This window comes from Osmerus eperlanus, chromosome 6, assembly GCF_963692335.1.
Source record: "Osmerus eperlanus chromosome 6, fOsmEpe2.1, whole genome shotgun sequence".
Classification (NCBI taxonomy): Eukaryota; Metazoa; Chordata; class Actinopteri; order Osmeriformes; family Osmeridae; genus Osmerus; species Osmerus eperlanus.
In genome coordinates, this window is record NC_085023.1 from 1,405,481 (window position 1) to 1,477,569 (window position 72,089).

The following is a 72,089-nucleotide window of genomic DNA, read 5'->3' on the forward strand; positions in this document are numbered from 1 at the left end:
GATTTTTAGGGACTAATTTACCAATGCTTTCACACTATATGTCAGAACAGATAACATCATGTTCAAAACCTAACTTATTGGCTAAAGTCAAAGTGAATAGCTGTTCATATTGTGAATTGAAACACAAATATATCCCCTGTATTTGATTCTATTGCTACTTAGAAAAAACTGGTTGAAGTTATGCAAATACTGTAAATCACAGCTGATTCCCAACTAGGAAACACTCAGATGTTGAGGTTCTTTCAATCACATGACCATATGGTACAAATAAAGAGGACATCTTTGGGCTGATCTTGTGTGGAAAAATAACAACATAGAGCAACACAAAGAAAGTAAGAATACAGTCACTATGCCTGCACAAGGGAGAGGAAGACAAGTACCAGGACAAGGGAGAGGAAGACAAGTACCAGGACAAGGGAGAGGAAGACAAGTACCAGGACAAGGGAGAGGAAAACAAGTACCAGGACAAGGGAGAGGAAAACAAGTACCAGGACAAGGGAGAGGAAGACAAGTACCAGGACAAGGGAGAGGAAGACAAGTACCAGGACAAGGGAGAGGAAAACAAGTACCAGGACAAGGGAGAGGAAAACAAGTACCAGGACAAGGGAGAGGAAGACAAGTACCAGGACAAGGGAGAGGAAGACAAGTACCAGGACAAGGGAGAGGAAGACAAGTACCAGGACAAGGGAGAGGAAAACAAGTACCAGGACAAGGGAGAGGAAGACAAGTACCAGGACAAGGGAGAGGGAGAGGAAGACAAGTACCAGGACAAGGGAGAGGAAGACAAGTACCCGGACAAGGGAGAGGAAGACAAGTACCAGGACAAGGGAGAGGAAGACAAGTACCAGGACAAGGGAGAGGAAGACAAGTACCCGGACAAGGGAGAGGAAGACAAGTACCAGGACAAGGGAGAGGGAGAGGAAGACAAGTACCAGGACAAGGGAGAGGAAGACAAGTACCAGGACAAGGGAGAGGAAGACAAGTACCAGGACAAGGGAGAGGAAGACAAGTACCAGGACAAGGGAGAGGGAGAGGAAGACAAGTACCAGGACAAGGGAGAGGAAGACAAGTACCAGGACAAGGGAGAGGAGTGGGGCAAGGGAGAGGGAGAGGAGTTAGAATGTGTGGTGGCGCTCAGAGAAGGGCCAGAGCTAGGGTAATACTGTAAATGGCAGCTATATTGCATATTTCCTGCAGTAACGTCCTGTTGCAAATGAAGCCTCTTTTTTTCAATACAGTAACCGTACATTCTATAAAGCTACTCTGAGATGGGTCATTCATTTTTGTTCTGAATTTATACAGCAAAAGAAACAATGCATGCATTTAGAAAACCCAACAAAACAAAAATGTAGAGAGGCTTCAAAAGAAACTGCATTGCAAACACAATCTATAATCCATATACTGGAAGACCTGACACATACCTGCATACATTAATGCAGTTTCTGTAATTCATCTGATGTTAGTATTTTTTATGACATTGTGCAATGATTGACTAAATGTTCCTGTGAAAAGAGAACGTGTGTTAGTGTTTGGTAGACATGGTGTCATGTTTAGTGTATTTTTGTGTTATGACAATTAGTGTTTGAGTTTAGTTTACAATGTGTGATTTTGAGCATGAAATTAACAGTTTTGCCAATTGTGTGTGGTAGGTGTGTTGGTGCGTTAAGAGTTTTAAAAACTTGTTTAAGGTATTGAAAAAACTGTCATAGCGATTGTAAAAAACTGTAATCACCGCCGGCCAGCTCTGATTGAAAACAAAAGACCAATTGTGGCATGCAATCTACCTGTATTTAATTGAAATTAATGTGGTCACGTGACAGAACCAGGTGAACCAGATGGCTCCCTGGTTTATCCCCCTCCCACCTGTCACACCAGTGACACCTTGCATGAGTTGATATTTGTGGATGAGGCAGGATTCAACCTCACAAAGCGCAGACGAAGAGGGCGAAACATTATTGGCCAACGTGCTCTGGTGGATGGGCCTGGCCAGCGTGGGGGTAATGTTACACTCTGTGCAGCCATCAGCAACCATGGAGTCCTTCACCGCCATGCTACTCTTGGCCCATATAACACACAACGTCTTCTGTCTTTTCTGGATGGCCTACGGGATGCTCTTTTTCAACATGCCCAGAGAGAAGTGCAGCCTTGTTATGTTGTTGTTTGGGACAACGTACATTTCCACCATGCTGTTCTTGTCCGAAACTGGTTCATGAATGATCCAAGATTCACAAATGTGTTCCTCCCACCATACTCACCTTTCCTCAATCCGATAGAGGAGTTCTTCTCAGCATGGCGTTGGAAGGCTCAGACATTCAAGGGCATTCTTTCCTCGCTGTTTAGCTAGAGAAAACATTGCCTGTGACGTGGATGAGAATCTCTGGCCTGACCCTGGTCAGGATGCTGACCCAGAATGAACAGTAACCTACTGTAGCGTACTCAAGCCCTGACTTACCCAAGTGAAAATGCTTTGTTCATTTCCTTGTTTTCTTAGCCTGTGTTCTGCAAATTCCAATTGAAAGTAATACATTTGTGTTGAGTAACAGTAGCCTACTACTATTGACTGTATACTGTGACCACTACAGTACTGAAAAAAGAGCTCAAAATGCACTTGCTAATAAACATCCTGTATGAAGGATAATTGCAATGTTTGTGATTTTTATGATTTGCATCCTGTCAAACTCATGAGGTGGAACATAACTCAAATTCAGGGACACGTTAATGGTTCATGAAAACCTTTTTATAATAGTGTTTTAAATTCCTCCCAGCAGTGTGTAAAGGGTATTCAGAAGGTTGATTTTATTTGAGGGCTTTGTGTGTATTTTGAATGCAAAATTAGGTTTCTACGACAGATAATATGGTTTTGACTACAGTGTTTGATTTTGGGTCAAAAGTCAAGGGTTTGGCCAAAACAGTAAGTATGAATGTGTGTGTTAAGAGTTTGGAGAAAACACAGTACACTTTCAAGAATTGTGTCTTCGCAATTGACAAAAGCTGAAACATGGTGGCAGAACATGTTAGCAAGTATGTGATGTTAGTATAGCAGTAAAAAAGGTTAGCATGCTAGTAGAGGAAGTTAGTATGTTAGTAAATGATGTTAGTATGACCCCAGAGTGACCTCAGAGAGACCCCAGCAGGGGTCACCTGCTTCAGAGACCCCAGCAGGGGTTCAGTCTGACGCTCATCACCTGCTTCAGAGACCCCAGCAGGGGTTCAGTCTGACGCTCATCACCTGCTTCAGAGACCCCAGCAGGGGTTCAGTCTGACGCTCATCACCTGCTTCAGAGACCCCAGCAGGGGTTCAGTCTGACGCTCATCACCTGCTTCAGAGACCCCAGCAGGGGTTCAGTCTGACGCTCATCACCTGCTTCAGAGACCCCAGCAGGGGTTCAGTCTGACGCTCATCACCTGCTTCAGAATACGCCAGCCCTGCATCACGAAGCAGAGATAAGAAAGGTCACCTCAAAAAACCACAAGATACCTTCTTCCCCTTCTCATCCCCTTCTCCTCCTCTCTTCTCCTCCTCTTCTCCTCCTCTTCTCCTCCCCTCCTATTTTCTTCTCCCCTTTTCCACCCTTTCTCCTCCTCTCCTCCTATCATCTCCTTCTCCTCCTCTCTCTCTTCTCCTATCTTCTCCGACTCTTTTCTCCTCCTCTTCTCCTCTTCTCCACCCTTTCTCCTCCTCTCCTCCTATCATCTCCTTCTCCTCTCTTCTCCTCCTCTCTCTCTTCTCCTCTTCTCCACCCTTTCTCCTCCTATCATCTCCTCCTCTCTTCTCCTCTCTCTCTTCTCCTCCTCTCTTCTCCGACTCTCTTCTCCTCCCCTTCTTCTCCTCTTCTCCTATCTTTTCCTCCTCTCTTCTGCTCCTCTCTTTCAGTGTAGTGTTCTGCTGTCTTTCAATCAAAAGGAATCATGCAGGTCTCTTAGGGGTCACCAGGGACACTTAGAGCCCTTGGAACCAGAGGACTCTGGGGTGACCAGGGACACTCAGAGCCCTTGGAACCAGAAGTCTCTCTGGGGTGACCAGGGACACTCAGAGCCCTTGGGACCAGAGGTCTCTCTGGGGTCACCAGGGACACTCAGAGGTCTCTGGGGTGACTAGGGACACTCAGACCCCTTGGAACCAGAGGTCTCTGGGGTCACCAGGGACACTCGGAGCCCTTGGGACCAGAGGCCTCTGGGGTCACCAGGGACACAGAACCCTTGGGACCAGAGGCCTCTGGGGTCACTAGGGACAGCAGCTAGGCAGGCTGGGGAAATAAAAGCTATGGGAACAGCCAAGTTCTGAAAGGCAGGCGTGCGGTCCACATAGGACTGAAACAGATCTTTGGTCTGATCTCTGTCCTGAAATGGATGACAGAAACAGATCTCTGGTCTTATCTCTGACCTGGTAGAGATGGATGGCTGAAACAGATCTCTGGTCTGATCTCTGTCCTGGTAGAGATGGATGACTGAAACAGATCTTTGGTCGGATCTCTGTCCTGGTAGAGATGGATGGCTGAAACAGATCTCTGGTCTTATCTCTGTCCTGGTAGAGCTGGATGACTGAAACAGATCTTTGGTCTGATCTCTGTCCTGGTAGAGATGGATGACTGAAACAGATCTCTGGTCTTGTCTCTGACCTGGTAAAGCTGGATGACTGAAACATATCTCTGGTCTTATCTCTGTCCTGGTAGAGCTGGATCTGCTAGCTGCCTTATCACACGCAAGCTACATTCACCAACCACACTTTTGGATGCTGTAAGAAAGGATAATTAATGGTTGTATTGTTGTAAATTTCTAGAGAGATATACCAGCCTAGCTAGAGATACCAGCCTAGCTAGAGATAACAACATATCTAAATATGCCAGCCCAGCTAGAGATATTAGCCCAGCTAGAGATACCTAGCCTGGCTCCGCCCTCTTATGTACTTCCGCTCAATTTTCATTTTCCTTCAGTAAGTCAGTCTGGGTTTGCGGTTTATTTGCCGGTTTTCTCCAGCCAGTTTTTACCTGTCCAATCAGCGAACAGAGGGAGTGGCTGAGAACGATGACGTTGATGGTGTGCGCTAGTTTGAGTTGTAGTTAAGTAATGGCGGCGGAGAAAGATGCGAGCAAAGCCATTCGGTCCGTTGTGGCAACGCTGCCAAATATCCAGAAGTTAGAGCCGGAGCAAGAACAATCTTTACAGAGTTTTGTTGGTGGCCATGATGTTGTGGCCCTCCTCCCCACGGGGTTCTGGAAAAGTTAGATTTCCCAGCTACGGCAGCTAGCTCCGTTAGTGGTGAAGGAGTTGGCTGAGGCGAACGCTAGCGATTGGTTATGGCAGATCCAGGGTGGCTCTGGGCAGATCCAATAGTTTTAAACTTCAACAGGGTACCCGCCTTCAAGGAAGTTAACGCTTGTCAATGGAGCGATTCCAGACCCTCTGTACAAATTGTGAGGGGTCAAGGGGAATCCAGGGTCTGGGGGCACCCTCTCCTGGGAGGTAGGCCTAAGGACGCTTAATTAATGGGATCAAGTAAACAGGTGTGACTCATATTCCTGATTGTGCTTGCTTTAAAGGTCCCGATTAGATGAAGGAAAGTGGAGAGTGGAGCTGGAGATACTCGGCAGACGTCGGTTGAGTGACCGCCTGTTATTTCGATTGTTGGTGTTAACTTTGTTTTGACGTAAAGTGTTTAATTTACCGTTTTTGGAAATCCTAGTACGGCAGTGTGCCTGCTAGTGTTCTGGCTCCTCTGAACCAAAAAAATATAACCGAAGTGTTGCTGCAATTGTCCGTCTCATCGTCTCGTTTTTGCTGTCCTGCACCCGGGGGAAAGTATTCGGTAACGGAGATAACGAATCGTCACAAAATGAAATGTATGAGAATCTGGTAGGACCAGGCTAAGAGATACCAGCCTAGCTAGAGATATCAACATAGCTAAATATACCAACACTGCTAGAGATACCAGCCTAGAAAAAGATACCAGCTGAGCTGGTAAGTATCTCACCTAAAACTATACACTACAGAAACAAATGTAGTTTGTAAATCCAAATTGTTCTTTCAAGAAGGCCTTTTTCATTGTCACATAACACAAAATTATGTGTCTTTTTAATGAACAGAACCGGTTGTTTCTTATGCTGAGTGGTGATCTGCTGGCTGAACAGACCAAACCCTGGCAGGCCCGGCACACCACCACAACACTGCTGTTGTTTAATGACATTAGCAGCATCACAAGGAAAACAGTCTCATAAAGGTTAGGATAACACTGCCCCTGCCAAGTCCTGCCACAGAGCATTCCTGCTGTCACTAGAGAGAGAGAGACACAGACAAGGCGAGAGAGAGAGACTGAGAGAGAGAGAGACAGAGACACACAGAGAGAGAGACACACAGACAGAGCGAGAGAGACAGAGCGAGTGAGAGAGACATAGACACAGAGAGACACAGAGAGAGGGAAAGAGAGAGAGAGGGAGAGAGACAGAGAGATACACAGAGAGACAGAGAGAGACAATGGATGGATGGTGTTAAAATAAAAGAATGGTGAGAAAGAGAGGAGGAATTTTGTGAGGGAGGAGGAGAGATGGTGACTAGTAGAGACCTTTAACTTTAGCTGTGTTTAATAATGTCACTGATGATTCAGCCTCACCGGGGGGGGGAGGGTCATTGGAGAACCATGACACACTAGGAAAGACATGAACACCGATCTGAAAACCCACGTCAGCTGCATCTCCTCAGTAACGTGGCGGCATCTCCTCGGTAAAGGAGCTGCATGTCCTCAGTAACGAGGCTGCATCTCCTCGTTAACGGGGCTGCATGTCCTCGGTAACGAGGCTGCATCTCCTCAGTAACGTGGCGGCATCTCCTCGGGAAAAGGAGCTGCATGTCCTCAGTAACGAGGCTGCATCTCCTCGGTAACGAGGCTGCATCTCCTCGGTAACGAGGCTGCATCTCCTCGGTAACGAGGCTGCATCTCCTCGGTAACGAGGCTGCATCTCCTCGGTAACGAGGCTTCATCTCCTCTGTAAAGGGGCTGCATCTCCTCGGTAACGAGGCTGCATCTCCTCGGTAACGGGGCTGCATGTCCTCGGTAACGAGGCTGCATCTCCTCGGTAACGAGGCTGCATCTCCTCGGTAACGAGGCTGCATCTCCTCGGTAACGAGGCTGCATCTCCTCGGTAACGAGGCTGCATCTCCTCGGTAACAGGGCTGCATCTCCTCGGTAACGGGGCTACCCCACCGACAGATCCCACTCACACTGTGCACAAACACATTATCTTATCTAGTACAGCCCTTATAGTGTGCTACACTTCTCTGATGAGCTAATTAGCTGGATATGTTTTATCGCCGCATGCCTGTGTTTTAACAAGTCTTCTGGAACAGAGCTCCGTCTCTCCAGGTCCAGACCAGACAGGACCCTCTCCAGACCAAACAGGACCCTCTCCAGACCAGGCAGGACCCTCTCCAGACCAGACAGGACCCTCTCCAGACCAGACAGGACCATCTCCAGACCAGACAGGACCCTCTCCAGACCAGACAGGACCCTCTCCAGACCAGGCAGGACCCTCTCCAGACCAGGCAGGACCCTCTCCAGACCAGACAGGACCCTCTCCAGACCAGACAGGACTCTCTCCAGACCAGACAGGACTCTCTCCAGACCAGACAGGACTCTCTCCAGACCAGACAGGACCCTCTCCAGACCAGGCAGGACCCTCTCCAGACCAGACAGGACCCTCTCCAGACCAGACAGGACCCTCTCCAGACCAGACAGGACTCTCTCCAGACCAGGCAGGACCCTCTCCAGACCAGGCAGGACCCTCTCCAGACCAGACAGGACTCTCTCCAGACCAGACAGGACCCTCTCCAGACCAGGCAGGACCCTCTCCAGACCAGACAGGACCCTCTCCAGACCAGACAGGACCCTCTCCAGACCAGACAGGACCCTCTCCAGACCAGACAGGACCATCTCCAGACCAGACAGGACTCTCTCCAGACCAGACAGGACTCTCTCCAGACCAGACAGGACTCTCTCCAGACCAGACAGGACCCTCTCCAGACCAGACAGGACCCTCTCCAGACCAGACAGGACCCTCTCCAGACCAGACAGGACCATCTCCAGACCAGACAGGACTCTCTCCAGACCAGACAGGACCCTCTCCAGACCAGACAGGACTCTCTCCAGACCAGACAGGACCCTCTCCAGACCAGGCAGGACCCTCTCCAGACCAGACAGGACCCTCTCCAGACCAGGCAGGACCCTCTCCAGACCAGGCAGGACCCTCTCCAGACCAGACAGGACTCTCTCCAGACCAGACAGGACCCTCTCCAGACCAGGCAGGACCCTCTCCAGACCAGACAGCTGCATCTCCAAACCACAGGACTCTCCAGACCAGGCAGGACCCTCTCCAGACCAGACAGGACCATCTCCAGGTCCAGACCCGGCCCTGCCGGTCCACAGGGATCATCCTTATGAGTGTGCAGTCATTATTATTCTCCAATCCTTTATTGGGCTTAAAGGATGCCAGCTCCCCAAGGAGGGCCTAGTCCTGTTTTAATCACAAAGGCTTGCAGTTAACATTTATGAAGGAAGGAAAATGAATAATTAACATTTAAATGCGTTGGCAAACTTGAGGTGCGGCCTGTACGCTCTCTCTTTTAACAGCTGCCAACTGCTTGCCTCAGTTACCCCCTCTCTCCTCCTCTTTCCTCATCTCTGCACCTCTCTCCTCCCCTCTCCTGCTCTCTCCTCTCTCCACCTGTCTCCTCATCTCTCCTCCCCTCTCCACCTCTCTCCTCATCTCTCCTCCTCTCTCCTCCTTTCTCCTCATCTCTGCACCTCGCTCCTCTTTCCTCCTCTCTCCACCTCTCTCCTCATCTCTCCTCCCCTCTCCACCTCTCTCCTCATCTCTCCTCTTTCCTCCTTTCTCCTCATCTCTGCACCTCGCTCCTCCTCTATCCTCTCTCCTCCCCTTTCCTCCTCTCTCCTCCCCTCTCCTCCTCTCTCCTCCTATCTCTTCTCCTCCCCTCCCCTCTCCACCTCTTTCCTTCTCTCTCCTCCTCTTTCCTCATATCTCTCCTTCTCTCTCTTTCAGGTTATCTCTGCTTCTCAGCTCAGGATAGAAATTAGGTTTAGCAACCTCACTGTTCCAACTCTGACACAGGTTCCTCGTGCTGACTGTAGCTCTTCTGCATCTGAAAATCTGATTGTCTGAATGCAATCAAGGGAAGCGATGAGGATTCAAACTGTTACCATGACAAGGAGGAGGGGGGTGGGAGTATGATAGCTGGGGGAGAGGCCAGAGAGGTGGGCATGTGGAGGAGGGGGTGGAGAAGGAGGTGGGGGAGAATTCTTTGAGGTCTCCTGAGGCAGCAGGGGAGGGGGAGGCAGGAGGAGGGGGGGGTAGTGCGTGGGGGGAGGGCCGAGATGCACCGTCCCAGGGAGACAATGCTGGCAGGCGCTGTTGTTGCCATGCCAACTTCAGACGGCGGTTTAGATATTCTACCTTTCATGAGCTTCTTCTGTCAGAGACACTTTTCACAACCCTCTCACACTCACTGAGACACACACACACAATCACGCACACACTCACACAAACTCACTCACTCCTTAACCCTCGTGCTGCCTTCGGGTCACATGACCCAAAGGTTCATAACGAACCATCGTTGCGTTTACCCAATTTTACCCAATACAAAAACAAATACAAATTATTTTCTTTTAACCATTCCAATGTGGGGGGTCTGAGACAGCCCGACAGTTAAAAGAAAATGCTTCACTTTGTTTTTGTATGAGGTAAATTTGTCACAATACGACGGTGGGTCACAATGACTGATGGGTCAGAATGACCCGAAGATAACACAAGGGTTAACACTCACAACCCTTAACACCAACCTTTTCCTACATCGCACAATCATTTTTCAACGCTTCCTGTAAATGTTATTTCTGCAGTACCCCTCTCTCATCCCTTTAACATAGAGAAACAGAAATGTTCTCAATCTCATTGTATTACTATAAATGAATCCTGACATTGAACGAAAGCAACCGTACAATACCAGTTTCCAACAGTACTAGCTGGGGACAAAATACTTGTCTGATTAAAATTATGCATTAAATGAATTGGGAGACAAGATGGAAATTAAATTGCACTGCAGCGTTAGAATCTATTTCTATCCTGCTAACGTTGAGTCCATCTGTTCTGTTGGTTTAGTCTACTGCTGGAGCTGCAGAGAGTGTGTGGATTAATTTTCCTGTGTGTATTTCTAGGCTGGGTGTGTAAGTGTGTGCACATGTGTGTGTGTGTATTTGTACAATACGTGTGTGTATGTGCATGTGTGCGTGACTGGCTTTATGTGTGTGTGTGCCTGAGTGTCTGCCTGTGCACGTAGTGTGGGTGTGTATGACTGTGTGTGTGTGAGTGTGTATGTGTGTGACAGGATGTGCGAGTGTGTATGTGTGTGAAAGTGTGTGTGTGTGCATGAGTGAATGTGTGTCTATGTGTGTGAGTGTGTACGTGCGTGAATGTGTGTGTTAGAGTGTGCGTGACTGTGTGCGTGTGTGAGAGAATGTGTGTGACTTGGTGTGTGCGTGAGTGTATCCACGTGTGAATGTCTGGGTGTGAGTGTGTGTTTGAGTGTGGGGTGTGTGTGTGAGAATGTGTGTCTGTAACTGTTTGCATGTGTATGTGTTTGAGTGCACACCCAACCCACACATCCCAACCCCCCCAAACATCCACCACACACACACACATCCCACCCCCCCAAACATCCACCACACACACACACACATCCCACCCCCCCAAACATCCACCACACACACACACATCCCACCCCCCCAAACATCCACCACACACACACACATCCCACCCCCCCAAACATCCACCACACACACACACACATCCCACCCCCCCAAACATCCACCACACACACACACACATCCCACCCCCCCAAACATCCACCACACACACATCCCACCCCCCCAAACATCCACCACACACACACACATCCCACCCCCCCAAACATCCACCACACACACACACATCCCACCCCCCCAAACATCCACCACACACACACACATCCCACCCCCCCAAACATCCACCACACACACACACATCCCACCCCCCCAAACATCCACCACACACACACACATCCCACCCCCCCAAACATCCACCACACACACACACATCCCACCCCCCACAAACATCCACCACACACACACACATCCCACCCCCCCAAACATCCACCACACACACACACATCCCACCCCCCCAAACATCCACCACACACACACACATCCCACCCCCCCCCAAACATCCACCCCGATAGACAAAAACTATGCAACAAACGCTTTTGTATGGCTTCAAAATGTACTAATGAGAAGGCTAATTCAACCTATACTTGAAAAATATCAAAATGTCATAACAATACATAAAAACGTGTGCAATATAGCATAGAACAACATAATAAAGTGCAATTAATGCTTATAGTGCAACAAATACTGGAACACTGAAGCGTATGCGGCCCCCATCAGTTCCGGAACCGATGCTGCTAACACTGGCATCGTCGCTAACGGTGCTTCAAAAAAATGGGCATTGTCGGTGTTTTGACATTTTTGAACCGGAAGGTATCGGTAGGATCGGTTCTCGTGACATCCCTACACTCATGTATAAAGGATTGCGCAGCTTTCATACCACAAGATGTCTTACGGCCAAAACTTGAAAAGTACATACGCACAGAAATATTCACATGCATAAAACCGGTCGTATGCCAGGTCCTACGCACCTTTTCTTTATAAATCACAATCAACGGAGAGATTGACCGCACGTGAACGAGCCACTGACCCCGCCTTGCCTCCTCCCATAAATGAATATGCAGACGCGCGGCCTATAAATTTGCTCCTGAGGTCATTTCTTTGTCTGAATTAAAATGGTTAAACACAGCAAAAAACTGTGACATTGTGGTTCTAACAACAGAGGTGGAGGCAAGAAAATGTGTCTTGTTTGGCGGCCTGTCATCAGGTATTAGCAACAAAAGAAAGTCGGCGGAGTGGAAAACTGTCACTATTTGCGCCCTTTCTTGTTTTTAACCTGTAGCACTTTGAGATTTGGCTAAATATAAAGTGCATTACAAATACAACTAGAGAGGGTACAATTTTTTACATTTTTACAACTGATATTTCTGTAGGCTATATTTTATATAAAAATGCATACTTATTATTTTTAAAGATTACATAGATTTAAAAGCATAATTTTTTGCTGATTATTTACAACGCAAAATACTAAGAGTGAAGTGTAGAATGAAATAGTTGTCTTCTCATTTCCCCTGCAAGAGGGAATGGTGATCGGCTTCATCAGCCTCATACTTTAATCAAAACAAATACATTTGGCAGACCGGTGTTAAAATAGTCCTAATCTCTATGACTTAAACGTCCCTTTAAGTTTTTCCTTCAGGCATTTAGCCTACTCATATTGCATTCATTCAATAATAAAGAACCCCCTTTGAAGCTTATTCTAACAACAACGTTACTGCCGGTATCTACTATGGAATCGCGTTTCAAACAGTAGCCTACCATCTGCTAACTGAAAACATGCCCCCAAAAACGTAAATAAGATTGACATTTATTTAGGGGAAAATCGCTCATTCATAAAAAGCTCACTGGTAGCGATCATTGCCAGTAACATTGCAAAATGCGATATAGCCCTTTGTGGAGAAGCTGACACCGCTAAATTGTAGGGCTAATGCTAACTAGACTACTGTTGCGTTGCTTGAATTCGATTTAACGTTCCGTTGTACGGTTTAGGCAGAAATTACGTTTTTTTATGAACAGATTGACAAAGTTTAGGCTGTGACAATGAAGTTCAGGTTGGTAGTCAGATAGTTTTAACTAATGAAAAACTTGATTTAACTAAGGGGATTTCCGAACATGTTCAACTTCTGTCGCCTTTTGGCTTCCGAGATGTTTTTTTACTTGACTGTCTGGCATACAGCGTTGCAGTGAGCTACATTGGTTTGAAACCACAGGTAATGATAATTTCACCAAAAAATAGTTTACTTGTAATGTAATGTCATAATAAATCCTACAATGAAAATTTATTTGTGAGGAATGTTTATTTTAACGATCGATAACGGATGCATCACAGACCGCTGTCGTATGTGTCGCCCGGGCAACAGAGGCTAATGTCATGATGCTAGCTAACGCATCAGTAAAATAGTAGACTACTGTTTCCAAAAGTAAATGTACTTTACATTTACATTTGTAGTCATTTAGCAGACGCTCTTATCCAGAGCGACTTACAGTAAGTACAGGGACATTCCCCCCGAGGCAAGTTAGGGAGTCAGGTGGCTGAGCGGTTAGAGAATCGGGCTAGTAACCAGAAGGTCGCTGGTTCGATTCCCGGCCATGCCACATGACGTTGTGTCCTTGGGCAAGGCACTTCACCCTACTTGCCTCGGGGGAATGTCCCTGTACTTACTGTAAGTCGCTCTGGATAAGAGCGTCTGCTAAATGACTAAATGTAAATGTAAGTAGGGTGAAGTGCCTTGCCCAAGGACACAAAGTCATTTGGCACGGCCAGGAATCGAACTGGCAACCTTCAGATTACTAGCCCGATTCCCTAACCGCTCAGCCACCTGACTCCACTACTTCTTAATTATATCAGCTCATATTGTATATTAAATTTCACATCACAAATTAAAATAGTTAATAGTTATCGGCCTAGCTTCTTTGCTTGTGGTGTTTCTGCAGCGAGCTGCTAAACTAATGTTCCGCTACAGGTAGTCACGCGTGTTTTCTTGACGTTAGTGACTGTGGCTAGCAAGTTAGCCACTGTTAGCTTCACTTTCACCACAAAAACTTAACTCAAACCTAAACCGTGCAACGGAACGTAAATCCCAATAGAAGCAACGCAATCGTGACCAACACGAACATTTTGACACCGCCGTTGTCTATGTAGTGGGGTCAGATGGCTGAGCGGTTAGGGAATCGGGCTAGTAATCTGAAGGTTTCCAGTTCGATTCCTGGCCGTGCCAAATTACGTTGTGTCCTTGGGCAAGGCACTTCACCCAACTTGCCTCGGGGGAATGTCCCTGTACTTACTGTAAGTCGCTCTGGATAAGAGCGTCTGCTAAATGACTAAATGTAAATGTAGTCCAAATATTGACTGATCCTTAGGGGTGGGAAAATAATAACTAGAGAGGGTACAATTTCTGGGGAAATTGTACGGTGTGCTTGCTTGCAGATGGGTCAGTTTATTAACTACTATTTTTACAACTGATATTTCTGTATATTTTATATAAAAATGCATAATTATTATTTATGAAGATCGCATAGATTTTAAAGCATAGCCTACATTTGTTGCTGCCCATGTACAATTCAAAATACAAAAAGTGAAGTGTAGCATGTCCCTGTAGGTACTTACTGTAAGTCGCTCTGGATACGGGCGTCTGCTAAAATGACTAAATTAATTGTAAATGTAGAATGAACTTAACATATGACTAAAACGTATATGACCACCTTACCCCCCTCCCTGAGTCACCACCTTACCGCGGTGGAGGGGTTTGCGTGTCCTAATGATCCTGGAAGCTATGTTGTCGGGGGCTTTATGCCCCTGGTAGGGTCACCCAAGGCAAACAGGTTCCAGGCGAAGGATCAGACAAAGCGTGGCTCAAAAACTACCATGAAGAAAACGAACAATGGTTCTCAGTTGCCCCTGCCCGGAAGCGGGTCACCGGGGCCCCCCCCTGGAGCCAGGCCCGGGGGTGGGGCTCGATGGCGAGCGCCTGGTGGCCGGGCCTTTTCCCATGGGGCCCGGTCGGGCACAGCCCGAAGAGACAACGTGGGACCCCCTTCCAGTGGGCTCACCATCCGCAGGAGGGGTCATGGGGGTCGGGTGCAGTGCGAGACGGGTGGCGGCCGAAGGCGGGGGCCTTGGCGGTCCGATCCTCGGCTGCAGAAGCTAGCTCTAGGGACGTGGAACGTCACCTCGCTGGCGGGAAAGGAGCCGGAGCTGGTGCGCGAGGTAGAGAAGTTCCGGCTAGATATAGTCGGCCTCGCCTCGACGCACAGCATCGGCTCCGGAACCAGTCTCCTTGAGAGGGGCTGGACTCTCTTCCACTCTGGAGTTGCCCTCGGTGAGAGGCGTCGAGCTGGGGTGGGAATACTTGTTTCCCCTCGGTTCGGCGCCTGTACGTTGGGGTTCACCCCGGTGGACGAGAGGGTAGCCTCCCTCCGCCTTCGGGTGGGGGGACGGGTCCTCACTGTTGTTTGTGCTTATGCACCAAATGGCAGTGCAGAGTACCCACCCTTTTTGGAGTCTCTGGGAGGGGTGCTGGAAAGCGCTCCTCCCGGAGATTCCCTCGTCCTCCTGGGGGACTTCAATGCTCATGTGGGCAATGACAGTGAGACCTGGAGGGGCGTGATTGGGAGGAACGGCCCCCCCAATCTGAACCCGAGCGGTGTTTTGTTGTTGGACTTCTGTGCTAGACACGGCTTGTCCATAACGAACACCATGTTCAAGCATAAGGGTGTTCATATGTGCACTTGGCACCAGGACACCCGAGGTCTCAGTTCGATGATAGACTTTTAGTCGTGTCGTCGGATCTGAGGCCGAATGTCTTGGACACTCGGGTGAGGAGAGGGGCGGAGCTGTCAACTGATCACCACCTGGTGGTGAGTTGGCTACGATGGTGGGGGAAGACGCCGGTCAGGCCTGGCAGGCCCAAACGTAATGTGAGGGTCTGCTGGGAACGTCTGGCAGAATCCCCTGTCAGAAGGAGCTTCAACTCCCACCTCCGGGAGAGCTTCGACCATGTCTCGGGGGAGGCCGGGGACATTGAGTCCGAATGGGCCATGTTCCGGGCCTCCATTGTTGAGGCGGCTGACCGGAGCTGCGGACGCAAGGCGGTCGGTGCATGTCGCGGCGGTAACCCTCGGACTCGGTGGTGGACGCCGGAGGTGAGGGAAGCCGTCAAGCTGAAGAAGGAGGCCTATCGGACTTTGTTGGCTGGTAGGACTCCAGAGGCAGCTGATGTGTACCGGCAGGCCAAGCGGAATGCGGCTTTGGCGGTCGCGGAGGCAAAAACCCGGGCGTGGGAGGAGTTCGGCGAGGCCATGGAGAATGACTTCCGAACGGCTTCGAAAAGGTTCTGGACCACCATCCGGCGACTCAGGAGGGGGAAGCAGTGCACTGTCAACGCTGTATATGGTGGGGATGGTGCGCTGCTGACCTCGATGGGGGACGTCCTGGATCGGTGGAAGGAATACTTTGAAGACCTCCTTAATCCCACCAACACGCGTTCCGACGTGGAGGCAGAGTCTGGGGACATTGGGGGGAGCCCTTCTATCTCTGGGGCTGAGGTCGCCGAGGTGGTTGAAAAGCTCCGCGTGGCAAGGCCCCTGGGGTGGATGAGGTCCGCCCGGAGTTCCTTAAGGCTGTCACGGCTCACACACACAGACGTGACAAAGGCTCTGGATGTTGTAGGGCTGTCTTGGTTGGCACGACTCTGCAACATCGCGTGGACATCAGGGACAGTGCCTCTGGAATGGCAGACCGGGGTGGTGGTTCCCCTCTTTAAAAAGGGGGACCGGAGGGTGTGCTCCAACTTTAGGGGGATCACACTCCTCAGCCTCCCTGGGAAAGTATATTCAGGGGTGCTGGAGAGGAGGGTCCGTCGGATTGTCGAACCTTGGATTCAGGAGGAGCAATGTGGTTTTCGTCCTGGCCGTGGAACTGTGGACCAGCTCTATACCCTCGGCAGGGTTCTGGAGGGTGCATGGGAGTTCGCCCAACCAGTCTACACATGTTTTGTGGATTTGGAAAAGGCGTTCGACCGTGTCCCTCGGGGGCTCATGTGGGGGGTGCTCCGGGAGTACGGGGTACCGGACTCCCTGATCGGGGCTGTTCGGTCCCTGTACGACCGGTGCCAGAGTTTGGTCCGCATTGCCGGTAGTAAGTCGAACTTGTTCCCGGTGAGGGTTGGACTCCGCCAGGGCTGCCCTTTGTCACCGATTCTGTTCATAACTTATATGGACAGAATTTCTTGGCGCAGCCAGGGCGTTGAGGGGGTCCGGTTTGGGGACCTCAGGATCGGGTTGCTGCTTTTTGCGGATGATGTGGTCCTGTTGGCTTCATCGGGCCGTGACCTCCAGCTCTCACTGGAGCGGTTCGCAACCGAATGCGAAGCGGCTGGGATGGGAATCAGCACCTCCAAATCTGAGGCCATGGTTATCGACCGGAAAAAGGTGGAGTGCAATCTCCGGGTCGGGGAGGAGATCTTGTCCCAAGCGGAGGAGTTCAAGTATCTCGGGGTCTTGTTCACGAGTGAGGGAAGGATGGAGCGCGATATCGACAGGCGGATCGGTGCGGCGTCCGCAGTGATGCGGGCTCTGCATCGGTCCGTTGTGGTGAAGAAGGAGCTGAGTCGAAAGGCGAAGCTCTCTATTTACCAGTCGATCTACGTTCCTACCCTCACCTATGGTCACGAACTGTGGGTAGTGACCGAAAGAACGAGATCGCGAATACAAGCGGCCGAAATGAGTTTTCTCCGCAGGGTGTCCGGGCTCTACCATAGAGATAGGGTGAGAAGCTCGGTCATCCGGGAGGGGCTCAGAGTAGAACCGCTGCTCCTCCGCGTCGAGAGGGGCCAGTTGAGGTGGCTCGGGCATCTGATAAGGATGCCTCCTGGACGCCTCCCTGGTGAGGTGTTCTGGGCACGTCCCACTGAGAAGAGGCCCCGGTGAAGACCCAGGACACCCTGGAGGGACTATGTCTCTCAGCTGGCCTGGGAACGCCTCGGGGTCCCCCAGGAAGAGCTGGTGGAAGTGGCCGGGGAGAGGAAAGTCTGGGCCTCCCTGCTTAGGTTGCTGCCCCCGCGACCCGACCCCCGGACAAGCGGAAGATGATGGATGGATGGACTAAAACGTCACCTTAAGTTTTTCCCTTCTACAGTAGTGATATTTTCAAGCATTTAGCCCACTCATATTGCATTCATTCATTAAGAACCACCTTTGAAACAAGCTTTTCTAAGTAACAACGTTTTCACCAGCAGTATTATTAGCTAGATGGAATCGCGATTGAAACAGTACCATCTGCTAACTGAAAATATGCCCCCAAAAAACGTAAATAAGCCTGACATTTATTTAGGCGGAAATGGCTAATTCAAAAGAAGTTTGCTGGAAGCGTTCATTGTCGGTAACAATGCCAAATACGACCATTTGATCTTAGACTAGAGCCAATAGTATGAACCTGCAGAGCCGGAGACCCGGAGAGCTGCAGTTTCAGGACCGCAGTTCTAGGACCCTCGTTTTATCTGACAGCGCCACCTAGCGAAGTGGATGACGAAATATACTATTGAGTACGTGTCACTAGATCACAACAAGATAGGCTATTTGAATGGTTTGAGAGAGGCAAGAAACAAGGAAAACTGGGGAGGCAAGAAACAAGGAAAACTGGGGAATTTGATTATTCAGATATGGATATATTTAAAATATATATACAATAATAAACAATAACAATCGCAGTATCACATCCATCCACCCCTCCACCAAATACACCTGCATCGCTCCATCCAACTCTTCATCATTCCCTCCACCCCATCAACCAACAATATTTTGAAGAATTTCTAGATTTTCGCGACCACCAAAATACCAAAAAGACCCACAGAACCCACAAACAGTCATTTCTGTCTTCAACTTGGTTGTTAACAGTTGTATGTTTGGCAATCAGTGTAGCTCATAGGTAAAAGTAGCTAATGTGAATCACGTGTGGTTATGTATAAAAACCACTCCGGTGTCTTGAAATGATTTCGACAGCAAAGTTAGCTAACGTTAACTTTATTGTACAATTCAAGACACCAGAATTGTTTTATACATAACCACACATGATTCAAATTAGCTACTTACACTCTGATTCTCGTCCATCTTGTCATGAAACAAGTTACATCAGTTCCTCTTTTTCTTGTTATAATTTAATGTCGAGCCGTAACCTGCATTAACTACTGCAGGAAAATATTGATTATCTTGTTCCAGTCCATGGTTATCCAATTCGCTATGTGGCGCTGTCAGATAAAACGAGGGTCATAGAACTGCGGTCCTGAAACTGCAGCTCTCCGGCTCTGCAGGTACATGCTACTCACTAGAGCCCTGCACGGTGGAGAAGCTGACGTCAGTAAATTGTGTTACGAGCAAGCTAGCCTGGCTGCTGTTGCTAGCCAAACTCAAGGGGATTGTTTGACTGCGCTGGAAATGAAAAACGTTTCTTTTGACATCAATTTTAGGCTGTGGCATTGAAGACAGCGACGCACCACACAAGCTTGAGTTTAAATACATTATTTAATGTGACATTACTTACTGTACATGCAAGTCTTGATTTGCCTTAAAGTAACCTACATGTGCTGCTAGTACACCACGGGAAGATACGATACTCACTGTGCAACAGCACATCTATGCACGTCGTATCCATGTGTCGTTGCTAACGTGTGCTGACGTTATGACGTAGGCTACCACTGAGTACCCTTTGTTGACAAAAGGCACTTTTTGCCACACAAATGTAATTTCAACTTAAACCATGCAACGGGATGTAAATAAAAATACAAGCAACTCGATCGCTAGCAAGACGAAACTTTTGACATCAACGATGTCTATGTAGTCCAAATATTGACAGATCCTTAGGGGTGGGAAAATAAATTATATATATGTGAGAAAACAATGGTTGTGCTCGCCGAAGTCGTGAGCACACCCAACTAGAGAGGGTACAATTTCTGGGGAAAAAATGCGTTTTTTAATGACATTTTTACAACTGATATTTCAGTATATTTTATATAAAAATGCATACTTATTATTTATAAAGATTACATAGATTTTAAAACATTTTTTTTTTGCTGCTCATTTACAACTCAAAATACTAAGAGTGAAGTGTTAAATGAAATAGTTGTGTTCTCATTTCCCAAGAGGGAATGGTGATCAGAAGCCTCATAGTTGGATCAAAACGAATACATTTGGCAGACTGGTGTAAAATGACTATGACTTAAACGTCCTTTCAAGTTTTCCCTTCTCGTGATATTTTCAGGCATTTAGCCTACTCATATTGCACTCATTCATTAATAAAGAACCCCCTTTGAAGATTTTTCTTACAACGACGTTACCGGCAGTACAGCTATCTCAGATGGAATCGCGATTCAAACAGTACCATCTGCCCCCAAACACGTAAATAAGCTTGATATTTATTTAGGGGGAATGGCTAATTCAAAAAAAGTTTGCTGGAAGCGATCATTGTCAGTAACAAAGCCAAAAGCGACTTTTCGGTCTCAGTCTAGAGCCCTGCCTGGAGAAGCTAGCTGCTGTTGCTAGCCAAACTACACTGAGGGGATTGTTTGAATGCGACGGAAATTAAAAACTTTCTTTTGACATAAAGTTTAGGCCGTGGCATTGAAGACAGCGACTCACCAGACAAGCTTGAGTTTAAATACATTCTTTAATGTGACATTACTTACTGTACATGCAAGTCTTGAATTGCTTAAATGTATAATGCTGCTAGTACACCACGGCACAATACCATACTTGCTGTGCAACAGTCTCTATCATGCACGTCGTATCTAATGCGTCGTTGCTAACGTGTGCCGGCGTTGTGACGTAGGCTAGTACTGAGTACCCTTCGTTGACATAAGGCACTTTTTTTGCCACAAAAACTTAATTTAAACTTAAACCATGCAACGGAACGTGAATAAAAATACAAGCAACTCAATCGCTACCAAGACGAAACTTGACACCTACGCTGTCTATGTAGTCCAAATATTGACTGAGGCTTAGGGGTGGGAAAAGAAAGAATAATATATGTGAGAGAACAAAGGTTGTGCCCTTGCCGAAGGCAAAGCACACCCAATTATTATTATTATAGGGTCGTAAATGCATGGCAGAAATTAAGAAGAAATGGTCCGATGTAAAACCCGAAATTAAGAAACGAGTGGTGGCGCATCGTAACAGCATGGCAGCTATAGGGCAGGGTTTTTCTGGGTCAAAATGGGTCTTCGGTGCTACAAAAAAAAAAAACATATGTATATCTATTCTTTTTTCCCAGGTGTTTTGCATCTCCCTCCCCCCTGTCCCCCATATTTTCGTCATATTTCCCCTAAAGCAATAAAGTTAGGCTACTTAAAGACACCTTACACTCATAAAGTATGTTCTAAATGGCATAAATGCTGCCAATTAATAATTGACGTAACAACTTATTGTAAATGGTCAGTAGCCTAGCCTATTGATTAAGGTAGGCCACTCTGAAGCATGTACACTGCCTGCTTCATTTGATCTTGATAGGTTAAGCATTCTGTAGCAAATAATAACAATAAACCCACTTTTTATTAATTAAAACTACTTCAGCATAATAATGCACTTGAAATACAAACCTGAGGAAGGGCAGCAATCGCTATCGAATCAACAGACAATTTAGCTAGCAGGGGAAGAATACAAACAACGAAAATCACCAGTTAACTTGATTTAAATTTGCAAGAACTATAGACTTATACACAGGCTTAAATGAACTGACAACATAAGTTATACGACTTACAGTTCTCAAGGACGCACACACGCAATCTCAACTGCGGTGTGAAGCGCGTGTCCGTGCAATTCTCCGACATGCACTCTAACAATCATTGCTGATAGACAGCCTAAAACTTTGTACAGCCTGATTTCTGATATCGTGGCAGCAGAAATGTTGCCATAAAGGAAACACAGCACTATATATTATCATTCCAGGTTAAGAATACCAATGGAGGCTGCGTTGGAAATCGTAAATCACACTTTTGTCAGCATTTTGAGTAGAAATGTAATTTGCATTTGTACAGGTGTATTCGTGCACGTCGGGCTGGCCCTCGCAGCGGAACGACAGTTTAGTGGCCGCTCTGTCCATTCGCGCACCTCACAGTTGCGTATTGATCAGACAAGACACGCTTATCAACTCGATTACTATTGATCAAAACAGAATGAGGGTTCGGCTGTAGCCTACTTGAAACATACTATTGAGAACATATTCGCTGACATGCATTGCACGTGTGATGAACACAGCTTTTTTTTTCATCGCTGACTTTTTTTTGCCTTTGGCGCTCGGGATTTGTCATTGGTGCTCGGGAAAACGGCTTTGGCGCGCGCCAACATTTTCTCTATGTAGGAAAAACCCTGCTATAGGGCTAGCGTGACATGCATTTCCTGAGTGCTTTTGTCGTTCGTTTGACACCCTCAAGTTTAACAGAATTTTATTAAAGGGGTCATTGATTGCAGAACCGAATTTACCTTGTCACAGTTGAATAACGACAGTTCAGTGGGTACAATGGACACAGTGAACCCAGGGGCGGTCGCCTAGGGCGCCACTCAGAAGGTGGCGTTAAAAAAAAGACAAACAAGAATTCTGTATTTTTTTTGCTTGGCTGTTTCTTTTGTGCCCCTTTTATATCTCCAACCAATAATTTGAAAAATAAATAAATCTAACATTAGAGTAAAATGAGCCAAAAATCGGAAACGGAAGGGGTACGTACCTCCTTGGTGTTATCAGAACATGCTAGCACAGTGAGGCGTTTGGTTACGAAATAATGAAGAGGCAAAAGCCATCCGGGGCATAATTTAAGAAGAAAAGAAAGGAAGAAGAGAAACGTGAGAAGAGCTATGCATCTTGGAATAAAAAAAAAGTATGTCAGGCTGTCCAAATACAGCAAAATGCTTAATAACTACATAATAGCTACATTTAACAAGTAATGATAATACATACTTTTGTTATATCATTTTAGATTCACTTTTAAAATATCTGGCACCAACTGCTGCATCAATTCACGAACAGCCAAGCACCTCAGCTGTGCTGGGATCCTCAGGTGAGTGCAATGTGTCAATAGATAAATAATTGAATGTAAAAGTGACAGTATGTTGTGTCATGTCTAATCCAGTCAATATATTTACTCTTGTTTTCTCTATATATTTATAGACCTACAACCACTAGAAGGAACATCAGAACAGCAAACTGCTAATCCTGATGAGATGACCACTGATTCCACACTGCCACTGAACACTGCCTGCTTGTTCAGGTGAGTGCAATGTGTCAACAGATGTTCCTGATGATAAATAATATAATGTAAAAGTGACAATATGGTAGAGGCCCAGAACCACTGCAAGGAACTTCAGACCAGCGTGTTGTTTCTCATCCTGATTGCACCACTGATTCCACAGGTTCCACCCATACACTCTTTTCTTAGGTGTGTGTCTCATGAATGTAACGATTGTTAGCTATTTACCTAATTTTTCTAATGTTTTATTTATCTCAGTTGGCTCAAGGATGTTCTCTTTAAAACAACATGAGGATACGCTTTACATGAATTCATCTACATGAACCATTCATGATGCAGTCAAACAGTAACATTACATTTATTAAATACTGTAATATGTACACTACCGTTCAAAAGTTTGGGGTCTCCCAGACAATTTCGTGTTTTCCATGAAAACTCACACTTTTATTTATCAAATAACTTTCAAAATGAATAGAAAATATAGTCAAGACATTTACAAGGTTAATTATTATTATTAGAAATAATTATTTTTATTTGAAATATACATTTTGTTCTTCAAACTTTGCTTTCGTCAAATAATGCTCCATTTGCAGCAATTACAACATTGCAGACCTTTGGCATTCTAATTCTAATCCTTCTAATCATCCATTAGTCTTCTAAGGCAATTAGCAAACACAATGTACCATTCGAACACATACAGTAATAGTTGCTGGAAATGGGCCTCTATACACCTATGTAGATATTTCATTAAAACCAGACGTTTCCACCTAGAATAGTAATTTACCACATTAACAATGTATAGTGTATTTCTGATTAATTTAACGTTATCTTCATTGAAAAAAACAGTGCTTTTCTTAAAAATAAGGACATTTTTAATTGACCCCAAACTTTTGAACGGTAGTGTATATACTGTATGTATATATATATGGAGCTAACCATGTGCTCCATACTGTACCAGCATAATTCACAGCTGAATCTACCCATCCACCCCTCCATTCTCAAAGAGATCCATTTAAATGCAGAGAGGTTATACAAACAGCTGAATATCTTATATCAAGCAAGAATGGTTTTAAAACTACAACAATTATGTGTGTGTGTGAACTTATTGTGCATATGAGATGAGAAAGTGTGCTTTTCGTGTGCTGTCCAGATGCATCAAAGACAGACAATCCATTACCAACCGATCCTGCTAACTGGCCTGCACATCTCACAGACACAATAAAGACAGAGTTTGTTCGGAGAGGACCAAATCAGGTTACACCTGATTTCATTTTTTCCGAGGAGAGATGATGGGAGAAGTTGCCACCACCAGTACTTCAGCAGGACCTTAATAAATGGAGAAAGGATTAAAAGATGTTGGTTGACATAGTCAAAAGAAAAAAACTGTCTTTTTTGTTTTTGTTGTCAGCTTTTCTCCCCAAAACACATTTTTTATGGAGGACTGTCTGATTGGAAAAAATGCAAGTGCTGCTCTAAACAGCCATGAAAATAGTCCGGAACACCTGTACAATTTGGCGTAATGGAAAGAATTGTCAGTTTGATTAAAACAAGGTACAACCATTGACAAAAAAGAGCAGGCCCTCTTTGAGGCAGATCAGAGTTGGTGGAGAGCAGTACTGACAAGACTGGTTGCAATTGTACAGTCGCTCGCTGTGCGAAATATGGCATTTAGAGGACACTCCACTCTTCTTCAAATGGTAACTTTTTGAAAGAGGTTGAGCTTATGACACACTTTGACCCAGTGCTGAAAGACCACATCCACAAGGTTAAATGTGAAACACCACACCAGATGTACCAGTTGCACCCAGGATGTTAGCCACATTGAACAGCTGTCAGTTGTGATAAGACTTTTGACAGTGGAAGAAGACCCCCAGGTTAAAGAGCACTTCATGGGATTCCACTGGGGAAAGTTTGTCTGCCCTGATTTTGAAGAAGATGGAAGAGTTGGAGATTGCCTTTGATGACTGCAGAGGACAGTTGTATGACAATGGGGCAAATATGAGAGGAAAGAACAAGGGATTACAGGCCAGGCTACTGCAATTAAACCCAAGAGCTTTGTTCGTGCCTTGTGGGGCACATACACTTAATTTGGTCATTTCTGATGCTGCCTAAAGCTCCAAAGATGCAATTAAATCTTTTGGTATTGTGCAGAAGTTTTACTGTCTGTTTTCTGCCTCTACACAGAGATGGGCCATCCTCAAAAAAAAATTTGAACCTTTCGCTCAAAATGTGGTCAGAAACCAGATGGGAGAGTAGAGTGAAAGCTGTGGAACCTCCGCGATATGAAGCCGCAGCTGTGAGAGATGCACTGCTTGAGGTGAGAAACCAGGCCAAAGACCCAATTATCAGAATTGAAGCCCAGTCTCTGGCAGAAGAAGTGGGGTCATTCCGCTTTTCTCTGTGCACAGTGGTCTGGTATGATGTGTAGGGCTGAAACAACGAATCGATTAAAATCGATTATTAAAAGCGTTGGCAACGAATTTCATCATCGATTCGTTGTGTCGCACAATTATTACGCCACTCAATAAGTCGCGGAGATGTTTGAGTATAAAAAAAAAAGTTTAGTTGAGACGTTGTTGAGTAACGTTGTTCTGAAACACATGGCGGAGGCAGAGAAATCAGTACGACCTAAGTCATCCAAGGTGTAGGAGCATTTCACACTAAATACGTCGAAAAGGTGTGTTAATTGACCGAGGTGAAGTTTCATATTCGACATTCGTCTCACATTTGGAAGACGCTACTTTGCAGCATCACGTTAGGGACCGGGTGAAAACTACCCATACCATTTTGAAAATAGACTTTTATAATATTTTTATGAATATAAAACCTCAAACAGACACCAGAGTATCTTAACAATGTCTGGTATACTTCCACAGCCTTTACTCTTTCAATGAAGTTTCAAATAAAATGATAGAAAATCACTAATCTTTGAAAATAGCTTAATCCTCGCAAATCGTAACTTTTTTTCAAAATTGTGTCAAAAAATCTTACATATACACCATATTATTAAATAAAGTCTGGACTACTTCCACAACCTTTCAATTTTCAAAAATGTTTTAAACAAAACTCAAATAAATTGCTCATCTCTGAAAATAGCATTAAATCCACGCTAATATTAATAACTTTTTCAAAATTGTGTGCCTGTTTGTGCACATTCTGAAGATTTGTTTGCACTGTGAATTTGCACTGTCAGTTCTGTTTTTGAATAAAGGGTTGGAAATTAATGCTTTTTTGTTTTTTGATCCGATTAATCGAAAAAAGAATCGACAGATTAATCGATTACTAAAATAATCGTTAGTTGCAGCCCTAATGATATGTTGAATCAAATTCAGCACGTGAGCAAACTCTTGCAGTCCCAAACCATGCAAGTGGATGTAGCAGTAAGTCTACTGAAAAATACAGAAAAAGCTCTTGAGTCCTACAGAGCCACAGGCTTTGTGGCTGCACAAACATCAGCCAAGGCCATGCGTGAAGAGATGAATGTGGATGTTGTCCAAAAGCGGCTGAAGTCCACAAAGAGGCACTTCTCATATGAGTCTCCTGATCAGTGGCGGATTTAGTGATTTGGGGGCCCCAGGCAAAGACAGGCATGGGGCCCCATAACTCCTATTCTCACTCATTTCAATCCATTTAATAATTATTAATATAATAATAATAACTAGAGAGGGTACAATTTCTGGGGAAATTGTAGGGTGTGCTTGCTAGCGTCGGTTGCAGATTAACTGTAATTTTTACAACTGATATTTCTGTATATTTTACATAAAAATGTGTATGCCTATACTTTTTATGGGGCGGCTGTGGCTCAGGGGGTAGAGAGGGTTGTCTGTTAATCGCAAGGTTGGCGGTTCGATCCCCGACTCCTCCTAGGTCATGTGCCGAAGTATCCTTGAGCAAGACTCTGAACCCCAAGTTGCTCCCGATTGGCAGGCCGGCGCCTTGCATGGTAGCTCGCTGCCGTCGGTATGTGTGAGTGAGAGTATGAATGGGTGAATGAGAGGCAAACATTGTAAAGCGCTTTGAGTACCGCTAAGGTAGAAAAGCGCTATATAAATGCAGTCCATTTACCATGAAGATTGCATACATTTAAATGCATACATTTGTTGCTGCTCATTTACAATTCAAAATACAAAAAGTTAAGTGTAGAATGAAACGGTTGTCTTCTCATTTCCCCTGCAAGAAGGAATATTGATAATCTATAGCAGCCTCAGTTGAAAAGATATTGGGCAATACGGTGCAAAACGGTCCTAACCTCTATGACACCTTAAGTTTTTCCCTTCTATCGATATTTCCAAGGATTTTGCCTACTCATATTACATTAATTCATTAAGAACCCCCTTTGAAACAAGCTATTGTAACAGCATTGTCACCGGCAGTATTTCAGATGGAATCGCGATTGAAACAGTACCATCTGCTGATTGAAAATATGCCCCCCAAAACATAAATAAGCTTGACATTTATTTAGGGGGACATGGCTAATTCAAAAAAGGTTTGTTGGAAGCGATCATTGTCAGTAACAATGCCAAATTTGGTCTCAGTCTAGAGCCCTGCGTGGAGAAGCTGACCCCGGTAAATTGTGCTACGAACAAGCTAGCCTACTGCTGTTGCTAGCCAAACTTCACTGAGCAGCACTTGTGCTAGCTGCCGCATCATTGGATGCCAGTGGAGAGGAAAATGACGTTTTCTTCAGTAGTTTCAGTTTGGCAACTACTCGTTTACTCTCCTTTTTTGTCTTTCTCTTTTGTGCTCCGCTCGGGGAGTTGCGTTTCATTTAGCAAATTGTTTTTTGCATTCACTTAACTTCTTAGACTTCTACTGTCTCATATCAGAGCCTGTTTAAGGAGAGCCTGGCCACTCATTATTAAGCCCCGTTGTACCGAATTTTGTTGCGGTTCCACCATAGTTCCACTGGGAGTGATCGCGGTCGAGTGCAGAATGAATGGGAGTCTATGGAGCTAAACGGCTACATTTGTCTCTTTCACCTGATTGTCGTTGAGAAATCTCAGATTTGATTGTAGTTTTTGCATGTTCAACATGGATTACAGGTCTAAAGTTGAATGAACGAGTACTTATGTCCTTTCGATTTCTTACAGGGTAAGTCGTTGTTGCCCATAACACACTAGCATTCTGCTAACTCATTCTGATTGGTTAGTGAAGGACTGACTACGACCAGAGATCCCGCTTGATGGCATCCGAAGCAGAACCAGAACAGAGCATTAGCAACATTAGCAACAACATTAGCAAACCAAAACTCTTTCTAGCATGTGAATTGACAGGGAGAGCCTAACCTGGCAGCTGTGTTGTCGATGCCTCGAGAGAAAAGAAAAGTGGAAGTAACCAGAGCTTGCCGTCAAGCAGTATCTCAGGCCGTACAATGTGTATGACGTCAATGACATTTTAAAAGGCTTTTTAGAACAGAAAGGCGACTTTTTAAAAATCTATCACACAGCGGTGTGTATTTTTTTTGCCTCCCCTTTCGAATTCAGAATTCAAATTACTAGACAAAAAATTATATCCTGAGAAAAGTGGATTTTGAGGGGTATAGCTCCATAGACTTCCATTCATTCTGCACTCGACCGTTAGCGCCCTCATATGGAACTAGAGTGGAACTGCAACCAGTTCAGAACCCGGAAGTTTCCCGAGAGTGGCAGTTCTCTCTATATTAGACATTCTCTGCTCATATTAACCAACTGAAATGACGTGCTTTGCTGCGCAGTTGCTGCAATCGATGGAATAGTCCACAGTAGTATCGGATGGGAAGCCTGCGTTGACACAAATAGAATAAACGCTCTGTTGGTATCTTTGTTGATACTTTTGGGGAAGGTTATGACTTTTAGTTGATTTTTTATCATTATTATAGTTATTATTGATCATATAGTATTTTTATACTATAAAAATATAGTATAAAAGTCTTTCAAGGGGCCCCCTGGCAGCTGGGGGTAAGTCCGCCCCTGCTCCTGATGAGCCATTGAGGGATGCCTTGCAAAATATGGAGGTAACCTTCTTTAACGTGGTGGTGGATTCTGCAGTGTCAGCACAAAAGGAGTGGTTAACCACTCTTGAAGATGTAGATGACAAGTTTGGCATTCTGTCAAACTTCCAAGACCTGCCACACCAAGAGCTGATGAAGCAAGCAGAGGCACTTGCACACACCTTAAGCCATGGAGGGCAGTCTGATTTGGATGGGAAGGAGCTGGCCCAGGAGTTGAAAAATGTACCTGACTTGCCTTCAAAGAAGAGCATGTCAACTCTTGAGTTGTTCAAATTCATTCAAACAAAGCAGCTCACAGAGATATATCCAGTGTGCGAATTACGGGGGGGTTTGGGGGGGTCTTACCCCCCCGATTAAGGCTCGGACCCCCCTAAAAGAGGTAAAAACCACAGGTCAGGGGGGTCGATACATTTATATATTGTTCTTACCTGTAATCGTAAATATTACAATTTATTTACCATATTCGTGGCGATACACAGAAATGTTGACTTTATGGCAGGAAATATCACACACAGTATTACACTGACTGCCATCTAGTCAAAATTCACTCAATAAACACAGTGTGAGTGACAAGTGCCCAATACAACTCAAGAAACAGCGCGAGTGACCAGGAAGTGTGCTGGTTCAATCACCTCAGTGTAGCTACGTAGCGGTACGTTCCGCGTCGTGAGAAAGTTCAAGAAAGGCAAGTTATCTAATACCCCCAAAAAATCTGTCATGAATGTATTTGTAATGGCAATTAGCTGAGTTGACCCCCCCTATTGTCATTGTATAATTCGCACACTGGATATATCCTAACCTTTGTATTGCTCTGCGGATCAGGGCAACCCTTCCAGTTACAGTAGCTTCAGCCGAGAGGAGTTTTTCCAAATTAAAACTTTTAAAGACATACCTGAGGTCAACCATGGCTCAAGAACGCCTCAGTGGTATGGCTGTGATCAGCATCAACCATGAAGTTGGTGGTCAGATTCGATACAATGAAGTCATTGATGACTTTGCAGCGAGGAAGGCCAGAAGGACTGCACTGTAGCTCTTGAAGTGTGGAGTGAAATGTATAAAATTCAGTAGACACCGTTCATTCGCACTTTTTATATTTTACAATTTATTTGTTTATTTTTAATATTATATTTTGATTATTTAACACTCTTAAATGTACATATATTATTGTATTGTTTGTTAACTAAGTTGTTTATTTGTTTTGATTCTATAGTGTACCCTTTGCACTCTTGTTCTTGCAATGAATAAAGCACTACTTTACTGTAGAACTGTTAAGAATAGGGTCAATGATTTTCCTTAAAGAAAAAGAAGAATGTTCCGTTTCACATTGTGGTGAATTCTGTTTTATTCCGTTTCGTCTAATTTTGTTCAGGTAGATTGATTGCTTAAAATGAGTGAATAATATGTGCCACAAGTGACCCAGACCTTCTAAGATTGCCAGCCATCAACAGAACAGAAGACTAAAAAAACATTATTTGCAGGCGATTAGGGAGTGAATAGGTGCGTTCGACATGAACTGTGGCTGCATGAAACGACCGGCGAGAGTAGCCGCTTGCAGTCTGGGAGGAGTTAAAAACGGCTCTGTGGAGTCGGACAGTCCAGCTTCTCCTGGTTTGCTGCGTTGACGTCAGTCATGGCCGATCAAGCGCTGTTTGCTTACTTTACTTTATTTATAATTAAACTTGGTCTTTCTGTTAGTGAAGAGGCGGACTAAAACCCTTTCTTCAACACATTTTTAATTCAATTAAACAGTTTGGTCCGGATTTGAGCGTTGGCGAAACTGAAGGTGTCAGAATAATTACAAAACATGCGTCAAAGTTGTCATGTGTGAGTCTGGCCAATCATGAAATAGCTGTGTCGTCATTAGAACCCGTGCAGTTGCTCTTGAGAAAATGCGCTCGCCGGCAGTTCTCGAATTGATCTCACGGTACTTTGATGGCCACGTCACAGTGACCTAGGTTCGGCGCCGTCTCAAGTCGGACAAAAAGTCTAACCAGAATTCACTGTTTCAAGTCAGCTGCCTGCAGTCGGCTGCAGCGCTGCATGAAGTCAGTCCATGTCGAACGCACCTAATGTGACCGTGCACTGTGTGTGCACCGTTGAACAGGGGGGCGTGGCCGGAGCGTAGTTCAGCACAGACGTGACATTTTCTCAGGGATTTTGTTCTTTATTTAATGTTTGTTCATCGTTGCGATCGTTGTTGTTTATTTGAAAGAAATTCAGTCTTGCAGGGCAAGATAGCGTTTGAAAGTTGTAATTCCGTTTTCGTGGGGGGGGGGGGGGGGGGGGGTTGCACGAGTGAAGCTCGCCTAGAGTGCCAAATGTGCTAGGCCGGCCCTGAGTGAACCCAAAAGTCCATTGACACCTCTTTCCTATGCAAATCTCAAAATTAAAAAATGTAGCTGTAAAACGGTAGGTTTTCAAAAATCCACCTTTTTTGGCTCTGGTCTGTACCTTTGTTACACTAACAGAACACTCGACGGGCTGTGATGTCGGTGAGAAGATCCCTGTGCAGTTTGACCCTCACTTACACATTTGCTCAAACCATTTCACAGATGACAGTTTTGAAAACCTGGGACAATGTAAAGCAGGATTTGCTATGAAGCTGGTCAATTTGTTGAAAACAGTGTTGTGTAGACACAATAGATATATTTGTACGTTTTTATTTCAAGTCTCCACCTTCGATGTTTCAGTGAGTGCTGTTGGCCTTGTTGCGTGTTTGCTCTGCAGCTTCCGCGTCCCTGAACTCTTGTATAGTGGGTTAAGCAAGGGGAGTTTCTATAGCCTAGTAGTGCATGAAAGGGAGCAAGCTTGAAAGAAAAAAATATTTCCCGCTGGTTGTACTGGGACTGACGGCTTGTTAAAATAAGTCCAATACAACAACTACCACGCAGTCATTTCAGAAGTCACACATCTTAACCTACTTAAGCCTAAGGCCTGCCTTAGGCTTAAGGCATGGCTGGAAGCAAACCAAAACTGTACCCATGTAAATGTCTGAGCGTGAATGAGTTTTCAATTAGTACAAATGCATTGTGTACCCTTCGAATTAGTTCCTAGAATGCGTGTGTTCTGAATGTGTATTTTTTTATTCTGTATTTTTTAAATTGTATATTATTTTTATTATGTGCTATTGTAGAAAGGCTCATCCAGGGACGGGAGTTGAAAATTAGCTCTTGCTAGAAACTCTATGTGCATCACATCAGCTGCAAACTTTGCTCTGTAGCTATGTTTAACTGCATTGTCCCTGTCAAATAAACTAATAAATAAATAAACTATATTAAAAAATATATAACATACCGTATTTCTTCGATTAAATGCCGCCCTCAAATAAACGCTGCACTCGAATAAACGCGGCACCGAAAATGAACATTGTGTACGCCATCCCAGAAATACGGTAGCAACATGTCATTTTACAGTTCTTTCCATTGCTTTGGCTCATTTCACGAAACAGAAATGACATTCTCAAAACAACACGTGCAAACCTCCAAACCGCTGGGCACTTGTTCACAAACGATTGGAATTGTAATTCCTTTAATCAAATTGCAATTGTATTAGCACATCCTCATATATGACAAGTGCAATTGCCTACAGTTTGCACAAATTTCAAATGGTTTAGCACATCTTTGAAATGGTTAGGAATAATTGCCTCCAATTAGGCCAATTATCAATTGAAAATATCTTGCTGGTCTAAACTGACTGTTGCTTCTCAGTCAAGTGGTTGTTCTTTGCAAAACATGTTGGCATAATTTCCTTGTGTACATCATCACCTGCACGATAGTTCACTCCACTGTCAAATGTCTCATGTGTCTCAGACACATAATACCATGAAAAATATCATGGTATATACTGTATTATGGATCTTTTGGATGATCTGCTTAATTGTCACGTGCAATTAACTCTACAGTGTCCTCTATCATCCTAATGTGCCACGCTCTACAGTGTCCTCTATCATCCTAATGTGCCACGCTCTACAGTGTCCTCTATCATCCTAATGTGCCACGCTCTACAGTGTCCTCTATCATCCTAATGTCGACGCTCTACAGTGTCCTCTATCAGCCTAATGTGCCACGCTCTACAGTGTCCTCTATCATCCTAATGTGCCACGCTCTACAGTGTCCTCTATCAGCCTAATGTGCCACGCTCTACAGTGTCCTCTATCATCCTAATGTGCCACGCTCTACAGTGTCCTCTATCAGCCTAATGTGCCACGCTCTACAGTGTCCTCTATCATCCTAATGTGCCACGCTCTACAGTGTCCTCTATCATCCTAATGTGCCACGCTCTACAGTGTCCTCTATCATCCTAATGTGCCACGCTCTACAGTGTCCTCTATCATCCTAATGTGCCACGCTCTACAGTGTCCTCTATCATCCTAATGTGCCACGCTCTACAGTGTCCTCTATCAGCCTAATGTGCCACGCTCTACAGTGTCCTCTATCATCCTAATGTGCCACGCTCTACAGTGTCCTCTATCAGCCTAATGTGCCACGCTCTACAGTGTCCTCTATCATCCTAATGTGCCACGCTCTACAGTGTCCTCTATCAGCCTAATGTGCCACGCTCTACAGTGTCCTCTATCATCCTAATGTGCCACGCTCTACAGTGTCCTCTATCATCCTAATGTGCCACGCTCTACAGTGTCCTCTATCAGCCTAATGTGCCACGCTCTACAGTGTCCTCTATCATCCTAATGTGCCACGCTCTACAGTGTCCTCTATCATCCTAATGTGCCACGCTCTACAGTGTCCTCTATCATCCTAATGTGCCACGCTCTACAGTGTCCTCTATCATCCTAATGTGCCACGCTCTACAGTGTCCTCTATCATCCTAATGTGCCACGCTCTACAGTGTCCTCTATCAGCCTAATGTGCCACGCTCTACAGTGTCCTCTATCATCCTAATGTGCCACGCTCTACAGTGTCCTCTATCAGCCTAATGTGCCACGCTCTACAGTGTCCTCTATCATCCTAATGTGCCACGCTCTACAGTGTCCTCTATCAGCCTAATGTGCCACGCTCTACAGTGTCCTCTATCATCCTAATGTGCCACGCTCTACAGTGTCCTCTATCATCCTAATGTGCCACGCTCTACAGTGTCCTCTATCAGCCTAATGTGCCACGCTCTACAGTGTCCTCTATCAGCCTAATGTGCCACGCTCTACAGTGTCCTCTATCATCCAAACATTCCGCAGGGAAAACAGGTATGTGCTCAGTCTACTATGGAATTATTGATGGTAGAGTTACTGTAACTGTAGTATTCAAATGTATATGTAACTAAAGTCAAAGTAAAACAACTAATTACAAATGGTAATAGTGTCTATTTGTGAATTCTAATGTTTAGGACTGGACGACAACCTGGTGCGGGTGGCAGAGGAGCAATTCTCAACCAACAGCAAGAACAAGAAATCTGCAATATTGTCATGGCAAACAATGCTATCACACTGAGAGAAATCCGGACCATAATCTTAGAGGACAATGCTGGCATCTTCCAGGACGTAAACGCTGTCAGCATCTCGACAATTGACATGGACCTGAATCAAAATCAGATGAGTATGAAGCAACTGTACAGAGTACCATTTGAAAGGAACTCTGAGAGAACGAAGGAGCTGCGCTACCAGTATGTACAGGAGCTGCTCTACCAGTATGTACAGGAGCTGCTCTACCAGTATGTACAGGAGCTGCTCTACCAGTATGTACAGGAGCTGCTCTACCAGTATGTACAGGAGCTGCTCTACCAGTATGTACAGGAGCTGCTCTACCAGTATGTACAGGAGCTGCGCTACCAGTATGTACAGGAGCTGCTCTACCAGTATGTACAGGAGCTGCTCTACCAGTATGTACAGGAGCTGCTCTACCAGTATGTACAGGAGCTGCTCTACCAGTATGTACAGGAGCTGCTCTACCAGTATGTACAGGAGCTGCGCTACCAGTATGTACAGGAGCTGCTCTACCAGTATGTACAGGAGCTGCTCTACCAGTATGTACAGGAGCTGCGCTACCAGTATGTACAGGAGCTGCTCTACCAGTATGTACAGGAGCTGCTCTACCAGTATGTACAGGAGCTGCGCTACCAGTATGTACAGGAGCTGCTCTACCAGTATGTACAGGAGCTGCTCTACCAGTATGTACAGGAGCTGCTCTACCAGTATGTACAGGAGCTGCGCTACCAGTATGTACAGGAGCTGCGCTACCAGTATGTACAGGAGCTGCTCTACCAGTATGTACAGGAGCTGCTCTACCAGTATGTACAGGAGCTGCTCTACCAGTATGTACAGGAGCTGCTCTACCAGTATGTACAGGAGCTGCGCTACCAGTATGTACAGGAGCTGCTCTACCAGTATGTACAGGAGCTGCGCTACCAGTATGTACAGGAGCTGCTCTACCAGTATGTACAGGAGCTGCGCTACCAGTATGTACAGGAGCTGCGCTACCAGTATGTACAGGAGCTGCGCTACCAGTATGTACAGGAGCTGCTCTACCAGTATGTACAGGAGCTGCTCTACCAGTATGTACAGGTAAAGCAGTGGTGTGCACTACGCCTAGTATATTGTACAGTCAGTGTTATGCGTTGTATATCATTATGACTTGTTAGCAGTGGAGCATAGAGCCCAGTTTACAGATAATAATGGAGCTGGAGGCGAATGAGACCCCACACACCCTCATGTTTGTGGATGAGGCTGGCTTCAACCTGGCCAAAGGAAGACGGCATGGTCGTAATATCGTCGGCCACTGGGCAACGGTGGATGTCCCAGGCCAGCGCGGGGGCAACATCACCATGTCAAGTCAAGTCAATTTTATTGATCCCACTAGGGAAAATTTGTTTGTAGACAGGTATTACTAAAACACATTCAATCCATCATAAAATACTACATAACCAGCATACCTGACACCACACAAGACAACACACAATACATTACAATACAGTACAAGGATCACTTACGTAATATTGAAAACCCAGAATAAGTTCCGTCCATAAATACTTCATGCCATTCATTTATGCACATTTAGCCTCCCAATAGCAAAAGAGTAATAGCAAATCTGTGGCCAGACAGACAGGAGCGCGAGGATGAGCAGGAGAGTGAGGACCAAAACTAGTGAAACTCCAGCTTTGCTTTACTTTCTTACTGTATGTGTTGGTAGTGTAGGCTATGCATAATTTCAGTTTTGATGTGCTTATTGTATGACAGTATATTGTGCTATACACATTTTCTGTGAACCACGATGTATGGCAATTACAGTATTCTAGAAATAAAACATTGAAATGTGTACATGACTGGGTTTTTCTATGGTCCACTGCCATACTGACAAAACATCTAAACATTTTGACCTGCAGTGTTTACACAATGCCAAAAGGACTTTTCATTTTGGGGGCACTGACTATTTGTATGAGAAAAGGATTTAGTTTTGACTGATGAGTTGTCTGTTTTAGGAGAAAGATGACCCTTTGCAGGTGTGCCATGGTGTTTTGCTGAACCATCTAGGTTATTTTGGCAAATGTATTTAAAGCTTTGAGAATGTCCTCTTTTTTCTCTAGAGATGAGCCAAAGCAATCGAGAAGGAACTTTTCATTTTGGGGGCCCTGACTATATGAGAAAATTATTTGGTTTTGAAGCATGAGTTAACTGTTTTGGATGAGATATGACCTTTTGAAGGTGATCTATGTAGTTGTGCTGAACCATATAGGCTATTTTGCCAAATGCACTTAGAGCTTTGAGAATGTAATTTCTGTTTCGAGAATTGAGCCATAGCAATGGAGAAAAACTGTAATGAACATTCTCTTGTCTTGCACTAGGGGCCCACGGCTACATTTAGACATTTAGCAGACGCTCTTATCCAGAGCGACTTACAGTAAGTACAGGGACATTCCCCCGAAGCAAGTAGGGTGAAGTGCCTTGCCCAAGGACACAACCTAATTTGGCACGGCCAGGAATCGAACTGGCAACCTTCAGATTACTAGCCCGATTCCCTAACTGGTCAGCCACCTGACTCCCTAGCTAAATACATTTCAAATATCACATCAACAACCTTACTTAGCAAATAACTCTAGCTAGCTAGAGACTAACTGTTAGTCGGCATTAGAAGGGAAGATTACGAAAAAATAGCCTAGTCTAGTCTATTGCTATCGCTTGTCTAGCTGATCTATTGAAAGAACTGAGAGAGGCAGGTGCTCTTGCGTTAGCAAGCTTAACTAGTTTACAAGGCTAAAGTAGGTAGGTGTTTTCGCTATCTAGCTGTTCTTGCATTCCTTGCAAATCAGCGTTAATACAAAGCAGATGAGATAGAGCTAGCTAGTCTAGATAACATTGACATTTGCTCGTTGCTTAATCAGTGGTTTCGCCCGAGACAAAAATGCTGCCTCCCCCTTCCTCAGTTACGACGCACTAAATTCTAAAAAATATATTTTTTAGACGCTACACATGTTATACATCGTTGGAAAGCTACGATTCTTGTGCTTACATTGAAATAAACCAATTCAAGATCAAGTCGCAATAGCAAGCAAAGTCAACGTCTTTTTCCGGTGAACATTCCTTCAACAATGCCAAAGAAAAAAGTTGTACTCACCCTAAGTTGTTCAAATAGGTCCAGGTGTGCAAATCATGCCATCAAAACTTGATCTGCGTAAGTCCCAAGGGTTCAAAGTATCTAACCATGTAAAGTAATTCGTCCAAATACAATGTTTTACGTTCATGAATAGCCATTATCCTTTGTTTCATTATGCAAGTTAGCCGACGGAAGAAACAACTTGTTCACATAAAAGTGTTATTTTCTCCGATTTATCAACGGAGTATTTACAAAATGAAGGTCTCAAAATGTCCGTTGAACCCTCCCCTTTTGATTGACACCTTGTTCGACCCAATAGGAGCTTCCATGCCCCGTTGACAGCCCTCTAAAGCCAACTAGGTCTGTGCGTCCTGCCCCCCCCCCCCCCCGCCCCCGCCCCCCCCCCCACACTCGTTCTAAACAAATTTCTCGAACTGGCTTCGACTGGCTCTGAAATTAGCTCGTTAGCCTTGTAGCTGACAGCTAGCTGAAAATGCCAATACCTCATTTGTATGCGTCTGTGGAGCCTTCAAAATAACAGTCGATTGCGCAATATGGTTGACAGAATCAGTGTTCTTTGTGCGCCAATCCTTGGAATCAGATAAAGCACTCCAATGTGTTCATGCTTCAGTTTTTTTGTTTCAGTATTACTAATTAGGGATTTAGCTATTATATATGATATTTCTAAGTACCAGAGATGGGCCAGAGATAACAATTATGAAAAATAATACCTTTTTATTTGACCTTGACCTTGGTTACAAAGGGTCATTTTGGAGTCTCCAAAAGACCCTTTTAGAAAATTCCTGGATGTACTCTTATAAAAACATGTGTCAAATATGAATATATTGTGGTATTATGTTTGACTTTTGATTTGAATTGGGTAAGGCTTCAACCTGTGGTCCAATTTAGTCTTCCAGATAATACCTACCACCTCTAGGCCTATTCAGGCCTCTGTTTTCAAAACAAAATCTAGGCGGAAATAGAAATTTTCACTTTCCTTGTGTTCAAGCTTCTATTACTCAACACTAGAAGGACTGACAGGGGTCCTGACAACAGGGGACATAACTTCAGAGTGTCAGCTTTCAAAAGAGATCATTTACATGCATGTACTCCAAATGGTTCAAGAACAGCTTCCAATTTACTTTGGGTATGCTGTTTAGGCGTTTTTAGGCACATTTAACAGGAGGCTTAAGAGGTTAAAAGATTGTACTGTTCAAACTAGCTAAGAACATTTAATGTAGCAAACTAGAAAGCTTGTCTAAAGACACGTTAGCATGCTAGCACAGCTAGCCTGGAATCCTGTATTTCTAATAAAAGCTGCCCTCAAATAAACGCAACACCAAAAATTGACATTGTGTAATAAATGTGCGGCGTTTAATCAAATAAATACCGTAATTTTCATTATCTATGAAATTAAACATAGCGTAATTATCATAACTTGGTAGACATCCACATCTTCTATCTTAGACAGGTGTGGCAGAGTGTAGCACGTGTGGTAGGGTGTAGCAGGTGTGGCAGTGTGTAGCAGGTGTGGTAGGGTGTAACAGTTGTGGTAGGGTGTAACAGGTATGGTAGGGTGTAACAGGTGTGGCAGGGTGTAACAGGTGTGGCAGAGTGTAACAGGTGTGGCAGAGTGTAACAGGTGTGGCAGGGTGTAACAGGTGTGGCAGGGTGTAACAGGTGTGGCAGGGTGTAACAGGTGTGGCAGGGTGTAACAGGTGTGGCAGAGTGTAGCAGGTGTGGTAGGGTGTGGCAGAGTGTAGCACGTGTGGTAGGGTGTAGCCGGTGTGGTTGTATGTAGCAGGTGTGGTAGGGTGTAACAGGTGTGGCAGAGTGTAACAGGTGTGGCAGGGTGTAACAGGTGTGGCAGGGTGTAACAGGTGTGGCAGGGTGTAACAGGTTAGGTAGGGTGTAACAGGTGTGGCAGGGTGTAACAGGTGTGGCAGGGTGTAACAGGTGTGGCAGAGTGTAGCAGGTGTGGTAGGGTGTGGCAGAGTGTAGCACGTGTGGTAGGGTGTAGCCGGTGTGGTTGTATGTAGCAGGTGTGGTAGGGTGTAACAGGTGTGGCAGAGTGTAACAGGTGTGGCAGGGTGTAACAGGTGTGGCAGGGTGTAACAGGTGTGGCAGGGTGTAACAGGTTAGGTAGGGTGTAACAGGTGTGGCAGGGTGTAACAGGTGTGGCAGGGTGTAACAGGTGTGGTAGGGTGTAGCAGGTGTGGTAAGGTGTATGTGTGAATGGTGATCCATCATGGTTGATTTGTAGTAAACAACAACCGGGAAAAGCTCTGTTCATCTGGTTGTGTTGAGGAGAGCTGCGAAGTGTGTGTGATTATAATGGACATGTAGAGAATCCATCTCTGTGCCGAGGTCTGAAGTTGTCTCAATGTTGTTCTCAAACATCCTCCTCCTCATCAGTCTACATCACAGCAGCCATCGCCAGCAGACCTGGCTGTCTGCATCTGCATAATGACTGCTTTCATTAATACAGCATTAGAGGCAGCTCCAGGAACGCCAGTCCTCACCTACTGTAATGATGGATGCTGCTGCTAATGACACTTATAATTTATATAGCAATCACTGTTGTCAAGCTGCTGTTCTCAGCAGTGCACATCAGGACTGCTGCCTGTCACTGTGGATCAATCATGGCAACACTGTTAAGCAGAGGCAACACTACGAAACTGCAAGGCAACACTGTTCAGCAGAGGCAACACCATGAAACTGCATGACAACACTTGACAGTAAGGTTATATTAACTACCATGCAACCACATAGCAACACTTTACTTCTATGTAGTTTCAAGAAGTTTTAAACTGTATTTACATACTGCTGTGTGGTCTCTCCTGACCGCAGTGTGGTCTCTCTCCCTAGACAGCTCTCTGGTCTCTCCATACAGCAACGTGATGTGTCTAGTTAGCGGTCTGGTCTCTCCAGAACACAGCCTGTACAACTGAACTGCCAGAGTGACTCACAGACGGCAGACAGTCAACATTCATTACAAATGTTTCTTCCAACATCATTTCCCACTGTTTAGTTTCCTATCACACTGTTTGGTCTTGCAGCCTTTTCCTGCTTCTAGTGAGTGTGGTGACCACAGCAGTCCACCACCCTCAGACCAGGAGACTCTTGATGGACCACACACACATCCAGCTCCAACACAACGATCTGCTTCTCTCATCGCCAGGCTGATCTCTGAAGAGCCCTTCAGCCCAGTCCTCAGGGCAAAGCAGTGATTTGGGTTGTTGTCCTTGGACCACATTGAGCTCCTGTTTCTTCAGAGCCTCATTGCTATTCAGCCACATGCTGCGCCGTCAAGTGACAATGAACGCAATTAAGCCGCCATGTTGTCATAGTAATCGGAGGGCAGGTGTTGTTCTTTACAACGTGAAGGACCTGAGAGAGGGAGAGAGAGAGGTAGAGGATATGAAGGACCTGAGAGAGAGAGGATGTGAGGGAGAGAGAGAGAGGTAGAGGATATGAAGGACCTGAGAGAGAGAGGATGTGAAGGACCTGAGAGAGGTAGAGGATGTGAAGGACCTGAGAGAGGGAGAGAGAGGGTGTGAAGGACCTGATAGAGGGAGAGAGGTAGAGGATGTGAAGGGCCTGAGAGAGGGAGAGAGAGAGATAGAGGATGTGAAGGGCCTGAGAGAGGGAGAGAGAGAGGTAAAGGATGTGAAAGACCTGAGAGAGGGAGAGGTAGAGGATGTGAAGGACCTGAGAGAGGGAGAGTATGTGAAGGGCCTGTTGACAACACGCTCTTCACAAAAGTCTGTCACTCTCTGTCTAATCAGGAGACAGGAAGTACGGTGCTCGAGACTGGTCTATCTTTGTTATTGGTCATATTTTGCAAACACGTCCATTTTTATGTGAACGCGCTCATCGCTCAAGTGGGGAATCCTGGGTTGAGTTAAGGAGTTGATAACCACCGTTATCATGGTTGTTAGGCTCAGTGAAGCCAGAGAACGAGAATTGATCCCATACGTGTTAAACTTGTTTCGTACTACAGGGCCCTGGTCTAACAGTGCCCCGTACTACAGGGCCCTGGTCTAACAGTGCCCCATACTACAGAGCCCTGGTCTAACAGTGCCCCGTACTACAGGGCCCTGGTCTAACAGTGCCCCGTACTACAGGGCCCTGGTCTAACAGTGCCCCATAGGCCCATAGGCCTTCACGGTTCTGGGCTGTATAGTCCACCCTGGTCCTGTGTTCTGGGCTGTATAGTCCACCCTGGTCCTGTGTTCTGGGCTGTATAGTCCACCCTGGTCCTGTGTTCTGGGCTGTATAGTCCACCCTGGTGCTGTGTTCTGGGCTGTATAGTCCACCCTGGTCCTGTGTTCTGGGCTGTATAGTCCACCCTGGTGCTGTGTTCTGGGCTGTATAGTCCACCCTGGTCCTGGGTTCTGGGCTGTATAGTCCACCCTGGTGCTGTGTTCTGGGCTGTATAGTCCACCCTGGTCCTGTGTTCTGGGCTGTATAGTCCACCCTGGTCCTGTGTTCTGGGCTGTATAGTCCACCCTGGTTCTGGGCTGTATAGTCCACCCTGTGTTCTGGGCTGTATAGTCCACCCTGGTCCTGTGTTCTGGGCTGTATAGTCCACCCTGGTTCTGGGCTGTATAGTCCACCCTGTGTTCTGGGCTGTATAGTCCACCCTGTGTTCTGGGCTGTATAGTCCACCCTGGTCCTGGGTTCTGGGCTGTATAGTCCACCCTGTGTTCTAGGCTGTATAGTCCACCCTGGCGCTGTGTTCTGGGCTGTATAGTCCACCCTGGTTCTGGGCTGTATAGTCCACCCTGTGTTCTGGGCTGTATAGTCCACCCTGTGTTCTGGGCTGTACAGTCCACCCTGTGTTCTGGGCTGTATAGTCCACCCTGTGTTCTGGGCTGTATAGTCCACCCTGTGTTCTGGGCTGTATAGTCCACCCTGTGTTCTGGGCTGTATAGTCCACCCTGTGTTCTGGGCTGTACAGTCCACCCTGTGTTCTGGGCTGTATAGTCCACCCTGTGTTCTGGGCTGTATAGTCCACCCTGTGTTCTGGGCTGTACAGTCCACCCTGGCCGTGTGTTCTGGGCTGTATAGTCCACCCTGTGTTCTGGGCTGTATAGTCCACCCTGGTCCTGGGTTCTGGGCTGTATAGTCCACCCTGTGTTCTGGGCTGTATAGTCCACCCTGTGTTCTGGGCTGTATAGTCCACCCTGTGTTCTGGGCTGTATAGTCCACCCTGTGTTCTGGGCTGTACAGTCCACCCTGGCCGTGTGTTCTGGGCTGTATAGTCCACCCTGTGTTCTGGGCTGTATAGTCCACCCTGTGTTCTGGGCTGTATAGTCCACCCTGTGTTCTGGGCTGTATAGTCCACCCTGTGTTCTGGGCTGTATAGTCCACCCTGTGTTCTGGGCTGTATAGTCCACCCTGTGTTCTGGGCTGTATAGTCCACCCTGGTTCTGGGCTGTATAGTCCACCCTGTGTTCTGGGCTGTACAGTCCACCCTGTGTTCTGGGCTGTATAGTCCACCCTGTGTTCTGGGCTGTATAGTCCACCCTGGCCCTAAACCTCAGCAGAGAAGGATGTTCCATCACCTCCCTGCTGATGGAATACTGTTAAAATAACCATTTAGTGAATTCAGCCAACCATGCTAATATTATATTGTAGCAAATGTGAACAATTTATGATCATTACTTGATATTTATTAGTCATTATTCACAGCAATGGTGTGGATCTGGAACAAGCCTCACATTGGTGACTGGGATAAATTAATGCACACGATTGGTAACCTGAGATTGAAAGTTAGCTATAAAATAAATATCTTTAATGAGTTACATGCAAATGAAAAATAATGCTGTTAGAAATGTAAAATGTAAAAAGAAACAATTCAAGGCCACCCCATAAATCAAAATCAAATCAAATGTATTTGTATAGCCCTTTTTACACGCAAGCATGTCACAGAGGGCTTCACATATGCCCATAGAACTGCCCCTCAACCAACCTAAACCCAACCTAAACCCTCAAGGACCCCATACACATTGTCTCATTCCCATCTCTCACCCTAACCCTCCATATTATTATCAATGCTTGTTATTTATAGGACGCCCTTCATGAGAAACCAAACCATCTCTGGTTCCAAATGTATCCATTTATCAGACTCTTTCATCCAAAGCAAATTTCATGGGGGGTTGAACAGTCAAATGCTCCACCACTGAGCTATACCCATCACTACAACTGAGCTATACACTCAGTGTGGTGCACGTTCATACCTCTCATGAACCACTTCAAAGTTCAGTTCATACAAGTAAACATGAATAGTTCACGTTCATAGTTCACCATTTAAATTCTGAACTAGTTCATAGTTCAGTTAATTTCATAGTTTTAAGGTGTGCGTTAACTGTGTATAAAAATCCTGCAAAAAATAATAAGGTGCATCAGATGTAGTCGGTGAGTCTGCGTCTCTGCTTTCACTTGCCATTTTTATAAGACCGAGACCTGTTGTCTTGGAATACGTTGCTTGTTTGGTCTACATGTGTGTGCGCTGAATCAAGGGTAACGTAGTGCGAAGTCGAGTTAGTTGGCTTAGGTTAGGCTACATAGCGGAAATTTTACGGGCACTGAGCAATGGTGCAAGCATTTGATTTAGACAGCATCTCTCCTCAGGAGAAGGAAAACATTCCGTAACGTTTTAGTCAAATAATATGAACGTGTTCACCGTTCAAATTCATTATTTGTCATATAGTTGCGTTCAGTTCATTGTTCTCATAAAAATGAACGTGCAATAATACCTTCTACAACTGAGTTATACCCTCTACCACTGAGCTATACCCATCACTACCACTGAACTATACCCTCTACCACTGAGTTATACCCTCTACCACTGAGCTATACCCTCTACCACTGAGCTATACCCTCTACCACTGAGCTATACCCTCTACCACTGAGTTATACCCTCTACCACTGAGCTATACCCTGTAGCACTGAGCTATACCCTCTACCACTGAGCTATACTCTCTACCACTGAGCTATACATTTACATTTATGCATTTATCAGACGCTTTTATCCAAAGCGACTTGCAAAAGAGTTTTACAAAAGTGCATATGTCACTGATCATAACAACGAGATAGCCCCAAACATTGTGGGTAACCAAAACATGAAGCATACATTGTGAAAACTAAATAAATCCCAAAGGGAAAAACCATAAGAGCATGTAGTTGTACAAGTTACAATTAAACAATTTAACAACATGAACCTCAAAAGTGCAAGGGTGTACCTGTGGGGAAAAAGCAAGCAACAAAAATATACTAGAGAGGGTACAATTTCTGGGGAAATTGTAGGGTGTGCTTGCGTCGGTTGCACAGGGGTCCGTTTTTGAATGACATTTTTACAACTGATATTTCTGTATATTTTATATAAAAATGCATACTTATTATTTATAAAGATGACATAGATTTAAAAGCATTTTTTTTTGCTGCTCATTTACAACTGAAAATAGGAGTTAAGTGTAGAATGAAATAGATGTCTTCTCATTTCCCCTGCAAGAGGCAGCCTCATCGTTGAAACAAAACGAATAAATTGGGCAGACCGGTGTAAAAATTGACCTAATCTCTATGATTTAAACGTCATTTTAAGTTTTTCCCTTCTCATGATATTTTCAGGCATTTAGCCTACTCATTGCATTCATTCATTAATAAAGAACCCCCTTTGAAGATTATTCTACGACGTTACCCGGCAGTAGAAGATGAAATCGCGATTCAAACAGTACCATCTGCTAACTGAAAATATGCCCCCCAAAACGTAAATAAGCTTGACATTTATTTAGTGGAAAATCGCTCATTCATAAAAAGCTCACTGGTAGCGATCATTGTCAGTAACAACGCAAAATGCGATATAGCCCTGTGTGGAGAAGTTGCCCCGGTAAATTGTACTACTACGGTACAGTACTAGACTACTGCTGTGTTCGTCTTGGTAGCGATTGCATTGGTTGAATTGGATTTAACGTTCCGTTGTACGGTTTAAGCTGAAATTAATTATTTTCATGAACAGATTGACAACGTTTAGGCTGTGGCAATGATGTTCAGGTTAGTAGTTAGATAGACTTTTGATTTAAGTAAGGGGAGTGCCGAACATGTCTGTCGCCGTTTGACTTCCTAAACAGCTGTGTAGTGTAGATGTTTTTGTAGTGTGTCTCACGTAAGCTACAGCGTTGCAGTGAGCTTCACTGGTTTGAAACCACAGGTAATGGTAATTTCACCAACAAATCGTTTACTAATGTCAGAATAAACCCTACAACGAAAATGTATATGTGAGGAATGTTTATTTTAACGATTGAAAACAGATAACGCTACATCATAGACCACTGTAGTATGTGTTGCCCGGGCAACACAGGCTAATGTCATGATGCTAATACTTCAGTGAAATAGTAGACTACTGTTTCCGAAAGTAGATGTACTTCCTTAATAATATCAGCTTATACTGTACATTACACATCACAATTGTGTGTCATATCACAAAGTAAAATGAGTAAATAGTTATCACCCTGGCCTCTTTGCTTGTGGCGTTTCTGCAGCTGCCTTGCAGTAAAGCTATATTTAGCCTAGCTATCCCCCAAGTTAACAGATGCGAAACGAATGTTCTGCTACAGGTAGTCACGCGTGTTTTCGTGACGTTAGTGACGTAGTGACGTTAGTAACGTCAGTGACTGTGGCTAGCAAATTAGCCACCGTTAGCTTCACTTTTCGCCACAAAAACTTAACTTCAGCCTAAACCATGCAACGGAACATAAATTCCAATAGAAGCAACTCAATCGCTACCAAGACAAAACTTTTGACACCTACTTTGTCTATGTAGGCCAAATATTGACTGAGTTTTAGGGGGGCAAAAAGAATAATAATAATAATATATATGTGAGAGAACAAAGGTTGTGCCCTTGCCGAAGGCAAAGCACACCCAACTAGAGAGGGTACAATTTCTGGGGAAATTGTAGGGTGTGCTTGCTTGCGTCGGTTGCACAGGGGTCCATTTTTGAATGACATTTTTACAACTGATATTTCTGTATATTTTATATAAAAATGCATAGGGCCTACTTATTATTTAGAGATTACATAGATTTTGCTGCTCAGTTACATCTCAAAACACGAGTAAAGTGTAGAATGAAATATGATGTCTTGTCATTTCCCCTGCAAGAGGCAGCCTCATAGCTGAATCAAAACGAATACATTTGGCAGACCGGTCTAAAAATGGACCTAATCTCTATGACTTAAAACGTCCTTTTAAGTTTTCCCTTCTCGTGATATTTTCAGGCATTTAGCCTACCGCATTCATTCATAATAAAGAACCCCCTTTGAAGATTATTCTACGACGTTACCGGCAGTAGAAGATGGAATCGCGATTCAAACAGTACCATCTTCTAACTGAAAATATGCCCCCAAAAACGTAAATAAGCTTGACATTTATTTAGTGGAAAATCGCTCATTCATAAAAAGCTCACTGGTAGCGATCATTGTCAGTAACAACGCAAAATGCGATATAGTCCTGTGTGGAGAAGCTGCCCCGGTAAATTCTACTACAGTACACTAGACTACTGCTGTGTTCGTCTTGGCAGCGATTGCGCTGGTTGAATTCGATGGAACGTTCCGTTGTACGGTTTAGGCTGAAATTAATTATTTTCATGAACAGATTGACAAAGTTTAGGCTGTGGCAATGAAGTTCAGGTTAGTAGTCAGATAGTTTCACCTATTGAAAGACTTTTGATTTAAGTAAGGGGAGTGCCGAACATGTTCTGTCGCCGTTTGACTTCCTAAACAGCTGTGTACTGTAGATGTTTTTGTAGTGTCTTGCGTAAGCTACAGCGTTGCAGTGAGCAACACTGGTTTGAAACCACAGGTAATGATAATTTCACCAACAAATCGTTTACTTGTAATGTAATGTCATAATAAATCCTACAACGAAAATGTATTTGTGAGGAATGTTTATTTTAACGATTGAAAACAGATGCATCATAGACCACTGTAGTATGTGTTGCCCGGGCAACAGAGGCTAATGTCATGCTAATGCTTCAGTGAAATAGTAGACTACCGTTTCCGAAAGTAGATGTGGGCCTACTTCCTTAATAATATCAGCTAATATTGTACATTACATTTCACAATTGTGTTTCACGTCACAAAGTAAAATGAGTAAATAGTTATCACCCTGGCCTCTTTGCTTGTGGCGTTTCTGCAGCTGCCTTGCAGTAAAGCTATAGTTAGCCTAGCTATCCCCCAAGTTAACAGATGCGAAACGAATGTTCTGCTACAGGTGGTCACGCGTGTTTTCGTGACTTAGTGACGTTAGTAACGTCAGTGACTGTGGTTAGCAAATTAGCCACCGTTAGCTTCACTTTTCGCCACAAAAACTTAACTTCAGCCTAAACCATGCAACGGAACGTAAATAAAAATACAAGCAACTCAATCGCTACCAAGACGAAACTTTTGACACCTAGGTTGTCTATGTAGGCCAAACATTGACAAAGATTTAGGGGGGCAAAAATAAATAATAATAATAAATATATATGTGAGAGAACAAAGGTTGTGCTCTCGCCGAAGGCTTGAGCACACCCAATTACACAGCAAATACAATAGTTTTAAGTCAGTTACAACTAACCAACAAGAGCAACAAGACTTTCATTGTGATCCTGAAACATCAGGTCCAGCCAATCATTCCTAAGTGCCATTGTACTCCCGGAACAAGTGCGTCTTTAGCCTATTCTTGAAGGTGGTGAGACAGTCAGGGCCTCATTTACTAACAATGGCGCAGTTTACGCTGCGTCTGTTTTTGCGAGTTTGGTAAAAACGCCCGCTATGCTTCCTCATTTTGCGTAGTATTTATCAAACCTGACACCCATCAGGCAATCAGTGCATACTCTGCCCTCAAGCGTAATTAGCGCGCCTCTAAAAGAACAATGGGCTCGCATATTTCTATCCTGGATCTTCCTACGGGAAAAAGAAAGCGCAAGCTTAAATGTAGTGACGTGCATGAAGTAACAGCAAACCTGAACATATCACAGGGCAGAATATTTACATGTATTCATTTAGCAGACGCTTTTATCCAAAGCGACTTCCAAGAGAGAGCTTTACAAGTGCATAGGTCAATGATCATAAATAACGAGATAGCCCCAAAAACATTGCAGGTAACCAAAACATGAAGCATACGAACATGAAGAACATCCACACCCTCGGAAAAAAATTGGCCTATGTTTAACACAGGTACTTTTGTCTATGGGGACTTTTATTTTGACGATTTTATTTTCTCCGGCGCGCTAGCGGGAGATGCAAAGACTCCTGGGTAGGAGAAGAGCTAGCTAGCAAAAAGAAGAAGCTGACTTCATTGATCGCTGTAGAAGCTAACATTGTTACGTTGGAGCTGAGGACTTATGTAGAGCCGAAGTCGGTTAATGGCGGTATTGGACGGAGAATAGTGTGGCAGACTGGCTGAGGGCATGAGAGGGAGTTGCTGGAGCCGTGAGTCTCTTCTAGAACACTGTTGTTTTTTTTGTAGTTTCTACCGGAGGCAATTTTGAGAGTCCTGCTATTTTTGTGAATCATTCATGAACAGTGTTGGAGCGAGATACGTTGATTTCATTCTACAAACCAATTGATTGCACTCGACAGTGAACAATAACGTAAGCGATCGTTTTTGAAGGAGTGGTTTCTACGTTTTTTCGAGTTTTCTTGTTTTTTCTAAAGAGACTGACGATCGCCTGTGATTAAGATTTGATGTTGGAGAGACATTCTTTTTTTTCTTTGGCGATTTGGATTGCTCGTTTGTGCGTGCTGCATGCGAGCTAAACTGTGCTGTGTGCGGGCTGAGCTACGCCATTTTGTGTCAGGAAGTTTTCCTGAGTTTTTTGTTTACCCTGCCATCCTTACGACATCTCATTGTTCTGCCTCAGTTGTTAATCCTGTCATCAGAAATCTTCAAGTCAACGCATCAAAGTCGTCAGAAAGAAGACTGGTATAACAGTTCAACACACACACACACACACGGACATTTCACTAATACAAACTGTGTTTGAATGTACTAGGGGTCTCAACTGTGAATTTGAACTGTCGATTTGTGAATTCAAGTGTTCTAAGAAACATTTCTGAGGTGTTAAGAGGTTTTCTTTTAAGTGTTACATTTTATTAAGAGATCCAGAATAACAGTTTATTGTATTTTTGTAACTTTTTGTTATTTTATCCTATTAAAGGAGATAGGGTAACATAAGGGAGGCAAAATAAATGACCTGTTGTTAAAATTAAGACATCTTACAATATCTTATCAAGTTACCTTGGGGTAGGGGCGTCTCACTGGCACTATTAGGATTAGGTGGGTGGGGATGTGGAGGTAGGCTTGTTTCCACCACATGCACTTCAGGAGGCCACCGTATCAATATACTTATCTGAAGCCTACCTTACTTATTCCTGTAGTACATAATAAAATAGTGTCAGGTAAAACATATACACAGAGTGCATATTGAGACTCAAAGCACTAGAGTGGGGACTAAGTTCATTTCGCTCTTTAACCCTTGTGTTATCTTCGGGTCATTCTGACCCATCAGTCATTGAGACCCACCGTCGTATTGCGACAGATTTACCGCATACAAAGACAAAGTGAAGCATTTTCTTTTAACCGTTGGGCTGTCTCAGACCCCCCACATTGCAAAGGTTAAAAGAAAATTATTTTAATTTGTTTTTGTATTGGGTAAAATTGGGTAAACACAACGATGGTTCGTTATGAACCTTTGGGTCATGTGACCCGAAGGCAGCACGAGGGTTAAGTCTTCCAGGGTAACACTCTAATTTCCCCTACAAGGCAAGACTTACAGTCTTGTTACATATGTCTTCGCCTTGCTCGGATCATTGCTGCCATTGAACCTGCTTTTAAGAAGCAGAGAATTTCCCCCGCAGAATAGAGGCGCACTCTTACTGGCAGTCTTTGTAAATACTGCGGAATATATAATTAGGCGTACTTTAAGCGTATCCTCCCACCTTATTGGGTGGAACTCCCACTTTCCCCATGACCCTCCCACTTTCCCCATGACCCTCCCACTTTCCCCCTGACCCTCCCACTTTCCCCATGACCCTCCCACTTTTCCCATGACCCTCCCACTTTCCCCCTGACCCTCCCACTTTCCCCATGACCCTCCCACTTTCCCCCTGACCCTCCCACTTTCCCCATGACCCTCCCACTTTCCCCCTGACCCTCCCACTTTCCCCCTGACCCTCCCACTTTCCCCATGACCCTCCCACGAATGCATATTGAAAGAGCAACTTGCCTGTTCTCGCTCATGTGGCAGGCAATCTGCGATTTTGTGTTGTAGAGGGTGAATCTACACGATCGGGAGACTGCAGCAATGTGGGCTGTGAGGGAGAGCTCATCATCCATGGTCACCCCGAGGTTCTTGGCAGAGGATGAAGGGGTCACCGTCGCACATCCCAGGGTGATTGAGAGATCGTGGGAGATGGAGGGTTTGGCCCGGATGATGAGGAGTTCTGTTTTGGCGAGGTTCAGCTGGAGGTGGTGCTCGGTCATCCAGGCGGAGATGTCTGTGAGGCAGGCCTCGATCCTAGCTGAGATCCCCGGATCAGTTGGGGGGAACGACAGGTACAGCTGCGTGTCGTCAGCATAGCAGTGGTAGGAGAAGCCATGGGAGGTGATGATTGGTCCAAGCGAGGTGGTGTACAGGGAGAAGAGGAGGGGTCCAAGGACGAAGCCCTGTGGGACACCAGTGGAGAGCTGGCGAGGGCCTGACACTTTGCCTCCCCAAGAGACCTGGTAGGATCTTCCCGACAGGTAGGATGAGATCCACTGAAGTGCAGTGCCAGTGATGCCCATCTCAGAAAGTCTGGCGAGCAGGATTTGATGGTTAACCGTATCATCCCATCCTGTACCCATCCCCAGGACAGGACCAAGAAAGAGAGAGAGAGAGTAGAGAGAGGGAGAGATGGTGAGAAAAAGAGATGGAGAGAGGGAGAGGGCATACCAGAGAGAGAGGGGAGAGAGAAATAGAGAGAGAGAGAGAGAGAGAGGGGAGAGAAGAATACAGACATGAGAAGTGACTGGCCCCTTGCTCCTGTGCCAGGGGTGGAGGGAGTTTGATGGAGGGATTACAGAAGCACCAGTGTGTTTGATGTTCCTGTTATAATCCAGCTCCCGACCGTGTCAGCACATCCTGCACTACCAGAGCAGGCCTGCAACCATGACACAACTTTGGGGCACCAGAAAACACCCTGAACACAGCTGGGGCACTGTGGAGCACCTGAACACAGCTGGGGCACTCTGGGGCACCTGAACACAGTTGGGGCACCCTGAACACAGCTGGGGCACTGTGGAGCACCTGAACACAGCTGGGTCACTCTGGGGCACCTGAACACAGCTGGGGCACTCTGGGGCACCTGAACACAGCTGGGGCACTCTGGGGCACCTGAACACAGCTGGGGCACTCTGGGGCACCTGAACACAGCTGGGGCACTCTGGGGCACCTGAACACAGCTGAGCACTCTGGGGCACCTGAACACAGCTGGGGCACTCTGGGGCACCTGAACACAGCTGAGCACTCTGGGGCACCTGAACACAGCTGCCGGTAGCTAAATGTTGCTCCTTAAAACAAACTAAATATGTAAACGTTTGTAAAACCAAGTTATCAGACAGTTTCTCTCTTTAACCTTTTCATGTTCCTGTTAAATTTGCCTGAAAACGCCTAAACAGCATACCCAAAGTAAATTGGAAGCTGTTCTTGAACCATTTGGAGTACATGCATGTAAATGATCTCTTTTGAAAGCTGACACTCTGAAGTTATGTCCCCTGTTGTCAGGACCCCTGTCAGTCCTTCTAGTGTTGAGTAATAGAAGCTTGAACACAAGGAAAGTGAAAATTTCTATTTCCGCCTAGATTTTGTTTTGAAAACAGAGGCCTGAAGAGGCCTAGAGGTGGTAGGTATTATCTGGAAGACTAAATTGGACCACAGGTTGAAGCCTTACCCAATTCAAATCAAAAGTCAAACATAATACCACAATATATTCATATTTGACACATGTTTTTATAAGAGTACATCCAGGAATTTTCTAAAAGGGTCTTTTGGAGACTCCAAAATGACCCTTTGTAACCAAGGTCAAGGTCAAATAAAAAGGTATTATTTTTCATAATTGTTATCTCTGGCCCATCTCTGGTACTTAGAAATATCATATATAATAGCTAAATCCCTAATTAGTAATACTGAAACACAAAAACTGAAGCATGAACACATTGGAGTGCTTTATCTGATTCCAAGGATTGGCGCACAAAGAACACTGATTCTGTCAACCATATTGCGCAATCGACTGTTATTTTGAAGGCTCCACAGACGCATACAAATGAGGTATTGGCATTTTCAGCTAGCTGTCAGCTACAAGGCTAACGAGCTAATTTCAGAGCCAGTCGAAGCCAGTTCGAGAAATTTGTTTAGAACGAGTGTGGGGGGGGGGGGGGGCGGGGGGGGGGGCAGGACGCACAGACCTAGTTGGCTTTAGAGGGCTGTCAACGGGGCATGGAAGCTCCTATTGGGTCGAACAAGGTGTCAATCAAAAGGGGAGGGTTCAACGGACATTTTGAGACCTTCATTTTGTAAATACTCCGTTGATAAATCGGAGAAAATAACACTTTTATGTGAACAAGTTGTTTCTTCCGTCGGCTAACTTGCATAATGAAACAAAGGATAATGGCTATTCATGAACGTAAAACATTGTATTTGGACGAATTACTTTACATGGTTAGATACTTTGAACCCTTGGGACTTACGCAGATCAAGTTTTGATGGCATGATTTGCACACCTGGACCTATTTGAACAACTTAGGGTGAGTACAACTTTTTTCTTTGGCATTGTTGAAGGAATGTTCACCGGAAAAAGACGTTGACTTTGCTTGCTATTGCGACTTGATCTTGAATTGGTTTATTTCAATGGAAGCACAAGAATCGTAGCTTTCCAACGATGTATAACATGTGTAGCGTCTAAAAAATATATTTTTTAGAATTTAGTGCGTCGTAACTGAGGAAGGGGGAGGCAGCATTTTTGTCTCGCGGGCGAAACAGGAGCGTAAACAGGTTAATCCAGTAAAATCCTACATAATTACAACCAAATATGTAGACAATAATCCTCTTAGAGGCCAATGTAGCTAATCTCGCCATCCATTGTAATATATTCAGTTACCCAAACACCCCATGTCTGTGTCCATGAACAATCAACTTACACAAAAACAAAACAAAAACAGAAAGCTGGCAGGTAATCACACGACCAGCCTGACCCTGCATGTGCTGGTCCTGATGAGCCTGACTGAGCAGTAGACGCATCAAGATGCAGCAGGAGCCTAGCACAGGTGTTTAAGCCTCAGAGCTCAAACACATCTTTCAGCTTTCAAAGACCTCCCACTGCCCTTCCACACACACACACCCGCACACACACACGTCACATGTATTAAGCAAAGACCTTTCAATATGACTAAGTCACATCAGGCAATGTGAGATTGGAAGCACATGAAAACCTTGGTGAGCCCCCCTCTCCCCACCCTACTCCTCCTTCCCCTTTCCCCCCTCCTCTTCCCTCCCTCCTGCCTCTCTCCCCCCCCTCTTCCCTTATTCCTGTCCTCCCCCTCTCCTCCCTCCTCTTCCCTCCTTCCTGTCCTCCCCCCATCCCTCCCTCCTCTCCCCCCCTCCCCCCTCCTCTTCCCTCCCTCCCTCCTGCCTTCCTGACCTACCCCCCCCCTCTCCTCCCTCCTCTTCCCTCCCTCCTGCCTCTCTCCCCCCCTCTTCCCTTATTCCTGTCCTCCTCCCCCTCTCCTCCCTCCTCTTCCCTCCTTCCTGTCCTCCCCCCATCCCTCCCTCCTCTCCCCCCTCCCCCCTCCTCTTCCCTCCCTCCCTCCTGCCTTCCTGACCTACCCCCCCCTCTCCTCCCTCCTCTTCCCTCCCTCCTGTCCTCCCCCACCCTCCTACCAGAGTGGGTGTCATCAGGGCACTCCATCACCTTAGATGTCTCTCTGGACCAGGAGGCAAGCAGATAGCTGCCTGATCAGTGTTGGAGGATTGAGATCTTCAAAGGGACGTTCTGCTCGGCTGCCTGGCCAGCGGTGAGCCTGTCCAGGACTGATCAAAGGACCCAGACCACGCCAGACAGCCCAGGTCTGCAGGCCCACAGGTCAAAACAAACAAACCACTTGGAAGGTCAAGATTTCTTTGATTGTAGGTGGATTACAGAGTGCTACAGACATATTAGATTATACATGCCGTATCTTAATGATGGACTGAAACTAATGAATATAACTGTCAATAAACACTGTTATCAAACATATTATAACTTTAGTAAAGATTTAAAGATTGTTTGATGTGGCAGTTAGAAAGAAAACGTAGACCTAAAACTCTGACTATTAGTTTAAATCACAACCTGACAAATTTTTTGAGTATATCTCCATGTGTGTCTTTTTATCCAGGCTGGAATGGTACATTCATGGACTTTTAGGCGGCTGGTTCGTTTACTGTTCTTAGATGAGACATGTGACACAGTGAGTCCTGGGAAGGACTGACAGAGATCAGAGATCATTTGCTCCTTGAATCCGGGCTGTGAAATAACTGTGAATTGATGTAACTGTGATGTGATGTAGCTGTGATGTAGCTGTAATGAAGCTGGGATTTGATGTAGCTGCAATGTAGCTGTAATGTAGCTGTGATGTAGCTGTAATGTAGCTGTGATGTAGCTGTGATGTGATGTAGCTGTAATGTAGCTGTGATGTGATGTAGCTGTAATGTATCTGTGATGTCGCTGTGATGTGATGTAGCTGTAATGTAGCTGTGTTGTGATGTAGCTGTGATGTAGCTCTGTTGTAACTGTGTTGTGATGTAGCTGTGATGTAGTTGTGCTGTGATGTAGCTGTAATGTAGCAGTGATGTACCTATGATGTAGCTGTGCTGTGATGTAGCTGTGATATGATGTAGCCGTGTAGTGATGTAGCTGCAATGTAGCTGTGATGTAGCTGTGATGTAGCTGTCATGTGATGTAGCTGTGATGTAGCTGTGATGTGATATAGCTGTAATGTAGCTGTGATGTGATGTAGCTGGGGAATGTCCCTGTACTTACTGTAAGTCGCTCTGGATAAGAGCGTCTGCTAAATGACTAAATGTAATGTAGCTGTGATGTAGGTGTCATGTGATGTGATGTAGCTGTGATGTAGCTGTGCTGTAGCTGTGCTGTGATGTAGCTGTGATATGATGTAGCTGTGATGTGATGTTGCTGTGATGTAGATGTGATGTAGCTGTGATGTGATGTAGCTGTGATGTAGCTGTGATGTCAGTCAGAGACAGTTACAGAGACAGTTACAGAGAGAGACAGTCAGAGACAGTTAAAAGAGAGAGAGATAGTTACAGAGAGAGACAGTCAGAGACAGTTAAAAGAGAGAGAGACAGTCAGAGACAGTTACAGAGACAGTTACAGAGAGACAGTCAGAGACAGTTAAAAGAGAGAGAGATAGTTACAGAGAGAGAGACAGTCAGAGACAGTTAACCCTTGTGTTATCTTCGGGTCATTCTGACCCATCAGTCATTGTGACCCACCGTCGTATTGCGACAGATTTACTGCATACAAAGACAAAGTGAAGCATTTTCTTTTAACAGCTAGGCTGTCTCAGACCCCCCACATTGCAAAGGTTAAAAGAAAATTATTTTAATTTGTTTTTGTATTGGGTAAAATTGGGTAAACACAAGGATGGTTCATTATGAACCTTTGGGTCATGTGACCCGAAGGCAGCACGAGGGTTAAAAGAGAGAGAGACAGTCAGAGACAGTTACATAGAGAGAGTTAGAGAGAGCTGGCTGAGTCTTGTGAAGTCTTGTCCATGCCCTCACCACGGTGATGAAAACAGTCTCTGCTTTTCAACAACATGCACCAGGATGCATACTAATGACCTAAAATCAGAAAGGGATCTGGGAGTTGTTGACTCTCTCATTCCTTCAAGCGACTTTGCGGGGGGTCGGCCATTTTAGCTTCTTTGCTGCTCTGAAAAGAGAAAACCTCATTTGGGATTCTACAAACCCTCAAACTGCAACACTGTCCTGATTGGTTCACATGAGCGACATCTCCACCAGACTCTTGGGTTGGAACCATGTGTTGTCACTTAAACTGTAAGAAATCTGAATTTGTTCAGCAAGGTTTAATGTGTGTGTGTGTGTGTGTGTAAGAGAGAAAGAGAGAGAGAAAAAGAAAGTGTTTTTGAGAGTGTGTGTGCCACTTCCATGGCTGCATTATGGAATATGCAGACAGGACCTTTTCATTCCCCTTTCCCTACCTCCCCCCCCCTCTCTACCTCTCCCCCCTCCTCCCTCTCTCTACCTCTCCCCCCTCCTCCCTCTCTCTACCTCCCCCCCTCCTCCCTCCCTCTCTCTACCTCTCCTCCCTCCCACTCTCTACCTCTCCTCCCTCTCTCTACCTCCCCCCCTCTCTCTACCTCCACCTCTCTCCCCCTCTCTCTACCTCTCTCTCTGCAGCATCAGTGTCAGAGTCTGATGCTGGCCAGTAACGGTTAGTGTGTCTGGCATGTCTTTATTTCGCCTGGCTGAGTGCACAGCCTCCCATAGACCACACTGCAGCACAGATTCTGCTGAGGCCTCGACACACACATACACGCACATACACACTTGCACACACACAGACACACACACCCACACACACAGAGCTTTGCCAGGGGCAGCTACTCTCTGTGTCACACTTAAAGGGAGGAAGGTCAGTAGTCAGCAAACAAGTAGGAGAACAGAAAGGCAAATCAGTGTAACATGACCACACATCACAGTACATAACCACACATCACAGTACATAACCACACATCACAGTGCATGACCACACATCACAGTACATAACCACACACCACAGTACATAACCACACATCACAGGAAATTACCACACATCACAGTACATTACCAAACATCACGGTACATGACCACACATCACAGTACATGACCACACATCACAGTACATGACCACACATCACAGTACATGACCACACATCACAGTACATAACCACACATCACAGTACATGACCACACATCACAGTACATAACCACACATCACAGGAAATTACCACACATCACAGTACATTACCAAACATCACGATACATGACCACACATCACAGTAGACTAACCTTAACCCTGCTACACTCACACACACCAACCTTAACCCTGCTACACTCACACAGACTAACCTTAACTTTGCTACACTCATACACACAAACCTTAACCCTGCTACAGTCATACAAACACACTAATCTTAACCCTGCTACACTCACACAGACTAACCTTAACCCTGCTACACTCACACAGACTAACCTTAACCCTGCTACACTCATACACGCTAACCTTAACCCTGCTACACCCACACACACTAATCTTAACCCTGCTACACTCATCAATCTAATGCCATACACTTTGCTGGCTGTTAACATACATAGACAGCAATCTTGCTTTATTTCTTTCACCAGACACCAGACATGTACTAATAAATAAACTGCTTTGCGCTTCCCTGTGTTGTCCTTCCTTACACCCTACACTCTGAGATGGACTGTTAACCTGCACCCTGAACCCTCCTGTTAACCTGCACCCTGAACCCTCCTGTTAACCTGCACCCTGAACCCTCCTGTTAACCTGCACCCTGAACCCTCCTGTTAACCTGCACCCTGAACCCTCCTGTTAACCTGCACCCTACACTCTGAGATGGACTGGTTGAATCCTGCTTGCCCCGGGCCTTGAGACAGCCCCTCAGCTCCTCCAAAACACAGTTCATCCTCAGCTTCTAACACACGTTGTTCAAGGTGCAAGGTGTAGGATAGAGACTTTGGTCTCTGAGCGCTTCCCCAGCAGAGCGCTTCCCCAGCTGCCCCAGGAGCAGAGTCACAGAGACAGACGAACATCCGCCGCCATGACATCAGCATCTGGATCGGTCCTGCCAGGCCAGAGCCTGTTCAGCCTGGACTCTGATCCTGAAACAGCTGCTCAGCCTGGACTCTGATCCTGAAACAGCTCTTAGTGAACGGCCGAGGTTCCTTTTTGTCTGGCCCTTTGTCTGACAGCTCAGTAACCCTGAAACACACAAGCACACACACAAGTACACACACACACAAGCACATGTGCATGTACACATTGAGACAGACACACACTCTCTGTTTCTCACTCTCTCTCTAACATGCACACAAATTCCTGACTTCTATCAACCCCCAGACACACACAGTCTTTCTCTCAGCCACACACACACTCTCACACACACACATACTGTCTCTCTCTCTCACATACACACACTGTCTCTCTCTCTCACATACACACACTGTCTCTCTCTCATCCACACACACACTCTCACATACACACACTCCCTCTCTCTCTCTTCCAGATACACACATTTCCTCTCTCTATTACACACACACATTCACACTCTGTCACACTCACCCTCCCTCCATCACACACACACACATGCACTCTATATCACACACTCACCCTCCCTCTATCACACACACACATGCTCTCCATATCACACACACACACACATCCCCAGCCAACCATCCTGCTCTATGGAGCTTCACTGATCTGCAGCTGAAAGCAGTTCTGTTGCTCCGGGTCTCCAAGGATTTCTCTCCTCAAATAACACAACAACAGATTGAGCTCCTCTGTGCTCCACACACTACAGCAATGCCAGCTGCACCCAGCTCACTCCCCACCCAGACACACACTGATGCAGGCTAGTCTCACTGTCGGTACAGTCTTTGAAGGAGGTGATATTTGATTACAGCTGTTTGATCATCATGGCGTGTGTAAATGTATGACAGAGTCCAGTGGCGGCTGGGGCTTTGCAGAGGCCTCCCCGCAAAGTCGGAGCTCGAGGCCCCTCCCCTAAATCAACTCAAAATGTGTCTCTGTCTATTATCTTATACCACTGCCAATAGACTGATTGCTGTCTACCTTTAACTATAGCATATATTCAGCAATGTGAGAGAGAAATTTAAAAGTTTAAAAATGACAAAAGCACAATGGGGCCGAAAATCAAGCTGTTCCATTTAGAGCTCCCCCTAGAGGCCTGGACAACTTCCGTTGTGAAAACTGGATGCAGCGTTTTTGGTTTGTGTGCTTTTGTTTTTGCAACGCGTTTATGTATTTGCAGCATTTTTGGTTTGAGTGCTTTCGTTTTTGCAACGCGTTTATGTATTTGATATGTATTATAGGCCTAGTCTGCTTTTTGCTATGCAGGGCGGGGCCCATGCAGGGCGGGGCCCTTGGGGCCCCCCCGCCTCGCGGCCCCCCCGCCTCGCGGGGGCTGCGGGGGCTTCCCAGCCACCACTGACAGAGTCAGAGAAAGGAAGAGAGAAAAGTTACACCATAGAGTATACAGTGTGTGTGAGAGCACACTCAGCATTTTTCTTGATAAACAGCAGTAATATGATTATTAGTTATAATAAATTAGTATTTTTATTATCAGATGAGCTTCTGTGTCGCTGGAGTGAGTTTACATTTAGTCATTTAGTTGAGGAGGATGTTATACTATTATCACTGTGGAGAATGTATAATTGGCACATGTTAATCCATTCAGGCAGCTTGTCCAGTGTCTGGTGTCATGTATGGTTCTGATAGCATTCCGCCCAGTCTGGCCACAGGACATGAACACACCCTGGAGAGACAGGGGACACAAGATTGCAACACATGAAGCATTATCATCCAATAAAGTAATGTCATAGACAATTAACAAGATAATACCACCTCCAGCTGAACATCTCCAAAACTGAACTTCTCATCATCCGGGCCAAACCCTCCATCTCCCACGATCTCTCAATCACCCTGGGATGTGCGACGGTGACCCCTTCATCCTCTGCCAGGAACCTCGGGGTGACCATGGATGATGAGCTCTCCCTCACAGTCCACATTGCTGCGGTCTCCCGGTCGTGTAGATTGACCCTCTACAACATCCGGAAGATCAGGAAATACCTGTCTGAGCATTCCACCCAGCTGCTCGTCCAATCACTTGTCCTCTCCAAGTTGGACTCGCTTCTCGCTGGTCTCCCAGCATGCGCAACCCGCCCTCTCCAGAGGATTCAGAACGCAGCGGCCCGTCTGGCCTTCAATCTACCCTGACGCTCCCATGTTACCCCGCTCCTCATCTCCCTCCACTGGCTTCCCATCACGGCCTGTATCAGATTCAAGACTCTGGTACTGACCTTCCGAGCGATGAACGGGACTGGACCTGCCTACATCCAGTCTCTCCTCCAGCCTTACACCCCTACCTGCCACCTACGGTCTTCTTCTGACAACCGTCTGGTGGCCCCACCTCTCAAGAGCACCCGCTCCCAACCCAAGCTCTTCTCCTATCTGGCCTCCCAATGGTGGAATCATCTCCCCACCTCAATCAGAGATATTGACTGTCTCTACACCTTCAAGAAAAGGCTAAAGACTCACTTGTTCCAGGAGTACAACGGGACTTAAGAAAGATTGTTGGATCAGATGTTAGCTTACTTCCTCCAGGAACACAATTGCACTTATTGAGGGACTTTTTGCACTTGTTGGCTAGTTGTAACTGATTTAACTACTTGTACTCGCTGTGAATTATATTATTGTTGCTTGCTTTCCTCCAGGTACACTCACTTTCGAGGTTCATGTTGTTTAAATGTAATTTGTTTAACTACATGCTCTTCTGGTTCTACCCATTGGCACTTATTTGCTTTTCACAATGTATGCCTCAAGGTTTTGGCTACCCGCAATGTGTGGGGCTATCTCGTTGTTTATGATCAGTGACCTATGCACTTTTGTAAAGCTCTCTCTTTGAAGTCGCTTTAAAAGCGACTTCAAAATTTTTTTTATTGGGGTGGCAGCCGCCACCAAAAAAAGAGAGATCCGCCACTGGCTGTGTGGGACTGACTCTGTGTTAGACGTGGCTCGTCATGCTGCTGTGGTCGTGACACACAAGTCTCTTGTGGCCTGTCCGGGGCAAGCATATGCATTCCATGTTGAAGACGACTGCACAGCACATGAATTAGGCCAATGTTTTCAGAAGGTTTGATTTCTCTGCTCCTGTGTGTCTTGCGTCGGTTGCACAGGGGTCTGTATATTTTATATAAAAATGCATAGGGCCTACTTATTATTTATAAAGATTACATAGATTTAAAAGCATATTTTTTTTGCTGCTCATTTACAACTCAAAATACGAGTGAAGTGTAGAATGAAATATGATGTCTTCTCATTTCCCCTGCAAGAGGCAGCCTCATAGCTGAATCAAAACGAATAAATTTGGCAGACCAGTGTAAAAATGGACCTAATCTCTATGACTTAAACGTCCTTTTAAGTTTTCCCTTCTCGTGATATTTTCAGGCATTTAGCCTACTCATATTGCATTCATTCATTAATAAAGTTTAGGCTGTGGCAATGAAGTTCAGGTTAGTAGTCAGATAGTTTCACCTATTGAAAGACTTTTGATTTAAGTAAGGGGAGTGCCGAACATGTTCTGTCGCCGTTTGACTTCCTAAACAGCTGTGTACTGTAGATGTTTTTGTAGTGTCTCGCGTAGGCTACAGCGTTGCAGTGATACACTGGTTTGAAACCACAGGTAATGATAATTTCACCAACAAATCGTTTACTTGTAATGTCATAATAAATCCTACAACGAAAATGTATTTGTGAGGAATGTTTATTTTAATGATTGAAAACAGATGCATCATAGACCACTGTAGTATGTGTTGCCCGGGCAACAGAGGCTAATGTCATGCTAATGCTTCAGTGAAATAGTAGACTACCGTTTCCGAAAGTAGATGTGGGCCTACTTCCTTAATAATATCAGCTAATATTGTACATTACATTTCACAATTGTGTTTCACATCACAAAGTAAAATTAGTAAATAGTTATCACCCTGGCCTCTTTGCTTGTGGCGTTTCTGCAGCTGCCTTGCAGTAAAGCTATAGTTAGCCTAGCTATCCCCCAAGTTAACAGATGCGAAACGAATGTTCTGCTACAGGTAGTCACGCGTGTTTTCGTGACGTTAGTGACGTAGTGACGTTAGTGACGTAGTGACGTTAGTAACGTCAGTGACTGTGGCTAGCAAATTAGCCACCGTTAGCTTCACTTTTCGCCACAAAAACGTAACTTGAGCCCAATGCAACGAAACGTAAATCCCAATTGAAGCAACTCAATCGCTACCAAGACGAAACTTTTGACACCTAGGTTGTCTATGTAGGCCAAATATTGACTGAGTTTTAGGGGGGCAAAAAGAATAATAATATATATGTGAGAGAACAAAGGTTGTGCTCTCGCCGAAGGCTTGAGCACACCCAAATATATATAAAAAATAAGAATAAGGATAAGAATGAGCAGCAATGTGTATGTGTTAGAGAGTGTGTTAGTAAGGCTGTATGTGTGTATGTGTTAGAGAGTGTGTTAGTAAGGCTGTGTGTGTGTTAGAGAGTGTGTTAGTAGGGTTGTATGTGTGTATGTGTTAGAGAGTGTGTTAGTAAGGCTGTGTGTGTGTTAGAGAGTGTGTTAGTAGGGCTGTATGTGTGTATGTGTTAGAGAGTGTGTTAGTAAGGCTGTATGTGTGTATGTGTTAGAGAGTGTGTTAGTAAGGCTGTATGTGTGTATGTGTTAGAGAGTGTGTTAGTAAGGCTGTGTGTGTGTTAGAGAGGTTGTTAGTAGGGCTGTATGTGTGTATGTGTTAGAGAGTGTGTTAGTAGGGCTGTATGTGATTGTGTGTTTGTGTGTGTGTGTGTTTTCAAGTTCAAGCCTTTTATTGTCAGATGCACAGAACAACACAGGGTCAGACTGGGCACTGAAATTCTTAGACAAGACAACGCAAAGCAACTGGCATAACATCACATATAAGTACACAGAACATAGATTACATCTATGATAAGCTAAAATATAGTAAACCTCTTAATATACAAATAATATACAATATTCAATACAGTATAATAAACCTCTAAATACACATGATACACATAATAACCTATACTAACCTTATAAACCTATGCTAACCTAAGACAAGTGAAGTACAATAGTGCAATATTGTTGATAGTGCAACCCGTAGGTGAAAGTGACAATGTGTAAAGTGACTAATGAGAAGTGTATCAGTGTCCATATCAATGTGCATTCAGAAGCCTGATGGCCCTTGGAAAGAAACTGTTCTCCAGTCTGCGTGTGCGAGACTGAATGCTTCGGTAGTGCCTGCCAGAAGGCAACGGGGTAAAAAGACTGAAGGATGGGTGGTAACAGTCTCTTAGAATCCTACCAACTTTCCTGAGGCATCGTGTGTGGTAGGTGTCCTGTAGGGCTGGGAGCTTCCTGACAATGATGAACTCAGCAGACCTGACTACACTATAGGGCCTTGCGGTCCCTGTCTGTGCATCTCCCATACCACACTGTGATGCAACCAGTCAGTATGCTCTCTATAGTGCATCTGTAAAAGTTAGTGAGAATGACTGAGTCCATGCCAAACTTCTTCAGTCTCCTCAGGAAGAAGAGACATTTCCGGGCCGCTTTGTGAGTGTGTGTGTGTGTTAGAGTGTGTGTATTAGAGAATGTGTTAGTAGGGCTGTATGTGAGTGTGTGTGTGTTAGAGTGTGTGTATTAGAGAGTGTGTTAGTGGTGCTGTATGTGAGTGTGTGCGTGTTAGAGTGTGTGTATTAGAGAGTGTGTTAGTAGGGCTGTATGTGAGTGTGTGTTAGAGAGTGTGTTAGTAGGGCTGTATGTGAGTGTGTGTTAGAGAGTGTGTTAGTAGGGCTGTATGTGAGTGTGTGTTAGAGAGTGTGTTAGTAGGGCTGTATGTGAGTGTGTGTTAAGAGAGTGTGTTAGTAGGGCTGTATGTGAGTGTGTGTTAGAGAGTGTGTTAGTAGGGCTGTATGTGAGTGTGTGTTAGAGAGTGTGTTAGTAGGGCTGTATGTGAGTGTGTGTGTGTTAGAGTGTGTGTATTAGAGAGTGTGATAGTAGGGCTGTATGTGAGTGTGTGTGTTTTAGAGTGTGTGTATTAGAGAGTGTGATAGTAGGGCTGTATGTGAGTGTGTGTGTGTTAGAGTGTGTGTATTAGAGAATGTGTTAGTAGGGCTGTATGTGAGTGTGTGTGTGTTAGAGTGTGTGTATTAGAGAGTGTGTTAGTAGGGCTGTATGTGAGTGTGTGCGTGTTAGAGTGTGTGTATTAGAGAGTGTGTTAGTAGGGCTGTATGTGAGTGTGTGTTAGAGAGTGTGTTAGTAGGGCTGTATGTGAGTGTGTGTTAGAGAGTGTGTTAGTAGGGCTGTATGTGAGTGTGTGTGTGTTAGAGTGTGTGTATTAGAGAATGTGTTAGTAGGGCTGTATGTGAGTGTGTGTGTGTTAGAGTGTGTGTATTAGAGAGTGTGTTAGTAGGGCTGTATGTGAGTGTGTGCGTGTTAGAGTGTGTGTATTAGAGAGTGTGTTAGTAGGGCTGTATGTGAGTGTGTGTTAGAGAGTGTGTTAGTAGGGCTGTATGTGAGTGTGTGTTAGAGAGTGTGTTAGTAGGGCTGTATGTGAGTGTGTGTTAGAGAGTGTGTTAGTAGGGCTGTATGTGAGTGTGTGTTAGAGAGTGTGTTAGTAGGGCTGTATGTGAGTGTGTGTTAGAGAGTGTGTTAGTAGGGCTGTGACAAGACTAGGGGGGCCTGGCTGGGGGGGCCCTGATTGGGGGTGGGGGGCTGGCTGGGGGGAACCAGACTTGCTGCCTCGTTATCTAGGATCCTGAAGCCTTCTGATGCTGCTGGACCTCTGAACTGGAGTGGAGAGAGAGAAAGAGAGAGAGAGGGATAGAGAGAGAGAGAGAGAGAGAGAGAGAGAGAGAGAGGGCCTGCAGCAAGTCTTTCTGTTAGATATCTCTATAATACCAGGAATCTGTGTGTGTGTGTGTGTGTGTGTACATTAGATGATAGTGGATTAGTTTAGTTTCCCACAATCAGCTCAAGAACTTGGCACTGTTATGTTTTGTATGACATGTCATGTTTCCTATGATGTAGTATTCATTCATGCTGTGTGTGCTTTGTAACATGTTGGCACTTCACATTCTCCAGGAGAGTGATCGATGGTCTCATTTCATAGGTCAGGGAAGAAGTTTTACAGTCCTCCTATATTGGGCCAAATGGGGGATCTGGGGTATTGCTTCCCTCAAACACAAATTTGTGTCAAACGTGTTTGTATTCTGTGTGTGTCACGGACATCACAGGCACTGTGCCATATGTAAGGGATAATGCCCGACGAGGTGTACATGTCCAACGCACAGCGGATTATCAGGTGATATTGGACACCTTGAACGGCATTATCCCGCTTATACCATGGTCACTTGTCACCGATTTTTTTTTACAAACATTTATTTATGTTTTCATGCGTTTTGCAATAGAAATCTAACGTTTTTCAACATTAATTAACTCTGATATTTCTAGTCCGCTCAGCTCATAGAACCAACACCAGCTTTCCTTTGGCTGAGCTATTATCCAGAAAAATAACGTTATGTTAGCAAGATTCAAAGGCAATAACATTGTGTACGGTTGACAAACAGTAAATATAATTTTACAGTATGTTTAACAAGAAGACTATCTAGCTGGCCAGCTATGTCACTGTCCCAATATCAAGATTTTCATGAACAAAGTAGCCTTCACCCAGACCACGGTATAGCTATAATTAAAGTAATCTGTGAGTGTGTGCCACCAATTTTATCATGGGCACTATGCACTACCATAGTTCAAGTAATCTGTATTTGTGTGTTTCACTGACATCTTACTCACGACTGCATCACGGGCACTGTGCACTAGTGTATCTCAATGTCACAACTTGAGGGATAGTGAAGCAACCTTGTATGATTGTTGGAACCTTTCTCTATTTCTCTGTTTTACTTTTCTATAATCACACTCCCACTAACCATATATGACATTTTGTTATATTATTATTAGTGCTGTCAGTTTAACGCGTTATTAACGGCGTTAACGCAAACCCATTTTAACGGTGTCAGTTTTTTTATCGCGCGATTAACGTTCTTTTTGGCCTAGCAAACGTTGTCGTTTTTTTCACATGCTGTTGCAACAACTAACTGACGTTAGAAAAACACCACACCGGATCTAGCTAGACCGGAAACAAAACAACAGGCACGCCACACACACTTGTTTGGGCTTGCGAGCCGGCTAAAGAGTAGTAGGCTAACTTTACGTGTTGAGTGGATGGCGAGCGCGAGACGCCGAAATGGATGCCAATAAGATTCTGAATGGAAAATTTACTTTTAAAAAGTTGCCAAATGTTTCCATTGACATGACCAAAGTGATCTGTTTGTTTTGTCGTTGTGAACTGAGCTATCATCGCAGCACGTCCAGTCTGAAATACCACTTGATGGCCAAGCACACAGCTGATGTGAATTCTCCGCGCCCTCGTCAAAGCCAGGTGGTTGCAATGTTGTTTTCAATTTAAAAAAAAAACATTTGCACCAAGCAATCCGATCCACTTTTCCATGTTGAGAGAGCATTAAAATGAGAAAAAATAATTGGACAAAAAGAAAATCAAGGGACATTTATAATAGATAAAAATGTGCGATTAATTGCGATTACGTAATCGCGAGTTAACTATGACATTAATGCGATTAACCGCGATAAAATATTTTTATCGTTTGACAGCACTAATTATTATCATTGTTAATGTTCTCTTTGTTATATGTTGCAGTATTGTACTTCACTTGTCTTACGTTAGTATAGGTTTATAAGGTTAGTATAGGTTATAATGTGTATTAGAGGTTTAGTATACTGTTTTGAATATTGTATATTATTTGTATATTAGGAGGTTTACTATATTTGAGCTTATTATAGATGTAATCTATGTTCTGTGTACTTATATGTTATGTTATTCCAGGTTGCTTTGCGTTGCCTTGTCCTAAGAATTTCAGTGCCCAGTCTGACCCTGTGTTGTTCTGTGCATCTGACAATAAAAGACTTGAACTTGAACATGTTGTGATATATGTTGAAAATAATATACTGTCCCTTCACTGTGGAATGCTTTGGCAATATTGTTTAACCCGAACATTCATGCCAATGAAGCATTCTGAACTGAACTGAGAGAGAGAGAGATGGAGAGTGTTGGTGGCTTGGCTAGGACAGAGAGCGTGTGAGTGTGTGTTGTGTGAGGTGGAGCTAGGCTAGGCTAGGTCAGTGTGTGAGTGTGAATGTGTGAGGTGGGTCTAAGGCTGAGCAATGTTGCTCATTAGGCTTCCTGTGGAGGAGATGCCAGTTGACAGCATAGCCTGTGGGAGCACTCTCGCTGTCTCTCTGTCTCCCTCTCTCTCCATGTCTGTCTCTCTCCCTCTCTGTCTCTCTCTCTCCCTCTCTCCGTCTCCCTCTCTCTCCATCTCTGTCTCTCTCTCCATCTCCCTCTCTCTCCATCTCTGTCTCTCTTTCTACCTCTCTCTCCGTCTCCTCTCTCTCTCTCTCTCTCTCTCTCTCTCTCTCTCTCTCTCTCTCTCCATCTCTGTCTCTCTCTCCGTCTCTATCTTTCTCTCTCCATCTCTGTCTCTCCCTCTCTGTCTCTCTTTCTACCTCTCTCTCCGTCTCCTTCTCTCTCTCTCTCTCTCTCTCTCTCTCTCTCTCTCCATCTCTGTCTCTCTCTCCGTCTCTCTATCCTTCTCTCTCCATCTCTGTCTCTCCCTCTCTGTCTCTCTCTCTCCCTCTCTCTCCGTCTCTCTCTCCATCTCTGTCTATCTCTCTCTCCGTCTCTCTCTCCATCTCTGTCTATCTCTCACCAACCCCACTATCTCCCTCTCTCTCTCTCTGCCTGTGTAGGTAGAGATACAGACAGGCATGGGGTGGAGGGAGGGGGGAGAGAAGGTAGAGAGGTAGAGGATTTCTCCAGGATTACAGTGTGATGTTTCTGTCTGAATGTAAGTCAGACCAACAGAACATCTATCTTTGTGTTTCACCAGATAACAACAGAGAGTTTGCACACACCACACACACACATCCATACACACACCACACACACACATCCACACACACAAACCACACATACACACACACACACAGCTTCTCCTCCCAGACCAATCACAGCTTCTCCTCCCAGACCAATCACAGCTTCTCCTCCCAGACCAGTCACAGCTTCTCCTCCCAGACCAATCACAGCTTCTCCTCCCAGACCAATCACAGCTTCTCCTCCCAGACCAATCACAGCTTCTTCTCTCAGACTAATCACAGATTCTCCTGCCAGAACAATCACAGATTATCTTGCTCCTGGACCAATTACAGTTGCTTCTCCTCCACTGTCCTTTGACCAGGACCAATAATGGCTCTGACCTGGTCCTGTCACCCTTAGCAACCACACCATTTGCCCAGTTCTGGAGAGAACTACGAACTGGGCAAACATCGCCAGCTCTACCACTGCCTGTCCCTGTGTCAGGGTATGGGTAAGGGTTAAGGTTAAGGGTTAGTCTTTGCTGGAGTGAAGGCCATCTGTTTCATTAAGACACATTTCTGGGACTCTATTAACAGTAGAAAATATGTGATATTTTTCTGCTCTGATTACCAGAATGTTGCAAAATAGAAAGGATGGGAGAGAGAGGGGAGGTGGTAAGAGAGAGAGAAAGAGAGAGAGAGAGAGATAGGGGGTTAATATGTTCTCCTGATTGGCCTCAGGGTGGCCACACACAGTCATACACACACACTAAAACACACACACACAGTCATACATACACACAGTCATACACACACACTAAAACACACACACACACACAGTCATACATACACACAGTCATACACACACACTAAAACACACACACACACTAAAACACACACACCCATGGTCATACATACACACAGTCACACACACACACTAAAACACACACGCACACACACACACCCATGGTCATACATACACACAGTCACACACACACACTAAAACACACACACAAACACACACACACTAAAACACACACACCCATGGTCATACACACACACAGTCATACACACAAACACACACACACAGTCACACACACACACACACACAGTCACACACAGTCACACACACAGTCAGTCACACACACACACAGTCAAACACACACACACACAGTCACACACATACACACACACAGTCACACACACACACACAGTCACACACACAGTCACACACACACACACACACATGTGTGTTGCCTCCTGCCGCTCCTTCTGATACTTGGAGGGGGATGTCCTGATTCCTCAGCTTTACTGGCCCCTTTCCCCCCCTCTCCCCCCACCACCCACTGTGCAGCAGAACCAGCAGATGGAGTGTTGCCCTGGTTACCCACCCAACCACACCCAGCCCTGGCACACATCTCCTCATTCCAGCCTTCTGTTGGTGTCTACAGCCTCTGACACTGTCTGTGTGTGTGTCTGTCTGTCTGTCTGACTCTGTCTGTCTGTCTAACTGACTGTCTGGCTGTGTGTCTGACTCTCTTTCTGTCTCACAATGTGTCTGACTGTCTGTCTGTCTGATTGTGTGTCTGACTGTGTGTCTGTCTGTCTGTCTGTGTGAGAGGATGTCTGTCTGTGTGTGTCTCTCCTCTGTCATCACGGCTTACAACATGTTCTCCATCCCTGCCACACCAGGAACAGAACATGGCACGTATGTGTAACCCAGGGTAACAAACGTGTCACCCCAGAGCTTAACAACATGGTTCTGGACAACGGTAGATGTAAGTGCATTTTGTCATTAAAGGGGTCATTGACTGATTTGTAAGGGATAATGTACAGAACGGTGGTCATTATTGGGAAAATAAGCCCCGACAGGGCGAACAGCACCCCGATGTGAAGCAGAGGGGTTTTGCTTCGCCCTGAAGGGGCTTATTTTCCCGATAATGACTGGAGTTCTATACATTATCCCGCTTATTACACGGCTACTTGCCAAAACGAAAAAAAATAACTTAACACAGTGTGTCTTTTTACTTTATTTATTTGTTACCATTCGTAGTGTTGATCAGCAGAGAAATAGTTTGCCAAAGACTTCAAAGACGTTGAACATTCTTTAGGCTTCAGATCAGCTGACGTCGCTAAGCAACGGAGTACGCTTGTGGAGTGCTACAAAAGACGTTACAGTTTTTTTTATTCGCTTTGGTACTATTTTCACAAGTAAGGTGTACATTTTCAAAACTCTTAGTACAAAAATCCAAACTGATCACACTTGTAACGCAGCTAGTCATTCTTTCAAAACCTGATGGAATGCTTTCAGTCAGTTGCACATGTTTACAGTCCACATAATCATTGTTTCAAACACAAGATTATTGTAATATGTAATGGGAACATTTGGTTTAATCACCGAAACACAACAGTATGATCTTCTTTCAGTTTAGTACTTTTAACAATCAGTTCATCCAATAGCAAACAATGCAATATACATGTTTCAAATCGACCTTAGAAGTGCTGAAATTAATATGCTACAGTGCTATGTAAAAGACAGATTACACAGTTTCACATTAGGCAATACACTTACATTACTCTCATTTACATAATAAATAATAATTTCCAAAATATCCATCCTATGTGTAATCAAGTGAAGGATCAATGAAGACATCGTCTACAATCATTTGGGCAAATTACGTAGTTTTTATACAATTTTTCAGATATAATTGTAACGTAGGTATACTTTCTATTATGTAACTAAATGAGAACAAAACATAACATTTAGAGGCCCCATGCCCACCTCTCTGACCTCTCTGTTGGTGCCCATGCCCACCTCTCTGACGGATCCCTTGTCCACAAGCTCTTCCTATTCCTTGCTGTCTATCCTGCTATGTTGAAAGAAATTGCCAGTGTTTACGCCCCCACTTTTACATATATATAATGACCAATTGTGGTTACCCCAATCTGAAATCAAGTAGCAATAACGAGTATTCATCATGTGTGGTTAATTTATATGTTCGTACAAAAACGCATTTTATTTCTGTAGTTCTCAAAATCAATATACTGTTTATTGCTGAAATGAAAATATATAGGTTTACCAAACGGTTCAGTGATTAACCATTAAGATCAGTTGGATTAAGTGTTGGTCAAATGTATTTGCGCAAATTAGATGAGAAGCATATCAAAAGTATTGTGAGCATTGCAATGTGAAAGACAATTACTTCATATGAAAGGTATTTCTTTGATGACACACTGATTAGGTGTGGTGAAAAAGTGATTGTGTAATTTTGTGCATTGTACTTTGTCAATTGAACATGTGATTACATGTTTGAAAAAATAGACTTTTTGATGATCTGCTTTGAGTTTTGTACTAACAGTTGTGAGGTTTTACCACATACTTGTGAAAATAGTACCAAAGCGAATAAAAAAAACAGTAATCCGAGGCAAAAAGGACACTTCCCTTGACAGCACTCAGTTATGCATAGCAATGGTCAAATATGGAAAAATAGTTGACCACAGAACGTTGGGAAGCCCCATTCAAGTGAATGGAGCATTCTACAGCATTAAGATAATAAAATAGGGGTATTTCACACTGTTCCTTAAGGTCTCTGAATATGGTATGTAACATTGGTTGGGCTGAAAATGGCCCGGGTGCTGTTCTATGTGACCTAATGCAACCCTGTGAAATAGCCCTAGAATGAAA